The sequence below is a fragment of the Capra hircus genome, chromosome 13 (genome assembly GCF_001704415.2).
Source record: "Capra hircus breed San Clemente chromosome 13, ASM170441v1, whole genome shotgun sequence".
NCBI lineage: Eukaryota > Metazoa > Chordata > Mammalia > Artiodactyla > Bovidae > Capra > Capra hircus.
The window spans coordinates 66,368,646-66,437,620 of NC_030820.1; the positions used below are offsets into that span (position 1 = coordinate 66,368,646).

At 50.2% G+C, this 68,975-nt stretch overlaps 1 protein-coding gene across 1 annotated transcript; it reads left to right on the top strand.

The window, feature by feature from the left end:
- Positions 223 to 38,779, top strand: VSTM2L (V-set and transmembrane domain containing 2 like). Its single transcript, XM_018057847.1, has 4 exons — positions 223 to 563; positions 25,866 to 26,035; positions 27,873 to 27,923; positions 37,377 to 38,779. Exons 1-4 carry the CDS (start codon positions 443 to 445, stop codon positions 37,647 to 37,649), a joined length of 615 nt encoding a protein of 204 aa, XP_017913336.1. The 5' UTR covers positions 223 to 442; the 3' UTR covers positions 37,650 to 38,779.

Below are 68,975 nucleotides of genomic sequence, written 5' to 3' on the forward strand. Positions count from 1 at the left end.
CCCATCTCGCCCCGACTTGCGCTCTCGGGCCGGGAGAAGTTGCGGGTACCGCTTTAAAAATCCCAGCCTGGGCAAAACTTTGATGATAAATCAAGCGGCAGATCCCTCCGCCGCCGCCGCCTCCTCCTCTGGGCGGGCGGGGGGAGCGCGGGAGGGAGGGGGTGCGGCGGCAGCGGCGCCGAGCGGAGTGGCCTTCCGCGGAAGGGAAGAGTCCCGCAGTCGGAGGCGGCCGGCTGGGCGTGCGCTCGCTTCCCGCAGCCGGGGCTGGGCCGGAGCCGGGCGGGGGCCGGAACCGGGGCCCGACCGGGTTCTGCGGGCGAAGGGGCAGCAGCCGCAGCCGGGCAGCCAGGCCGCACCGGGCAGGGGCCGGAGGGCGCGAGGTCTGCGGTCTTCTGAGCCCCGATGTGAGGCGGCGGCGCCCCCTCCGGCCCGAGCGCGCACCATGGGGGCCCCGCTCGCCGTGGCGCTGGGCGCCCTCCACTACCTGGCACTTTTCCTGCAACTCGGCGGCGCCACGCGGCCCGCCGGCCACGCGCCCTGGGACAATCACATCTCCGGCCACGGTGAGTTGGGTCGCCGCCCCCGCGGACTTCCCCACCAAACCCCACCCTGGGCAGCGCGGCTCCGACTTGGCCGTCCCCGGACTCGAGCCCGCGGCGCCGGTGGCGGGAGTCCGAGGGGGGCGCCCCCTGCCGGGTCTGCGGACCGGCCCTGGCTTGCTGGCCACTCCTGCGGACGAGGATGCACCCCGGGTGGCACCCCCATGCCACTCTCGCGGAGGGCTCCTTTCCCACCCTCTACACTCACGCGGATACATACACCTTCACGACCAGCCACGGACACACAGCCACACTCGCTGCTTTCTCACACAACTCCTACCCTCATACATCTCCAGACACCGGATCGCCCTCACTTCTGTGCCCACTACACACACAGCAGGCGCGGCCGGAGGGCTCACACCCTGCCAGCTGGCACCCCAGAGCACAACTCTTGCCTGCCCGCCTTCCTGCAGACACAGTGGCAAAATACACACACTTGTGAACACACTTTTCTCACCCACACATCTCTGCCCATCTGCCTTTCCCCTTTGTGGGTTTAACCCTGTAGCTGTCCTTGTCCCTTCCCTCTCCACCTGCCCCACTGGGAAAGGTCTTGGGGGACAGACGAACCCCGCTTCTTGAGAACTGGTAGCCTGGGCTGCAGCCACCCCATCAGGTGGGTGGCATCTTGGCTTGGTGGGAGCCCCTTGAAGACGCTGGAATAGTTGGCATTGCTGCTTCCAGGCGGAGGCGTGGAAGGGAAAGAGGGAAGCCTGGAGCTTTTGTCTGCCTCTAGGGGTGGTCAGGAAGCCCCCTGCCATCCTCCTGTAGGGTCCCCTCTCATCCTCATCTTTGACCCCGGAAGACTGAAAGATGGGACCTCTCAACTCAGCCACCCTGGGAGCTGGGGAGCAAGTGAGCATTCCCAGCACTGGCTGCCAGAGTGTCAGAAGCTCCTTCCAGCCCCAGAGGAGCCCAAGTTGGCGGCAGAGTTGGATTGTCTGAGGCCGGCAGCTGCAGGGGCTCCCCCTGCCTCGGTGAGGTGGACTCCTTCCTGTATGAGGACCAGGGCACAGATGAAAATGGAGACGCCTCATCCATCCATCTCTTCCCTACAAGGGTTTCCAAGCTGGCCAGGGAGGCTGCAGCACCCATGCTGGGCAATGTATGCCCAGGACTGGGGACAGGTTTGCACAAAGGGCAGAGAACTGGGTGATTTCTTCTGATGGAAAAGAGTAAGGGCTGTGGTGGTAAGAGATCAGAGAAGGCTTTACTGGGGCGTGACATGTGAGTTGGAATTGCTTGGGAGAGTAAGCCCTTCTCAGGGTCTCTGCTTTTGAGGAACTATGACTCCCTACACCCTTCTTCCTGACCAGGTTAAATAGTTCTTATCCCTCATCTAATTTCTACCGACCTGGCTGGAGCAGTGCTAAAATAGGGGAAGGGTTATTTTGATCTTTAGTATACAGATGGGAAAACCAAGGCTCAGAGGTAAAGGGACTCGCCCAAGGTCACACAGTGAGTGAGTGGTTGCACCGAGACTGGCCCCAGAGTCTGTCGGGCAAAGACAGCGCTTTTTCCAGGACATTTATCTCCCTGTCAGGCTCCCTCCCATTCAAGGGAAACTAGGGATTCCTCCTCCCGCTCCCCTCCTGGCTCTGCTCAGATCCTTGGCACGGTTGGAACTCACACTAGGAGAATGTTCCAAGGAAGGGCTTTCCTGAATTTTTGGTCCCGAGAGATACAAGGAGTGGGGCTCTGAGGTTTACCATCATCCCATCCCTGGGCTGTGGGTGCCACTCTGTCATTCCTGAGGCCCTGAGGTGGCCCCCTCATCGGCAAGCAGGGTTCTCCTCTGTGTGGCAGTCTCCGCCTGCCCCCTGGTGCCAGGCGTGCTTAGGGCACAGCTCTGCCCCCCTGGCTGTAGTGCCCCCACTGCACCCTGGGGAGGTCCAGCAAGGGCCCAGAAGAGGGGTTGGGTAGGAAGGACACAGCACTGGCTGCAGGGGAGCCTGGCTTCTCTTGCTGACCCACCGTGCAGTTCTGGGCAAGTGAGTCACCCCTCTAGGGCTCTTTCTGTCCTTCAAGAAGCGAGGAGGCTGGACCGCTCTGCAGGGTCCAGACTGCTGCCCAACACTACCAGGTTCAAAGTCACCAAGTGGTTGATGCCAAGGAGCCCCCACCGTTGCCCCTCTGCCGGGCCAGACGCCTAACACCACAGGAAGGGCTCAGAGCCACTCACTTAATCACAAAAAGAAACTGTTATTAATGATAGTGAGACGCGGCGGATAAGTGGGTCATGTCTAATAAGCCGTTTGTGTTCAGGAGGAGAATACCAATTTGATAAAAGCTGTGTGTGCTGAAAAAGCCCAGAAATTGCTGTTTAGCAGATTGGAGCCTGATCGTTCCATTATTCCTGGGCTCTGCGTGTCCTCAGCTGATTCAGGAAATGTGGCTGGCTTAGGGAGGTGTCTCTGTGCCTCGGGTGGGGGTGGGAGGCTGGAAGAGGGGGCTCCCGGGGAGGAGTCCACTGACCCCAACCGCTTGGTGGCTGCTCTCCAGCTCAGTTCCAGCCCAGCCCAGCCCAGCCACCAGGCTAATGCCTTCCACCTGCTCGCCCCGGGGCTTGTCACAGGGAAAGCCCATGGTCAGATGGGTACGCAAGGACATCGGTCTCACTTCCCACCTCCTGGCTGCCTCCACTCAGCCCACTTCGCAGAGGAGTGTTTAAAGGCATGAGGAGTGATGGGGAGGGGGTGGTACCTGTCTTTTAGGGAGACATTGGGAAACAGGAGGCAAGGAAGGTGATTGTCAGTATCTATGCTGAGTAGGTATTCAGTGAATGGCAGCTAATTTGATTTTTTCTGATCAGATAGGGTTAGCTCATTGCCCTGAGCACAGTGCAGGTGGGAGGAAAGGGAGCTGACATTTATGAACTTCCTACTGTGTGGTAGGTGCTTCCAAACCTCTGACCAGTGTTTACTCACTAAGGCTGACATCCAACATGGGAGGAAACAAAGGTTAGAGAGGGCCAGTGACTTGCTCAAGGTCACTGAGTCTGTACAGAGAGCTGGGAAGGCGAGCCTACAATGAAAGTGTGTCTGGCAGTTCCAAACCTGCCTCCTCCAGCACAGCTGTGAGGCAGGCTTGGCCAGTCGTGTGATGGAACTCCTTCCCCTGCTCATCCCTACCCCAGGGACTCCCTTCCAGCTCCCCGGACAACTGGGAAAGCAGTGGGTTCCACCAAGAGGAACTAGCAGCTCAGAAAGGTGATGAGATCTTGCTGAGGCCATGTGCAAGTTAGAAGCAGGAAGCTGGATTAGACTTCTTCTCCAGGACTCTTCCTAGATTTTATTCACAGTAGGGGTCTGGAAGGCAGGATCTTTTTAATTTTTTTGGCCACACCACACACAGGATCTTAGTTCTCTGACCAGGGATCAAACCCATGTCCCCTACAGGGAAAGCACAGAGTCCTAACCGCTCGACCACCAGAGAAGTCCCCAGGAGGCAGGATCTTTAATGAGGATCTTTGTGGATCTCCTGCATTGCTAGCACCCAGGGAGTTTGTTACAATGCAGATCCATTGGCCAAAATGATTGTTGGGAGGACCCTGGAATCTGCATTTTAATAAGCTCCCCAGGCCCAGAGTCTTGGAGTCACTGCCTTAAGTATTCACCCAACCTGATGAGACTTGTACGGATGGGAAATTGCCTGGTGCAGGGGGCTGCTGGATTGCCAGCGAGGAAGAGGTCCCGACTGGAATGGGCATGTGGACCTTCAGAGGAGCCCAGAAAGCCCTTCACTGCAGCAAACGTCCATCCTCCCGCCCTCGCCCTGCCACACACACACACACACACACACACTCACACACCCCTAGGCCAGCACCTTCAATTATTAATACACCCCAATGCAGACAAGGATCCTGGCTTGGCCGGGCCTTTGTCCATTGAGTGATTCCCTGTCCTGAGGTTTTCTCTGTTGCCAGGAGGGTGCAGCAGGATGCTGCGGGAGGGGGTGGGGGCTGCCAGGCCATTTGGCAAACAGCCCATGCACTGAAAAATGACCCTGGCTTTCTTGCGTTCCTTCCCGAACTGTTGGTATCTCCCCATCAATAAGCTGGCTAGTTTGGTGGTTGGGAGATGGAGAAAATTGAGTGCTGTCTTCCGAAGGTTATGATGTTAAAAATGTGTTCACCGTTGTCTCGGGTGTTGGTGATTATTCTATCAATTACGCCCGTAAACACTCGCCCTGGGCTGAGGGTTTCCCGGCCTCCTGTGGGGAATTGGCCCTCACAAGCAGTTTTCCCCAAGTCCTTCACACCAATTGCTTTTGACACTTTGCCTATCAGCGGCTCCCTCAGCCTTTTCCCCAAGCAAGGGAAGCCGCAGGCGGCCAGCAGGACTGGGAATTCAACTCGCTGCCACCATGACAGCAGGCGTGTTGGGGGAAGTCTCTTGGTGACAAGTAAGTGGGCAGGGTCTGGGGTGCAGGGAGAGTGATCCTTGCCAATCACCAGGGCAGGAGATGGAGCATGTGAAATAAATGAATCACTGAGGCTCAGGCCAAGCCAGCAGGGCCTTTGGGACCATCTTCTACCCATTTCACAAAGGGGAAAACCAAGGCCTTGGGTAAGAGAGTGTGCGCCCAGATTGCCTGGGAGGTTAGTGCTTGGCTTTGGGGATCACCTGACCCACCTCTGTACAAAAGGAGAGTGAGAGGACTTCCCTGGTGGTCCAGAGGTTAAGATTCTGAGCTCCCAGTGCAGAGGGCCTGAGTTCAGTCCCTGGTCAGGGAACTAGATCCCGCTTGCTGCAACCAAGAGTTTGTATGCCACAGTCAAGGGTTCGCATGCCACAACTCAGACCTGGCACAGCCAAATAAATAAATATTTTTTAAAAAACAGAGAGTGAGAATTATATGGAAGCAAACATATATTGTCATGTTAGGGTTTTAAACGGCATTGTCTCATTTGATCCTCATAAGAATCCTAAGGGGAGGGGACTTCCCCTGGCCTGATTGTATTCATGAGGAACCTGAGATTCTATGAGGTTAAAAGGGCTTGCCCACGGTCACTCACCTAGCAAGTATTGGAGCCCAGATGGGGCCCACGTTTGCAATGCTCTTGTGTCCCAGAGAGGAGGGAGAGGCCCTTGGCCCCGTGATGATGACCTCTACATTCCACACCCGAGCTGTGCAGCGGTGAACCTGGCCACCCCCAGACCAGAACCTGCCTTGGTGACTTTCTAGCTTCTGTCTTAGGCTGAGAAAATCAGATGGGTAAGGAGAGTGGACACGTGGTGTGAACAGTGACATCGGCGCCCTTGGGAGAGGTAGGTGTCAGAAAGAAGGGAAAGGGGACGTGAAGCAAGCCTACCTCCTTGTGCTTGGCCATGACCTTGGACTTTAGGGACTGAACCAGCTGTTGAGGGCGTTATGGAAAGGGTGTCTCAGCCCCAAGGGAGTTTGGGCCAGCTGGGCGCATGGGGACTGGCATCTGGGCCCTCACCACCCCCACTGTAATGACCAGGGCTCCACGGTGGGAGCGGGTCAGAGTCCCTCATGTCCTGGTGCCCACCACAATGCCCAGCCCAGGGAGATGGTAGGGAGTGACGGAGTGGGTGGCAAGGAGGATAAGGTAGAAGTCTAAGGTCTGAATTTAAACTTCTGTTCATACCAAGTCAGTGTCATTTTAAACATTCATGTAATTTTAATTTCATAAGAAATCCATGTTATTAGTAGAAAAATCACAAAACCCGAACCCCCTCCTTATCCTTACTGACCACGACGTGGGCATCTGGGGTGAGTAAGGCTGATTCCCTCTTGCAGTGGATAGACCCCTAGGCCCAGCCCCTTGGGGTGCATGTGAGATGCTTCAGCCCTGAGGATAATGGGGTCCCAGGATGTAGCCTCTTCTCCCAGCCCCCAGTGAGATTCTTCCAATGGAAAAGGGGGCCATGGTCTTGCTAGGGGGATAAATCCACTCCTTTACCAGCTGATGACCCCAGAATCGCTCTGATACCTGCTGCTGTGAAGAAGGGGGGGGGGTGGGCAGAGGGGCTGCTGCTGCTCCAGGTCCCCCTGGCCCCGTTCACTGCTGTGTCCCCTCCCCCTCCTCGAAGCCAGCGGAGGGCTCAGCTCCACCATCCCCTTCTTCAAGAAGACCCCTCTCGGCAAGCTTGGGTCCTACCTGAGAGATGGTTTTAGGCAGAACACAGACAAACCTCTTACATTTTAATAGTTATGCATTTATTTTAATGTGGATTGGAAAAATATAACCAGCACATCAAAACTGCGATTTCACAGATATGATTGCTTAGAATGAGCCTAACAGCGATATTAAAACATAGTTCGTTTATAGAAAAGCAGGATGGACGTAATGGTACAGGTGGTACACAGACGCATTCATGAGTGTGGGTCACCATACTTGGGAGGTGCTGGCCTGCAGGCCACCCCCTCGCACCTCATACTCCTATTCCTCACACTGGGAACTGCTGGCCTAACAGGGGCTGTGAGATCATTCATTCATTCCTTCCTTCATTCAACAAATATCTCAATAATTGAGAACCTACCATGGAGCAGGCTCTTTTAGCCACTGGGGACATACCAGTGAAGAAGACAGACAGGGCTCTTGCTCAGACAACTGAACTTGTAAAATATATGTAAAAGTAAATTGTGATGAGTTAAGGAGCAGGAATGATGTTCAGCCTGGAGAAGGGCACTCCCTCCTGGGGCAGTGAAGTTACTAAGAGTGAGCTCCCCATCACAGGAGGTATGCAAGCTGGACCAGTTATTAGCTGGGGGTATCACAGAGGAGAAGCCTGCCTTCTTTCCCAAATGAGCAGAGACAGGTGAAGTGGGCAGAAGACAGTGGGTGTGAGCAGTTTAGTGATGGGGCTGGGACAAGGGCTGAGTTGGGCAAGGCTCGTAACATTAAGGAGGCCTGGTCCCACACTGGGGACACGGTGGGGGTGGGGGCCTTCACTCCTCCCAGTGTTAAGAGGTTGGGGTAGAGATTCCTTGATCAGTCCTGCTCCCACTTAAAATGCCAGAATTGGGGCAGGGAGTCAAACCTGGGTTTTTATCCACCCTCCCCCTGCTCGAGCTTCTGGGTGGCTTGGCAGGTCCTTGCCCCTCTCTGGGCCTCATTTTCTCACCTGAACAGTGCCGAGTTCTCCAAAGCTCTAAGCATCTGGAACACCGCCGTCTGTATCCTCCCAAGTGCTGTCCTTTGTCCTCCCATCAACAGGTGAGGATGGAGCCGATGGTGGCCTGGCATTCCATCTGGCACCTGGCGCTTAGCTCTCAGTGGCCTTCCGGGCTCTGAACCAAAACACCAGCCAGGGCTCACAGGGGATTTTCTCTGTGCCTGCCCCTTCCCCACCTCCTCTCATCCAGTCCTCGCCTGTTCTGTGTAGAGGGCATTCCCATTTTACAGACAGGACACTGAGGCTTGCGGGGGTGGGCGGTGATGCGACTTGCCTGAGGACATGCAGATGTTAGATGGCTGAGCCAGGCCTGAGCCCAGCTTGCAGCTCTTAACCCACTCAATCTGTCCTCTGCTGGTTGCCAAACCAGCTGGGCTTGTGGGCTGGTGTTTTGTTCCACAGCGTGCCCTGGATTCATGGGATTCTCTCAAGGTCCGTGATGCCAAAAGGCTGAGAAGGCCCAGTCTGGCTGAAAGAGCCCAGGGCTGAGAGTCTAGGGTTCTGGATCCAAGTCTGGCATCATCAGTGGGGAGCGGTGGGAGTAGGGTCATGCCTGCCTGGATTTTATGGGGGCTACTGTTTTTGTCTGAGCCTGAGTCTGGAGTGAATGCTTGAGTATTTGTTCACGTGTGGCTGGAGGAGCTGTGGCAGTGGGGAGGAAGGGGCTTGGATGGTCCTTTATCAGACTGGCCTAAGGGGCCAGGCAGGTACCCTCTGCCTTTGCATCAGGTCCGGCCTCCCCAGCCCCCTCCAGGCAGGTGCCCTTGGGACGTGAGGTGTGGAGGCTCTGGGAGCATCTGGAAGGTTAGAGCCAGGAGGGGGCCCTCGCTCAGAGCTATCAATTAGGGGGCTGGCAGTGCCCATCGGTGCCACATGCCCACCTGCTTCTCTTCCTCCGAATCTCTTTCTGTGGGTTTGTCTCTTTCAATCTCTATCTCCGTCTTTCGACCACTCTCCATCTTTCTTTGTCCCTTTTCCTGTGTCTGCTCCATCTGCTTCCTCCCTCTTCTCATCTCTCCCACCTCAGTCTGCCCTTTCCCTCTGTCTCTCTGTACACACACACACACACTCCTCTCTTCAGGTGACATCTCAGGCTTACACGTGCACGGATTCTGTGTATCACAATGACACCCACACAGAGCAGGCACCCAGGAAATGCCGGTTGAATGAACGAAATGAATAAACGAGTGAATGGCCACACGGGGAAGCCACTGGGGCACTGGGCCTCGTCTAGACTAATGGTCCCTAATTTTTTGGAGGTCACGATCCTCTTGAGAATTGGACTGGTTGATGAAAACTGGGTTGTTTCCTCAGAAAAATGCCTCATTGTTTGGTCCAGTGTCAGGGGGCTTGTTGAGGGCCCCCAAAGCCCACTTGTGGTCCTCGGGGGAAGCAGCCTTCCTGTCACGGGGCAGGGGGTGGGGGGTGACTGAGGTTCCAGGCTGGCCCCAGGATGCAGGGCTGGCGTGATGCAGAGCCAGGCTCTGGAGTCCTTCTCCTACCCCTGGGGACTGTTCTGTGTTGTGACCTGAGGTGTCCTCGGAAGAAGCTTCACTCCCTTTCCCCGGCAGGTCGTTGGTGAGTGTCCGCGGGGGTGAGTTTAGGGAGGCATAATGGAGGTCATTCAACCAAAGGTGAGAGCCCCAGAAACAGGGCAGGTGTGCCACAGAGGAGGGAGGTCTCGGGATGGGGGGTTCCCAGTGAGAGTGGTTGCTGTGTCCTGGTGCAGTCAGGGAAGACCTCCTGGGGGCCGTGGGCACCTTCTCTGCCTGTGTCCAGGGACCGTCGGGGCTGAGAGGAGGCTCTGGTGGCCGGCAGGGAGCCCTGCCCAACTGTCTGGGTCTGGCAGGGGCTTCATTTGGAGGGGCCTGCGGGCATACCCGGAAAAGCAGGCTGTGGCTGGAGGTGCTGAGACTAGGCTGGGGAGGGTTGGTTTTGATTCCCAGGGCAGGGGCAGGCCTGGAGGATCTCTGAGTGGTGAAGGCACAGGGCGTCGCTGGCCCTGCAGGTTGAAGTGGGGGCCTTAAATAGGCCTTGGAGGCTGGAGGGGCCAATGGAGGAGGAGAGGCTGTTTATGGCGAGAGGGGCTGAGTTTCTGGGCTCATAGGATGCGGGGGCTGATTTTTAAGTGCCCATGGATTGTTGGGAATTTGGGCTTGAAAGGAGACGGGAGCTGGATGTCTGGTGTGTGTGTACATGTGTGTGTAGAAGTATGCTGGCTTCCTTTCTTGAACACACGAGCTCCTTCCTCCTCAGAACCTTTTCCCCAGTGATCTTCTCCCTTTGGCAGGCTTTCTTCCTTCCCCTCCTGCCTTGCGGTTCTCTGCTTCACAGAGAGGCCCATAACTTCCTGTCAGAGCCCGTCATGGTCACCCCAGCAGGCACCCCAGACGGAGGAAATGGTGGGGCGAGGGGTGGTGGTGGGGAGCTTAGAGAGATGTCCGGGGCCTCACACCGAGTTCAAAGCGAGGGATCAGAGCCCCAAACTTTGTTTCCCTGATCCTGGCATGTTAAGGGCGTCTCTTGGGCTAAGGGGAATCTTAACTGCACCCCGCATTTCTCAGAAACCTCAGGCTTGGTTCCCGGCTGAGGGCAGGGAGGGAGAAAGCAGGCAGTAGGGTGTCTGTTTTGCTTTGTGAGGTTTTAAAAAAATCATTTCCGACCTTAGAGGCGGCAGCAATTACAGCTGGCTCGCTGGGGAGCTGTTTGCCGCCTGTCATCGGCCCCAGGAAAGGGTCCCTAATGGAGGCCCGGCGGCCAGAGCGCACAGTAGTGGAAAGTGCTCAAAACAAAGGCGCTGATGGTCTCGGGCAGGCAGATGAGAGGGAGGGGTGGACAGGCTGGCTGATGGTGGGGCTCTGGGGGCAGGAGCCCCGGGACTCATCAGCTGGTCTCCTCGTGTCCCCCAGACTCCGCAGCAGTGATCACAGAACTCCACGTAGGCACTGGGTGCCCCCAACCCCATCCCAGCTCTGCTGCTTTCTATTAAATCCCCTCCCAGGCAGCGAGAACAGTAAGTACAAAGGCCCTGGGGTAGGGCAGAACCCTTTCAGCTAGGGCTTATTTGCTCCTAGAATAGTCATTGGGCTTAAAACCCTTCTAGGTGAGGGGAAAGGAGGTAGGAGCCTTTGGGAGGCGGGGCTGGAGCAAGACCCCCGACTCCCAGAGAATCAGCATGAATAGCAGCAGCCAGACATTTACAGGTATGTGTGATCCCCTCGAGTCCCCACAATACCCATTTTACAGATGAGGAAACTGGGCAGAGTTTGGCTGACCTCTGGGAAGTACACTTGGGTTTCAAATCCAGGTCAGCTTGACTCCAGAGCCCACGTGTTTACTGCTGCAGTCTTGAATTTCTCAGACACAGTTGGGCAGGAGTAGCAGGGACTGGGGTGAGGGCAGGAACTGGGTCCCAAGGGGAGCTGAGTTTGACTGGGCCAGCCCCGGCAGAGAGGGGGTGGAGGAGGGGGCAGCATAGCCACTCTGCTCTCTGCCCCTACCTTCTGGGCATCCCCAGAAGCTCTGCTCTGAAGCGTCCCTGGGCATGCTGCCTCAGTTTCTCTCCTCCTATTGATCTCTGCACCTTACTTTCAGGTGCCCCCATCTCTGCCGCTCTCTTGCTCTGCCCTGCCTGGTCCTGGCCTCTCTCGCTCCACTCTGGGTGCTTCCAGACTTTTTTCCCCCTTCTTGGTGGATCTGGGGAAGCTTCTCTCTGGGGCCCTGGGGTTACCTCTCATTCTATGGCTGATGCAGCCTCCCTGTGCTTCCTCCATCCACACCCCCTGCAATCTGTGACAAGCATTAAGGATGGGTACGCACCTGGACTTTGAGCTCAGACACTCGGGCCCAAATCCTGGCCCCTCCTCCCCCGCCAACCTCTCTGAGCCTCACTAGCCATCAGTGCAGTGGGTGGCTCACCCCACCAGCTTTGCAGGATGTGCAGGTGAGCATGGAAAGAAATGGTACCTGCACAGCCATCAGCCTTCATCCCATCCCTGACTCCCTGCATGTCCCCGCACTTGGTTTCTCCCTCTCAAGCCCTTTCATCCCCTGTGGCCTAGATGTGTGGGAAGAGGAGGCGGGAATTCCACTGGGGAAACCTGCTCAACTTCCACAATCCTGCAAGTGCCCGAACATTTCCACTCTCCTCAAATCTCCCCAGATTTGTAATTCCATGGCTGTCTCCTTCAATATGCGCTGGTGGCCTTGGGAGGCACCCTGCCCCCAGCCTGCCAGCCCTGCTGTGTGGGGGCTGCCTGGCAGGTGACCTGGGCAAGTCCCCACCCTCTCTGTGCTTCAGTTTCTTCATCGGACAGTGGCTGCGTCCCAGGTTGTGCTATGGATTCTGTGAGATATTTCATTAAAGAAACAACTCTATAAAAAGGAATGAAATCTGATAGTATGCTACAATATGGACAAACCTCAAAAACATTATGCTGAGTGAAAAAAGCATGTCCCCAAAGACCACGTATTCTATTATTCCATTTATGTGAAATACCCAGAATAGGCAAATCCATAGAGACAGAAGGCAGATTGGTGGTTGCCAGGGCCTGGGGGGAAGGGGAGTGACTGCTCAGTGGGAGGATGAAAATGCTGTGGGACTAAATAGACATGGTGGTCTCACAACTTGGTGACTGTACTCAATGCCCTTGACGTGTACACTTTAAAATGGTTAATTTTATGTTATGTGAATTTCACTTCAGTTACCGCTAAATAAATAAATAAATAAAAAGGAAACATTTTTATAAGCACATACTTGGAGTCAGACACTCACTTTATAAAAACGCTAATGGATTTAATCCTTACAACAAGGGCATAGATGTAAACAACAGCTGATTCCTTTTGCTGTATAGCAGAAACTAACCACATCAGCAACTACAAGAAAAATTAATTTTAAAAAATCCTTACATCAGCCTCTGAAGTGGTTGTTATTATTATCCCCATTTTACAGATGGGGAAACCGAGGCACATTGTTAGCAGTCTGAATTGTTATTGGGTGGGCAATCAGCTGGGGCTGGGCAGGGACCCCACTTAGGTCAATGTACTAGTGTGTCCCTAAAAGTCAGCAGTGAGTGGATGAGGCCCTACGGTGTCCAGAACACCAAAACAGACTTTTCACCTGCACAGTTCATGTAATCCTCAAAATAAGCCTTTAACCAATGACACACGTGGGAACCAAAGCCCAGAGAAGTGAAGCTACTTACATAGTGTCACACAGCAAGAAAGAGTGGAGCCATATCTTAGGGAGGGGGGCTGGTGTGGCAATAATACAGGCTCTGGAGTTTCCTGGAACTTGGGTTCACGTCCTCGCCCTACCATTTACTGGATCTGTGCTTTGTGATACACAGTCCTCTGTCCCCGAGTGTTAGATTATTTTACCTGTGAAAAACCGTAAGATTGTTGTGAGGATTATGGATCATGCCCTGCACTGGGCTTGGACTCATGAAAAGGGGTCTGTTGTATGGATGAAAAGGCATCTACATCTGTAAATCCTGGACTTCACCTGCCCCCAGTCCCTCTTTTTCCTCTGGGTCCTCTGCCCCTTTTGCCAACACATCAGCCCTCCAGTGCGCAGAGCATGGTCTGAAGAGCCTGAGGCTACAAAGATGAAGGCAGCCTCCGATTGGATGGGATGGAGGTCCTTGACAAGGGGTTCGCCTCATGCTGGAGAGTAAACAGCTCCCCACCAAGGGCAACATTTCTTTGATGTCTCCTGTTTCATCCAAAATGCATGAGTTCTGTGTTCCATGCCATAATATATTCATGTTTATTTTAATACAAAAGTAACGTTCCCATTTGTGGGGGCAGCGGAGGGGTGGGAAGGAAACTGATGCCTCAGAAAGTCACTTCCGAAGCCCCAGTACAGCCAGAAGGGAGCCCTCCATTCATTTCTTTGGTCATTCATTCCACGAGCACGCATTCAGTCCTCCTCGTTCCTGAAATTGATGTTAGTCCTCCCCACATGCAAGACACAGGGAACGTTCTGGCAAATCAGACAAGATGCTGCGCTGTATAGGTGAGTGGGAAAGCTTTCAGGTCTATGGGCCAGAGCGAGCAAGGTCTCGGAGGTGCCAACTAAAGATGAATCGTGGGACTGGGCCAGTGGCCAAGACAGCCAGAGCTGGTGACAGTGGTGGAGGTGGCTGCCCACTGATGGGCACACGTCAGCTGGGCCTGCATCCCAAGCCCTTCTGATCAAGAAGGAAGTCTCTTCCCTATGCCGCTCCGAATTTAACACCCATCTCTCACCCGTCTCCCCTGTTAATGAGAGGAGACGGGGACAGAGGCTCGTAGCCTTCAGCAGGCAACCTTCTCTGGCTAGAATTTACGAACGCTGTTTGGTTTTCATAGTGCTTATTTTTACTGTTACCCTCTCTTTATGGCAAGTGATGCTGATTTTCCGTTTATGGCAGTAATAAAAGTCTCCTTTTAAGTGGAATTTATTTAAGTAAAAAAGAGACAGTTGCTTTGAAAATAAATATTAAGTAAATAATAGTGCAGGTGGTATAGGGAACCTGCAGAAATGGTAAAGTGGACCCCAAAAGGTTGGACTTGCAGAACTCTCTTTCCTATGCCCTTTCTGGCCCCTGAGCACCCTGGCTATGCAAATCCCATCAATGTTCAAGTCCAATCCTATCCCCGCTTCCCTCCCAGAAGCCTTTCCTCTCCAAGGACGTGCACCTCCATCCAGAGCCTCTGCACACACCTTGTGTGCCACACGTCTCTGCAGGGCCCTAGGATCCCTGGCTCTGTGAATGGTGCACACCCTGAGCAACCGTACATGCCGATCCAGGCTCAGTCCCAGCTCTAGTTACCCAGTCCCAACAATAGTTACTGGTCTGTGTGTTTGTAGCTCCTGCAGAATGTGTGCCCCTTGAGGATCAGGGCCTGGCCTGAGCATCTTGGGAAGCCCAGCATAGGGACTGGCCCAGAGGAGGCATCCATGAAAGCTGATCTCTCATTTCTTCTGCAGGGAGGACTTGAGTCCCTACCACATGCCCAGGCCCGCATCATCCCAAGAAGGCACATTCAGTTCCTCAAACTTTTGTACAAAATGCACTCCTTGTCACTTCTTTTAATTATTATTGTTAATTTCTTTGGTTGCGGCAAGTCTCAGTTGCAGCATTAAGGATCTTTTCATTGATGCCTGTGAGATCTAGTCCCTGAGCAAGGAGGAGCATAAACTCTTAGCCACTGGACTACCAGCGAAGTACCCTCCTCTTCACTTCTTGAGAAGAGGACACCTGTCCACTCCAAGATGAAAGAGCCTCTGTGACCTCGATCCCTCTTGCTGCAGGCCACCCGCCCGAGGTGGGGGGCTGACCAGGATGAAACGGAACCCTTGGGTGCCCCCCCACCCCAGGCCCATCCCAGAGCAGACACCTCACACCCATCCCTGCCAGGCTTCTTATTCCCTGGAGGCTTTTTCATCCACTTCTTTAGGTTTTCCTCTTATGGACATTTTATATCCCCTGATTTCAGGAGCTCCGTGAGAGTCTCGTGTGAGATGGAGCTTCCCAAACAACATTCCCTCTGCAGTCCTTTTCCGTGTTCTGCCTCCCAGTGGGGAGTTCAGGAGGCTGTGGGCTTTTCTGACCCCATGTCACACGCCCTTTCAGCCCCAGCGCTCTACTGAGCTGGTCACCAAGCAGGCTTTCTGGAAATGGCCCCCAGTGACTCTCACTTTCTAGAGCTGCAAGAGGACAGTGGGTGAGAGAGGACACAGATTTGGGTTGGGAAATTGCACAGTGAGCCTTGGGATTGAAATCTGACTTTGCATCCTTAGGTGTGGAGCCTGGGTAGCTCCCTGTGTGAACGGGGGCTGATAATAAATAGCATCAAGTAGCTCAGTCAGTAAAGTATCTGCCTGCAATGTGGGAGACTTGGGTTCAGTTCCTGGGTCAGGAAGTTCCCCTGGAGAAAGAAATGGCAACCCACTCTAGTATTCTTGCCTGGAGAATCCCATGGACAGAAGAGCCTGACAGGCGGGATCGCAAGAGTCGGACACAACTTAATGCTATCTTTCTTTCTTTCCTTTTTCTCTGGGAGGATGAAGTGGGGTCCTGTTTACAGTGTCTGCCACATAGAGGGGTTCCCTTCAACACCAGGGCAGGGGACTGTCCCCAATGGCCCCCAGGTTATCTGAGCCTCAGTTTCCCCACTTGTAATAAAGAGACAGTGACCCCTTGCCCAGCAGGTCGCTGTGAGGATTATTGGGAACATGCATCTAAACTTTCTGGCTCCTAGTGGGCCTCCAGTCAGAAGGTCACTCCACAAGGTTGATGGTCCTTGGGCCTCAAGGGCAGGCTAGCTGAGGGCCCTTCTTGGAGCTTCAGCCTTTCATTATTGGCCTGTTCACTCTTGGTCACATTTCACATGACAACTTGCTGCATCATCACGGTGAGCCTCCAGCTTGCCTGTCAATTTTCTGGGAAGCCCCTTGGCTGGACCCAGTGGGCCAGACTGGGCTTGGGCATTGGTGGTCGTGAGGGCCAGTGGGAGGAAGGGTGGGTCTGGAGGGGCCTGACTCAGGACCTCCCTGGTTGCCTGTGTCCATACATCTGCGCTCGTGGGTGCTATCCCGCCAAACACTAATCTGGCACATAGTAGATGCCCAGTAAATGTTGGGTGGGTGAATGATGGGATGAATGAATGGATGGATGATGTCTACGTCTCATTTTTTTCTTTCAAGTTTCTAACTTAAGTCTCTTAAGTTTTTGTCTAACCTTCCTTTCTCACTTCATTCAGCACATGCCCAGCAGTGCCGCCTGCGTGCCTCCTCTATCCTGGGCAATACGGAGCCCTGCCCTGGGGAAGCTTCCAGTCTGGGGGAGACGCAGACACCCTGATTAATACCTGCCATATAACACAGGCCAGTGGGGCAGCAAATGGAGGACTTAGAGACCATCGGGAGCATCAAGGAGGGCTTCTGCCTAGCCCAAGGAGAAAGAGCGTCTCCAGGCAGAGGGCCAGTTTTGAGCAGGGATTCCAGGAACCATGCAAGGTTGGGCCCCGAGGGAGATACGCACACATGGCCCAAAGGCAGGAGGGGCTGAACTGGGTTCTGGGAGGGGCCAGAGCTAGAGGCTTCTGGGTGCTCAACCTGGGAGTCTGACTTTGACCCTGAGAGCTGGCAGTTTCTCAATGGGGCATCCCAAGCATGAGTACCTTTGGGAGCTCCCTGCTCATCCTCCAGGGCAAGGAGGATGGGATCCTTTCTTGGTCTTTCACTGGAGCTGCTGCATATGTTCTGTGTGAGAGCAGAGTGTTCACTGAACACCTACTATGTGTCTGGCATCGTTCTAGCTGGCAGGGTGCAGCAGTCAACAAAACAGACCAAAATCTCCTGCCTTTGAGGGGCTTACACCCTGGGTAGAAGAGGGACAGTACATGAGAGACGCTAAGTGAGAATATAATATATTAGTAAGCAGTAAGGAAAAATATGAGGGAGAAGAGGCCAGGGACAATACAAGAGGTGACATCTGAGCAAAGACGAAAGAAGTGAGAGGCCCCCATGGATACGGGGGCAGGGGAGTCTTCTAGACACAAGCGCAGGGAAATTTTTGTTGATGAAAACCATTGTGGCAGAGCTGGGAAGCCACAGGAGGTGGTAGGGCTTTTTTAAAAACAATTGTAAAATAGTCATAATGTAAAATTTACCATTTCAACTATTTCTAAGTGTACAGTTCAGTGGCATCAAATATATTCAGATTACTGTGACCACCACCACTATCCACTTACGTAAATGTTTCATCATCCCAAAGTGAAACTATAGCCATTAAACAGTGACGCCCCAGCCTACCTCCCCCAGCTCCAACAGCCACCATTCTGCTTTCTATGAGTCTGACTACTCTAGAAATTTCATGGAAGTGGGATCATACAGTATTTGTCTTCTTGTGACTGGCTTATTTCACTTAGCCTACTGTCCTCAGGGTTCTTCCTTGTTGGAGCAGATGTCAGAATCTCCTCTTTTAAGACTATAATATTCCATTGTATGGAGGGACCACATCCTGCTTATCCATTCATCACTGGAGGTTTTAAGCAAGTAGGACTCGATTTTTCCCTGCAGAAGATTGGATCTGGGACAGAGATGACCTCAGGACCCCAGGGGCCGCACTGGTTCTCTCTGCTCTGCCCTCTTCGTGTCTCTTTAGCTCCAGCTCTGCCTTGGTTCCCCTGACAAGCAGCTGCCCCTGCCACCAGTCTCCCCGGGGGAGTACTAGCTCCAGCAAAGATTGATGGGTGGGCTGGGGACCAGTCCCTGCAGGCTTCCTGGAAGAGGCAGCCTTAGTCCAGAAACCTGAAGACTGGAAAGGCAGAGAGGGTTGTGCAGAGGGAGACCTGGGGCTGGACCAGAGTGTCTGGGATGAGGAACCTGAGCTCAGAGATGGAGGGACATGGGGACTGGGCTAGGGTTGCCTGGGTCAACACGCCTCCTTGGGACCTGCATGAATCCCCCTGGCTTGGCAGGGATGGATGTTGGAAGGAGAGTACAGAACTGATGGATGAGGGGTGTCATGGTCCAGGTGTGAGTGAAATACAGATGTTGCCTCCACTGCCTAATCTGATGAAGCTACAAGGAAGCATCTTTAAACATCTTCCTGGAGATGGTAGGATTTTGAGCTAGAAACTGAGAGAAGGGAGTGCTTTTTCTTAAGCACCTACTATGTGCCAGGCATGAGGCGTATGTTGCCTTGTGCAACCCTCTCTTTATCCTCTCATTCTTCCCTTTTTTCAGCTAAAGAAATGGAAGCTCAGAGAGGTAAAGGGGCTTGTCCAGGTTGAACAGATAGGGACTCAAGGAAACAGGATTCAGATCCATGCCAGAGGCCAAGTGATAGATGTCTGTACTGAACCAGGGAGTGAAAGGTTAGGAAGGAGGTCACAGTCCCACTCCTTAAGGGCGGATGAGACCTTCCAAATCATCTCCTGCCTTTTCCAGAAGCCAAACTCGGTGACTCCTGCTGTAGCCACAAGCTGTTTCCTGCCGATGATGCCCGATAACCAGGCCTGGGGTTAATTAATACATCGCTCCCCCAATTAAAAGCAGAAAGGAAGGAGATGTTGCATTCAATCAAGCCCCTTTCTCCTCCTGCTGAATCCTAATTTGTGGACAGCGGTTTTAATTGTCTTCCCAGGGAGCCCAGCCCTGCTCAGGGCCCTGGGGCTGGAGAGGACAATCCTATCCTTCTCAAACACCTATGATTATACCAGGCTCCCTGGCTGGGAGGAGTTACCAGAACAGGGAGGGGTGGGAGTAAGTCAAAGAGGAAAGAGGATTTGAATGTCCCAAACTCAGCAAGGATGCTGAGGTAGGGGAGGGGTCTGAGAGGCTAGAGGGAAGGAGGTGGTGGGGTGAGGGGACTGGGAAGAGGGTTATAGGAGCATGGTCTAGAAGTTATGGGCTGCCACTCCTGAGTCCTCTAGAGCTGGGTTCATACATAACCACTGACTCTGGGGCCTTGGGCAAGTCACTTAACCCTTCTGAGCCTCAGTTTCCCCATCTGAAAAATGGGGATGATAATGATCGCACCTCCCCTGTAGCATCCTGATGGGAGCATGAGAAAAGGTGTGTAAAGAGCTTGGCAGCGGGCCTTGTTAGAGACGATGATCTCTAACAAATATGGAATACTAACAAGCACTCTATATTTGTCAGAGATCATCATCATCATCATCAAAATTAAGGTGGATCACCTTCTGGTCTCTGGTGCTGATGCTGAGTCCTCATCACAGAATTAGCAGAGGGAGCAAGAACCTCTTGACAACTGGAGCCGCCCACCTTCAGTGGAGGCAGGAGGAGCTGAGCTCCCTGTCTCTGGAGGTGTGCAAATGGGACACAGAAGTGTGGAATCTGGTGGCTGAACTTGACCTGATAATTCAGACCAAATTCTGATGGGAGCTGATAGACTCCCAGGGTCTTGGTCACGCCTGCTGGTCAGACCCTAAGTTCAAAATCCAGCTCTGTATATATCTTGGACAAATAATGTCACCTTTCTGAGCCTCACTTTCCTCATCTGTCAAATGGGAGTGAATGGATTAGAAACTGTTAGAGACAATGTCAGCATCATGCTGGTAGATGCTCCTTAAAAGGGGTGATTATTATTATTATTATTATTTAAACAAAGCTCTGTGGGTTTCCCCTCCTCCCTCCTGGGTGCACACTATCCTTCTCCACCTCTGCTTATTGGTATTCACCCCTCCTTCAGGGCACAGCTGAAGGGCCAGGTCACCTCCTCTTCCCCCAAGTGGAAGGGACCCCTCCGCTTCCCAGTGCTCAGGGCCTGGCTCCCTTGGGTTTGTCTGAGCTGGTGGGGGTCTCAGACTGTGAGGACTAACCCTGTTGTATAGAGGAGCAAACCGAGGCTCAGAGAGGGGGAGAATTTTCCCAAGGTCACGCAGCAAGGCTGATGGCAGAAATGGGCTCAGTCCCTTCTCCCTGGCTCCAAGTCCTGGCACTCACCTGCATGTGGCTTCTCCCTTCAGGGAGGGGGTTCTCTGGGGTGGGGCCCAAACAAACCCTCATGTTGCTGCTTCTGGAATATGGCGACTCAGTTACGCCATCAAACGCCTAGAGCCTCAGCCTCCCTACTTGTCCTGAGAATGCATTGCCCCCTTAATCAGGGAGGATGGAGCCAATGGGATCCTAAGGGGGCCTCCTTCAACCCACCCAACCATGTGCCTCCTGGCAGGGTCTGAGGGGATCAGCGAGAAAGAGAGCGAGGGACCAGAGCCCCCTGTGGAGAGGGAGAGCTGGTGGCCACAGCTACAGCCAACTCTCCTGGCTCCCAGGAGTTCTCAGAGCAGATTCTCCCTCCATCCTCTCAACCAGAGCTCAGGACTACCTGGCCCACCTGGGGCTGGTGAGGAGCAGCAGCTCCTCTGGGAAGCCTCCCTTGATTGCCTCAGTCTGGGTGAAATGCCTCCTCGGTACCAGCCTAGGCCTTTACACTCAGAATAAAACAGACTCCCCATAAGAAGGTGCTTCCTCAGGACTTTCCAGAACAAGGTTGGCCACTGGGGCTGTAAGAGTCTGACCACTCAAAAGAGTTTGAGTTCTGTGGGAAAGAGCACAGCCTTGGGAGTCAGACAGTGCGTGTGTGCACGTGTGCTAAGTCATGTCCGACTCCATGCAATCCCATGGACTGTAGCCCACCAGGCTCCTCTATCCATGGGATTCTCCAGGCAAGAATACTGGAGTGGGTTGCCAGGCCCTCCTCCAGGGAATCTTCCTGACCCAGGAACTGAACCCATGTCTTGCATCTCCTGCATTGGCAGGCAGGTTCCTTAACCACTAACATCATCTGAGAAGCCTGGCCTGGGTTCAAACCCAGGCTCCACTGTGTGACTTTGGAAGGGTTACTGCCCTATACTGGGCCTGGGCTGCCTCCTCTGAGTAGTGGGGAGCTGAGGCTGGCAGAGTCACCACCTGCCAGGATGCCTGCTGTACATGACAACTGACCACTGGGAAGGTGCCTGGCCTAAATTGAGATGTGTTGTAATCATGTAAAATACATGCTGGATTTCCAAGACTTAGCACAAAAAAGAATGTAAAATTTCTCATGAATAATTTTATACATGTTGAAATAATTTTTTGATATCTTGGGTCAAATAAAATAAATGATTAAAATTAATTTCATTTCTTAAAAAAAAATTTTTTTTTTGGTTACTTTAAAAACATGGCACAGGTAATTGAAAATTTCCTGTGTCTTGGTGCGGGGCTCGCATTCTGTGTCTGTTGGACAGCGCCCTCTAGAGGACGATTACTGGGATCCGCGTTGGGGAGAGGGGCTGTTGTGCTTGGGGGGAGAGGGCCTGACCTTGCCCACCCCTGGCTGCTGAGTAGCCCTGGGCCAGACTTCTGCATCAATAAGAAGAGCTGGTGGACCAAGGTCAGGGTTTTCAGTAAGTTGGGGGGAGGGGGGGGGCTGTGGGCAGGGGGAGGCTGAGTGAAGGCAGATGGAGGCCAGCCCCTCCCCAGGTCACCCTGATGGAAATCCCACCCAAGGGGTTTCCTTGGGGAAACCCATCGCTGCCCTTCCTTCCACCCGTGAGACCCACTCGTGCCATTTCCCATCCTCCTTTGGGACGGACTCACCCAGCCCTGGGAGGAGAAGTGCCATGGCTGAGTCACACAGCCCTGGTTCCAGGGCTGGCTCTGCCCTTCCTAGCTCTGTGATCCGGCGGGGGTGCTCCTGGTGGGGGGAGCAAGCCCCTCTCCGCACAGTAGCTCTGGATCCCCTTTCTCCACTGGCAGGAGGGAAGATGGTGGTTACTTTCCGATTCCCATGGCTCAGGCAGGGACATCTGGAGGGGGTTACAACAGCAGTGTCACTCCCTCTATCTCTTGGCCAGGAAGGTCACACTGCCAGTTACCTCAGATCCAACTGGGGGCCTCAGCGCTCTCCTCCTTCCCCCATTTGCAGAGGTGCTGGGCAGGTAGGGGCGTGGATCAAAGCAGAATCCGGCTGTCCCCAGGGCCAGGGGCCAGTGGCTCACTCTGATCACCTCCCAGTCCTCCTGGTGGCTCAGGTTCTCGGCGGCCCCCTTCAGTCCTGCCCGAGTTGGCGAGTCGGCATCAGTATTTAGCGAGCACCTACTATGTGCCAAGCACTGTTTTAGGAGATGGGGATGTATCAGTAGACAAGACAGGCACCACCCCTGCCTCCTGGAAGAAAACGCAAACCATAAACATACATAAAATAAGTGTATTAGCTGTGCTGTCCAATACAGTAGCTGTTATCTACAATTTAATGGACATGAGTTTGAGCAAACTCCAGGAGATGGTGAAAGACGGGGAAGCCTGGCGTGCTGCAGTCCATAGGGTTGCAAAGAGTCGGACACGACTTCGTGACTGGATGACAACAACCCCCTACAAGTGGCCATCTGCACTTAAGCTTTTTAACTATTTATTTTTGGCTGTGCTGGGTCTTTGTTGCTTCGCATGGACTTTCTCTAGTTGCAGCAAGCGGGGTCTATTATCTGATTGTGGTGCACAGGCTTCTCATTGCAGTGGCTTCTCTTGTCGCAAGAGCATGGGCTCTAGGGCACGTGGGCTTCAGTGATTGCGGCTCATGAGCTTAGTTGCCCCTCAGCACGTGAGATCTTAGTTCCCTGACCAAGGATGAAACCCGTGTCCTCTGTGTTGGCAGGCTGATTCTCCCGGACCACCACAGAAATCTTTACATTTAAGGTTAAATTAATTTAAATGAAGTAAAACTTAAAATTCAGTTCCTTATTCACACTAGTCATATCTCAGGTGCTCAACAGACACACATGTGGCTGGTGGCCACTGTATTAGCTCAGATACAGACCATTTTCCTCATTGCAGGAAGTTCTAGTGGGCAGCACTGAAAGTATGTTGGAAGGGAAGAGGGTTTCAAAGCTCTGGGTTGGGGCAAGAGATGCAGTTTTCTTTTCCAATGCAAATTGTGTTTTGCAATTTCTCTTCTTTTTTAAAAATTTTTAATTGTTTTGACTGCACAGCTTGTTGAATATTATTTCCCTGAACAGGGATCGAACCCAGGCCCTGGCACTGGAAGCACTGAGTCCTAACCACTGGACCAGGAAATTCCCAGGGACACAGCTTTAAGTGAAGTGGTCAGGGTAGACCTCGCTGCACGTGCATGTTATGCTAAGTCGCTTCAGTCGTGTCCAACTCCATGCGGCCCTATGGACTGTAGCCCTCCAGGCTCCACTGTCCATGGGATTCTCCAGGCAAGAATACTGGTGTGGGTTACCATTTCCTTCTCCAGGGGATCTTCCTGACCCAGGGATTGAACCCTCATCTCTTACGTCTTCTGCACTGGCAGGCAGGTTCTTTACCACTAGCACCACCTGGGAAGCCCTCAGGCCTCACTGAAGAGGTGACATTTCAGCAGAGCCCTGATGCAGGGGAAGGAAGGAGCCCGGTGATAATCTGGGTGAAGAGAGTGCTAAGCAGTGGGAACAGCAAGTGCAAAGGTCCTGAGGCAGGATCTCAGCTGAACACCCAAGGAACAGCAGGGAGGCCATTGTGTCAGGAATGGAATGAGCAAGGGGAAAACTAGAAGCTTTTCCTCCACAGGGGACTGGCCTGAACATGGAGGGCCTTGTCAGCCACTGTAAAGGCTTAGGGCAATGGTGTCATGGGAGATTTGAGACAGAGGGGGACTGATTGGTGTTTTGCCAAATTTCCTCTGGCTGCTGTGTTGAAAATAAATTAATGAGGAGGGTGGGTGGCGGCAGGGAGGCCAGTGGCCCCCCGCTGTCATGGGTGAGAGGTTGTGGTGGCTGGCCCAGCCTGGGGCAGTGAAAGCGGGGAGAAGGGGCTAGATTCAGGAGATGTTCTGGAGACAGAATGGGGGCATAAGAGAAAGAACAAAGGAGGCAAGGGAGACCCTACAGTTCTGGGGGGCCGGGGCACTTGGAGGTCAAAGGTGGGAGGACAGGTACCTTCCTCCAGGAGCCCATTGTGTTTCCTGCCCATTGGAAACAAGGACAGTCCCAGCTCTCAGTTGCTGACACACCACCCTTGACACGTGTTCAGTAACTCAAACAACATCGTTCTTATTAAACTGGCTTTGTTACGCAACGGCAGTCAGTCCCTTGCAAACCTCAGAGAACATGGGCAGCCTGAACCCATGGCCTTGGAGGTCGAGGATGTCACAGACGTTCTCTTAGCCCACAGGCTCATTGCTGGAGTCAAGCTCCATTTGGAAGCCCTGTGTGTACAGCAGAAACAGCAGGATTTTACCAATCCTGACCCTCCCAAAGTGCTCGGGATCATGGGAGCGGGGTGGCGACAGGTGACCCCAGAGCAGGACCCCCGCTTCCAGTCAGGCTCTGGCGAGCAGTGCCAGGAGGGACCACGGGGGCTGCAAGGTGGGCTTGCTGCTCGCTGGGTGGGGTCGCCTGGCAGCAGCAAAACAGACATGGGGTGGCGGGGACCGACGGAGGCAACATTCCCTGGGCGACCCGCCCGCTGCCAGGCGTCTTTCCAGGGAGAGAGAATCCGTCCTGAGAAGAGGAAAGAATTCTAGTTGCGTCTCAGGACAGTATTTGTTTGGAAAGAGGAGAGACAGAACATATGGAGGGAGCAGTGCTGGACTGCAACGAGCGGGGACTGGTTTTGCCATCTACCTGCCAGCGTGGGGCTTGGGGGGGGTGTGGCCGTGGGTGGGGGTCCAGCTGCTCCGTCTTTGGTGGGGAGCTGGACCCAGCTAGGGGTGGGGGAGCGGGTGACGGGAGGCACCTGGGTCTCCCCCCGCCCCCTGGGGCCCTTGACAGGATGGAGGCTGTACCACCTGTTCAGGGCCTCTCGCAGGTGCCAGGAGATGTGTAGTGAGGGAGCTCTGGCCCCTGCTGTGCTGCAGCTGCGACAGGCAGTGCCCGCAGTCAGCGAGTGTGCATGACCAGGCTGTTGAGGGGAACCGACCCAGTGGGTCAGGGAAGGCCTTTCTGAGGGGGCCAGGTTTCGGCTGAGCTTTGAGTGACCTGCCTGGCCAAAGAGGCACCGAGGGAAGCACATTTCAGGCACTGGGAACAGCGGAGACCAGCGTGAGGCCTGTTCACAGGACAGAATGGAGCCCAGGGGGAGGTGGGAGTGGCCTGCCCCCCAACCTGCGCAGAGGGGACCCCGGCAAGGGTTCCTTGATTGAGGTGGAGGCCCAGGTCTGGTCTGGTTTCTCAAAGACAGTGCTGAATGCCGTGCGCTGGGATTGCGAAGAACCGCCCCGAGGCGGGCGGGCAGAGAAATTGGGAAGAATTGACGAAAGCAGCAGCTTCCTCCCTGGCCTCCGGCCTCCTTGCTCACACCTTCCAACCAAGCCCTCCTCGGATCCGTCACTACCCTCTCCAGAGAATCTGGTGCCCTCCGTATCGGGGGTGGAGGGCTGGCCCTTGTGGGACATTCGGGGCCCCCCGACCTCCTCCTTCATCCCCAAGTCTTGCCACCTGCCGCCACTGCCCAGCCCTCTCGCCCAGCCTCGCAGAGCTGGTCCAAGCGCCCCACCTGCAGCCAGACCACCCCGCCCCACCCCTGCCCCTCCCCGCCGCCCCCTGCCCCTCCCCCACCCCCGCCCCCGCCGCCGGCCCTGAGGTTTCCTGAGCCCTTGGCTACCCTTCCCCCGGTGTCTCCGCACAGCCCTGTTCACAGAGACGCCCCACGACATGACGGCGCGGACAGGCGAGGACGTGGAGATGGCCTGCTCATTCCGCGGCAGCGGCTCCCCCTCCTACTCGCTGGAGATCCAGTGGTGGTACGTGCGGAGCCACAGGGACTGGACGGACAAGCAGGCATGGGCCTCGAACCAGGTACCGCCCGGGAGAGACTTATCCGAGTGGGGTTGGGAGGATCCCGGCCCCCCCAACTCCCGGGGAGGGGGTATGTCTCTGCCCCTCACCGTCTCTGAGGGGCACCGCTCCAGCTGTGCTCGTCCTCTGCAGCCCCCAGCGGTCTCCCTCCCTTCTTCCTGGAAAGGAAGCTTGGTGGGGGTGTCGGAGTAGGGAGCGGAGCGAGGCTGTGTACTTGGGATGCGCGCAGCTGGTAGGGCCCTACAGGGAGCAGAGTCCCGCCCTTCAGGTACAGGTAGGGGAACTGAGGCCAGAGGGACGGAAGCTGGCTCCAGGTTACTGGGCAAGGCGGGTCTCCTGACTCACCTTCTCCAAGCCCTGGGGGCACGTGCTTTGTAGTGAAAGTGAAAGTCGCTCAGTGTGTCTGACTCTTTGCGACCCCATGCACTATGGGGTCCATGGAATTCTCCAGGCCAGAATACTGCAGTGGGTAGCCTTTCCCTTCTCCAGGGGATCTTCCCAACCCAGGGATCAAACCCAGGTCTCGCGCATTGCAGGTGGATTCTTGCAGGCCCTCTAAACAAAGGGCCGTCTTTGCCCAGTTCGGTCACACAGACACACACATGTGTATGCGTGCCCTTCCACATACCTGCAGACACACGAGGCAGCCCAGTCACGGCACACGTGCACACTCACACACACACACACACCATGGAGGCATATGCTACTGGTGTCCACGCCCACCTGCCTGGCCAGCGCTATCACCTACCACCAGCCCCACTGCCAATCCCTGCAACACTGCCTGTGGGTTTTCTCTGGACCACAGAGCCTGCCGGCAGGGAAGGCAGCTGGAAAAGGGCTCCATCAACGGGCGGCAGCAGTTGGAGGGTAAATGCCCCAGCTCCCTCGCCCTTCAGTTGGGATAACTGAAGAGCATCCCCAGGTGCTCAGAGGGAGAAAGTTCCAGTTGCCCACGGTGGTAACTGGCTTGAGGACATACCCAATCTTAACTTCCTTCGCTCTTTGGTATCACTTGCTCACTCACTCACCTCCTGGTGTTTCCTGGCATCACCTCCCAAATAAATCATTTGCACTTGAATCTTTGCCTCAAGGTCTGCTTCTGGGGGAGCAAACTAAGACACTCTCATTCTTACGCTTGTGTGTATATAGGTATTATGCAAATACGTATGTATCTGCCCACCTGTTCACATATGAACACATACCTGACACACCCTCATATGCACACACAGGCATGCTCACACATTCTTGTATGTTTCATGAAATGGCTTCTAACATATTCACAAATACATATTAAAATCATCTAGCTCCCGGAGGTGTCCACTCCCAGCACACTGGCTTAGAGGACTCCAGCGGTCAGAGAAAGCTCTCAGGCAGAGTTGCAGGCTTTGCAGTTGGAGGCCTCTGAGGTCAGTTTGCAGGGAATAGTATGTGGGCAGGGCTCTGGCAGCATCTGTGCAAACAAACCTGAAAACAGGACGCATCCACAGATGGAGAGAGATGCGAGTGTGCAGAACAATCCTACAGACACACCAAACCCGAATTACGTTTTTGCCTGTTCACACCTACCCTCCCTGTGTTTCTCCAAGTACCCTCCCTATCAGAATGCAGAGCGCATGTGCAGTCAGTTTTATAGACACCTCCTTTATCTTCCTTTGCTCTGACTCACCTCCATCCCTGAGTGGACGCAGAGCTGAAGGACTCCCCCACAGCCCCGCCTCCAGACCCGTGGTCCCTGGAGCATCACCTGCTGTCTCGAGAATCTTAGCTGTGGCCCCTACCCCCATCCCGTGATGCTAACGCCTTGTCTCTGCTTTTTCTACCCTCCCGCTCCCAACAGCTAAAAGCATCTCAGCAGGAAGACGCAGGGAAGGACGCCACCAAAATAAGTGTGAGTTTTGATAATGACTTCTTACAAGGGCTCTAATGGAGGACACAGCTGTAATTTAAAAAAAAAAAATTGGTCTAGTTCAGCAGGGAGCTTTGGCAAGATGGAGGAGAAGGAAAAAGAGAAAAAAAAGAAGGGGGAAAAATTGGCCCAGCTCTGTTTTTTAAAAGCCAGAGATTTTTCAAGTTCATTGAATGACAGGCACAAACAAATGACAGGGGGAGAGAAGATGCATTCTCTCCTGTCGGGGCCAAGGCTCTGTGCATCCCTGATGCTTCGTGCCTGTCTCAGCAGCATTTTTTATTTGGGAAGCCAACGAGGAACTAATGAGACTGAGTCGGCTTTTTTCGGCCCATCACAAATGACGGCTGCAGCATCTCACGGTCACTTGGGTCATCTGGCTCCCGACGTGAGGCGGGACAGAGGAACTACAGCCGAAGGGTTTCAGGGCTGGCCTGGCCTTCTAATGCATTGACTCATTTTTATCATTGCTCCATCTCTTGAGGGAAGGGCAAGATTTTGCCCATTTTACAGATAGGGCAACTGAGGCTTAGAGGGTCAAAGCCTTGCTGGAGGTCATGACTTGGCTGAGCTGCATTGAGCTTTTGTCTCCAGGCTGTGCTGGAGCCCCATGAGGTAGGGCACCCAGGGGATTCAGGCAGTGCCAGTTTTTGTAGAGAAGGGCACCCCAAGCAGAGTCTGGAAGAGGCTCAGGAGAGGGGCGTGACCTAGTGACGCGTGTGGCCATGGGACTGGGTTAGGTTTGTGCATGGGGCACGCGGTCAGCCTGGCAGGAGGCTGGGAGTCAACTGGACACACGCCCAGGAGATGCAGGTGCCCACAGGGGTGTGGATGCGTGTTGGCGGGAGTGACATCCAGATTCACTCTTTTCTGCTGCTCCTTCCCAAGCCCATCAAGGACTTGTTGGGGAGCTCGGGGCCCCAAGGCTACTTAGACACAGAGGATCCCCCAAAGCAGAAGTCACAATGTAAAGAGTGGGCACCGGGAGGCGTGAGGTGCCATGCCAGACCCTGGAGGTGGCAGAACAGAGGCCGGGAGGCTGGGAGGGAGGCTCCCACAAAGGCTCAGACAGGAGATGGGCAGGTGATAGAAGAAAGGCCTTCAAAGCATCGTTTGTGCTATCTACCCTCGGGGCCTTTCTGAGCTAGGAAAATGTAAATCATTTCTGGCTCCGGGCGGCTACTGGCCCACCGCCCCTGGCCCCTTACCCTCATCCTTTGCCAATGGCATGCGCATGTGTAACATCTCGTTTCTTGCCCAAACACCCATCAGTTAAGCCTGGCCAGGTGGAGACCTCTGTGTACATTAATATACCCCGTTCATGGCAACTCTCTCACTGATGATTTTGTTTGGGGTTTAAGAAGCATCTAACGCAAAGGAGAAAATAATCTAATTGACTTAGAGGATTAGAATTCAAGGCTGCTGGGCTTCACGTGAGGGGCATGCAAAGATGCTAATTAGTTAAATAAAATAAATGTACTCAGCATGATCGTGCAGTGCCCACTCCCACCCCAATCCCTGGCGATTCCTGCACCAGCTGGGGCTCTGGTTAGGAGATTCCCAGACAAACACAGTCCCATTTCCATGTGCAGAGAGCATTTTGCCTGTGATAGTTCTTAAGTACATGGACCACAGTTAGCGGCCATCTGTGAGCAGCAGCACACCCCAGGTTCCTGCAGCCTAAGAGAAGGCTCAGATTTCTCCATGGCCTTCAAGATTCTGTGCAACTCGCTCTGTTCACCCTCTGGGCCATCTCATCTGCTGGACCTGGTTCTCCTGTCCCTCCCAATCCTGGCTGCCTCCCAGCCTCACATTCCTTCCTACCTTCTGACATTTACACAGGCCAGTCCCTTGGCCTAGAAAACAGTTCCTCTCTCTCCCTTCAGAACTCAGCTCATCAAGCCTCCCTGGACGCTGGGACTCAGCCAGCGCCCCTTCCTTCTCCTTGCTGGCTGCATTTTTGTCTGTACTGATCTGTGCTTGTGAGCCTCTGTTTCAGGCCTGTCTTCCCTGAAGACAGTGGGGCTGCGACTGCGCCTGCCTAATTTCCGGAGCCTGGCTCCGTGCCTGGCAGGTAGTCAGCGCCCAATAAATATTTATCAAGTGACTGCCACACACACAAACACACACCCAGGCCAATGGCAGCACAAAGCCAGACACAGATTTTGATACACAGACATGCCAACACCATATGCATCATGCCTGTGCGTGCATGTGTACAGGGGTCATGTGGGAAGGTGGGGCCTGGGAACGAAGGCCTTGTACCTGCAGGAGCCAGATGAGCCTGCAGGAGTGCTGGCCCCGGAGTCCCATGTCACCTAAAAATCCCAAATTCCAGGAAGTATCTCCCAATTAAAAAAAAAATGTATTTTATTTTTGGCTGTGCTAGGTCTTCGTTGCTGCACGCGGGCTTTCTCTAGTTCCAGTGAGCGGGGCTACTCCCTAGTTGCTTCTCATTGCGGTGGGTTCTCTTTTTGCAGAGCATGCGCTCTGCTCAACAGTTGTGGTACACAGGCTTCCTTGCCCTGAGACATGTGGGATCTTCCCGGATCAGGGATTGAACCCAAGTCCCCTGCATTGCAAGGTGTATTCTTAACGACTTAATCACCAGGGAAGTCCCTGATTTTTTAACTGTTGGGACCTAATTTGAATTTTGAAAAACTGTGGAGGGCAAACAGCTCAGTCTTCTGGCTGGGCATCGTTAGCACCTTGGGGGCCCCAGGTTCAGAGTAGGAAGTAAAATGAGTATCCGGGGGTTTGGTGGAGGCAGGGCTGCATCGTGGGTGCTGTAACCCCTTGGGTCCACCATGGTGGCCCTGGGGAGGTTGAGATATGGCAGTGCTGAGTGCAGGGGTAGGTCAGGGAGGACACAGTGGGGCCCGCGCCAAATATCCCAGGACCACTCGAGTCCTGGTCCAGTTTTGCCCCCTCCCTGGGCCTCCCTTCCCCTGCTCACTGCTGTCTAACAAATATATGAAAAGTGCTATGGAAACTGTAAAGTCCTCTGGATTCGGCCGTATAAATGACAGTGGTTACTAGAGTGGAAACTTAATATGAATTTTCAAATCACATGATTCCTATTCCGAGAATTGGGGGTGGAGGGGTGTGGAGCAGGGAAAGGAGGCCCAGCTTTGCAGAAAACAGGAGAGGGAATGAAAAGAGCTCAGAATCTCATAAGGAGATCATTTAAATTACAGGCACCTGTAATAATAGCATTGATAACAATAATAACAAGGCAGCTAACATTTATTGAGTGCTTGCCATATGTCAGGAACCATGATGAGTACTTTACAATGTGATTTATCTCATTTAACTTGAGGCCTGGGGAAGGATCCCCTGGCCTTAAAAATTATCTCCCACGGGTGCTTGTATATGCTGAGGATTCCCTCATCAGGACCTCATTCCTGGGGCTCAGATAAATTCTGCCTGTGTCCATTTTCAAGCTCTGGAAGTCTTTCTTTTGAGTTCACTGAAGTGCTGTGTTTTGGAATTAATTTCCCTTTAAATAACAGTTTTGTAAGTAGAGATGGCCCCCAACTGTTGAATTTTAAAATAAGGTGAAATTCTCCGCATGCATCCTCCTTCCCAAGAGGCTCACTCGCCTTTGTTACTGTTAGTCCCTTCTTTGGTCTAATTACAGTTGTTTTTGCTGTAGATTCATGTCGCCTGTTTCAGTCCAAAACAGCCATGGGTAGCCTGGGTCCCAATATACATGTGGCCTTGTGCTCCAGCCCTGCTAGCCTAAGCCCTGCCTCCTCTCCTAAAAGCCCTAAAAGCCGAGGGGCAGCCAAAGAGGCCTCAGAAAGCACGCTGCAGCCCCCAAGGCATGTAGAATCTTCCTGGACCAGAGATTGAACCAGTGTCCCCTGTAATACAGAGAGAAGCCCCTGATTTTTAACTGTTGGGACCTAACTGGATTTTTTAAAACTGTGGAAAGCAAACAGCACCTCCCAACCCCTGGCCCCCAAATCTGCATAAATGGTTAAAAGGCAGCAGTAGTATTTGTCAGATCAAGCCCCTGCCTGCCTTGCCTGCCCACCCCATACATGTGATATACCCATGAATACCGCATGTTTCCTGATGCAGGGAGTGGGGGCTGGGAACGAGAGCAGCACATGAGCTCTGCATTCTTCATGAAGGATTAACAGGCCAAGCAGTGGGTCATGGTGTACTACGACTTTATTTTCTGTAGTAGACATTTCTATATTTCCTTGAAAATTCCTGCAGTGATCCGCGGTATACAAAGGGCATGGAATTCTGAAGTCTGAAAGGGAGGCAAGATTCATGTGGAGTCGAAATCACTCCATCCATCTTGGGAATCCCTTGAAATAGGCACGGAGCAGCCGGCCTTTGGCTGAGGCCCCAGAGATTACTCTGTGAAGGCCACAGTCACACATACCCAGTCCCCACTCTCAGGGTCTTCCCAGCCGGTGTGGCAAATGGATGATAACTCAACCATCACACGTGATAAAACATAAAGCTACAGCTGTGACTATCAAAATAAGAAAGAGTGCAGCCGGTCACAGAGGACCTGACCTAGTCTGAGGGGTCTGGAGGGCTTCCTGGAGGAGGTGGTTTTTTTTTTTTTTTACTTTATTTTACTTTACAATACTGTATTTGGAGATGTTCTTTGAAGTGAGCACTGGCGTGTAGGGGGGTTGACTTGGAGTAGAGGGAACTTCTCTGAGTGTGTGTGTGTGTGTGTGTGTGTGTGTGTGTGTGTGTGTTGGAGGAACTGCTGGAAGTTGGTGGGTGAGGGAAACGAGAGGATTCCCCCAGCAGCCACTATGGGGAGCCATCACAGGAAGGGTTCTAAGTTGGAGCCATTTTGGAAAGATACGTCTGACTGTCTTGGGAGGATGGATTGGAAGGGGCCAAAGTGCTCTGCAGAGGCCCTGGGGGAGGCTGGGATATTGCCCTTGCCAGTGTGTGGGGATCTGGGTTCCGGAGAGAAGGGGAGGACCAGTGATGTTTAGCAGGAAGATCAGTGGGATTCAGAGGCAGATTGTGCCTGTGTGAAGGGAGAAATGGGGGTCATGACTTGGGAGGGTCTGGCTGCAATGGGTGAGGCCTTCTGGAGCCCAGATTTGGGGAGACTCTGAGTTGGCGTCTGGCCTTGCCAAAGTGAAAGTGAAAGTCGCTCTGTTGTGTCTGACTCTTTGAGACCCCATGGACTATACAGTCCATGGAATTCTCCAGGCCAGAACACTGGAGTGAGTCATTCCCTTCTCTAGGGGATCTTCCCAACCCAGGGATTGAACCCAGCTCTCCCACATTGCAGGCAGATTCTTTACCAGTTGGGCAATGGTGAATTGGCTGGGTGTTCCTGACGGAAGCTCGGGAGTGGCAGAGCTCAGAGCCGGGCCTGGGGCAGGGACCTCCTGACCCCCTGCTCCCCACCCAGCACTTTCTCAGGGTTACCACGTCTCTCTTAGGCTGAGGACACACGGAAGAAAGGTCTGGCACCATGGATTAATTTGCCATCATCCACTCTTCCTGGTACAGCTTGGGAGAAGGATCCCAGCCCACCCACCTGATGGTCCGTGGGCTCCTGCTCTGTCCAGTGAGGCCTGGGCCGTGGGCAGGCAAGAAGGAGGCTGAGCTTGGTCATGGCGTGGATTGGCCACCTTGTCTCTTTCAGCATAATTAGGTGCTTAATTGCACTGCTAAGGCCTGTCGATGCCCATGCCGAGGCGATTATGATTTACAGCCAGGCCTCCACGTGGGGGTCTCTCTGCCTCACAGCCCTGTGCTGGGGGGCTGGGCTGCAGGATTTTTCTGCCCAGTCTGTGAATGTTGAAATCCAACAGGCTGCTCCACCACCCCCATGAAGCCTGGGTAAGATGATGGCTCCCTCCCATAAGAGATGCTTCTGAGGAAGGGGCCAGGCTCCTCAAAGACATGGAAGGCTGGAGGGCCAGGGAAAGAGAGGAGAGGCGGGGGTGGAAAGACAGACTTGTTTACTGGTCCTGGGAGAATCCCCAGGGATATGATTAGGACCTGGTTCTTGTCACCATCTGGGTGGCCTTGGGCAAGTCACCTTACCTCTCTGAGCCTCTGTTTCCTGACCCATACAATGGGTATCCCAATGTGCCTACATCTTGGTATCCGAGTAGTGCCTACGTCTTGGGGTTATTTATTATGGGATTTAAATAAGGTGTAGACTCTTCAGCACATCATCCCCCAGGGATCAAGCGCTCCATAAATATTAGCTACCAGCTTTGCTGTTAACTGTTGTTACTGTGTTTATTATTTGCTTTCTATGGGTGGTGCTTACAGATGCAGATCCCCAGGACTGATGTGTGTCCTCTCCCGTCGTCCTGGTATAAGGCAGCTCCCCTGGGTGCTTGGTTGCTGATGTGAGGTCTGGGTTCTCCCTTAGACCTGGAGCCTACGTGGGAGTTGCAGGGGTCTGGCTGGCTCGCAGCCGTGTCTCCAGTGCCTGGCTCAGAGTGGGCCTCGCTCATGGTCTTGTCGAATGAAGGATGAATCCAGCCCAAGAAAACTGAGGCCAGGGTGCTCGGGACAGGTTAGGGTCAGATCCAGCCTCCCAGCACTGTTTGCTGTTCTCCTTGTCTCCCTTCTCCTCCTTGAGTAGGGGAGGTCACACACAGGGGTGATGGGGTAGGAGGGAGCCGGTGACCAGGGCTTCCGGTCCAGGGAAGGGAAAGGGTGGGCGGAGGGGTGGGCCATGCATGGTACTCCCTCCCCAGCGCTCCTCCCAGCGCTTCACATTATTACTCCATTAGCGCCTTGTAGGGTTGACAAATGAAGGATAATTAATATCCGTGAGGGAAACAGATGTTGAGGTAATTCACTCCCCGCTGCGCATTTGCAACGGCATCTCCTAACTCGCCTGAGAGCGTGGCAGGGCCCCAGGACCTCTCTGTGCCCTTGGTCAGAGGTGATGGAACCAGCAGGGCTGATGGCCTCCAGCTGGGCCCTGCCCCAGTACTGGGGAGGAGAGGGTGTCCCACACCCAAGGGGGCAGCTGGAAGAGTCTCCCACTGCTTGCTCTACAGGGAAGGTGGGCAGTTCTGCCTCTGTCCCACCTCCTACCTCCTGCTGTAGCATAAACCCATGTACTCTTGCTTTGTGGGGGATGATGGCCAGCCAGGAAGGTCAGAATAAGAGAGGGTGAGCCAGGCTCCTAGCAGCTGCCCACTGCTCTCTTCCCTTCCAGAGCCTGGGAAGTGCCCTGTGGCCCTGCTACCTCTGGGTGACCCTCTGTGGGCCCATCACACCTTTGAAGGGTTAGAGTGTGCAAAGGCAACCTGGGTTCACTGACTTGATGCCCATGGGGAAGCCACATCTTTCAGAGACTTAGCTTCACCATCTGTAAAGTGGGTATGATCATATATATGTGACTCCCAAATCAACAAGCATGATATCTGGGTACCACTTCATTTGGAGAAAGGAGGAACTAGAGTAAGTCCATTTAAACACTTATATGTTTTCTTTCTTCATTATTATTATTTACAGGGTACTAGGCTCTTGAGTGGTCACTGAGATGAAAAAGATAGATATCATTCCTGCCCTTGTGGAGTTTATAGTTTAGTCAGAAAAACAAAAATCAAGTAAACAGACAAATATATGGTTCTCCAGTTGTGATGAGTGTTAGGAAAGAAATAGACAGGAGGATGTGATGGAGGGCTTCTTGGAGGAGGTGATGTTTGAGAATGAATGGGAGTCAAGGAGGTGATGGGAGACAGCATCCTGGCAGAGAAACCAGCAAAGGCTGTGAGGTCATAAAGAGCCTGGCATCCAGGAGGAAGGAACCAGGGAAGCCAGAGACAATTAATGAGATGATTAGAAGTCATATGTCTGAGGGCCCAGCTGCATGGTGAACACACCACCTCACCGTCCTCTTTCTCACCCTGGCCTCCTCACTGCAAGGGTGATCAGCAAGGGTGTCCTCCTACAGAATCTGGGGTGTGGCAAGGACAAGCAGGCTGGGTATCTGTCCCCATCACCACCCCCCCGGGGAGAAGGATGAATTGGGCTCCGGACTGTGGCCACCAGTCTGAAGCTCACTCAGCTCCATCCTGGCCCTGGCAAGCCTGCAGTGCCAGCTGGTAATAACATCACTGAGCAGGGGGTCAGCAGCTGGCTGTTAGGGACTGTTCTCCCCTGTTCTGTCTAGACTGAGTGGGGGCTGTAGGAGGGGCTTCTTTTGGCTCTAAGGAAGAGGGGACAAGAAGGATGGAAGCCCCCTTTTACAACAGCCCCACTTATAGGCCAAACTTCTCTTTTATTTCAGCTTTTTATTTTGAATTGCAGACTCAGAGAAAGTTACAAAGAGATCACAGAGTCCCCTGTCCTCATCTAGCTTCCCCAGTGATTTTTTTCATATGACTGTCCAACTGCCTTTTCCCTCTTAATTGAAAAAATTCACAGCAGCTTTACAGTTGTGGCAGATTTATTAAGAAGAGCTCTAATCTGAAAGCTACCCAAATGTCCATCAACAAGTGGCTAGATAAACAGACTGTGGCATATCCATGTGATGAAATACTACACTGCAATAAACAGGAACAAATTGAGCCAGGCAGCATGAAGGAATCTCACTGATAGTGTGTCGTGTGAAAGAAGACACATACAAATGAGTTCAAGAACAGGGGAAATTAGTCTAGGGTGATAAAAATCAGAGTACTAGGTAACCTAAGGGGGTGGAAATCGACAAGGAGGGGCCACTAGGGTGCACTCCAGATGGTTGCAAACGCCCCATGCCTTGCTCTGGATGGTGGTCACACCCAGCATACCTGTAAAATTTCATTAAGCTGTGTGTGCCTTATTGTATATAAACTATATTTCAATTTTAAGTAAAAATTAAAAAACCCCATCCAATAAGTAAATGAGCAAAAAGCCAAAATATGAAGATAAATATCACAATCTTGCTCCCCCCGCCCCTCACCTCCACTGGAGTGAGCTATCGTTAGCATCCTGATATATTTGTGATCAGCCTTTATTTTATTTTATTTTGATACATAAGGCTAAGAATTCACTTTGCAGCCTACCCCAGCCCTTCCCTGGGCTCCACTCCAGAAACAACCATAGCTTTGAGGCCACACTGTGTTCCCTGCTGTCTATTTTCAAACTTGCCTGCACACAAGTCACCAAAACCAGTGTAGAGTGTTTTTGTGCCTTTGCAGAAATGGCATCATAGGGCAAGAGTCTTGCAATGAGATCTTTTCACCCCGTGTACCCCTGAGCTCTAATACAGCTAGTTCTAGCTCATGCTTTTTCACTGCTGTGCAATATTCCGCTGAATGAACTGACCAGCGCCTGTTTATGTGATCTGTTGATAGACCCTTAAATTGCTTTGGCTTTTCTGCTGTTGAACTCTGCATGCCCTGATGGGAGTGTCCCTCGGGCCCCACCCGCGGAGCGGGCCCAGGACACCAGTGGCCAAGGTCACCCTCTCTGTGTCGCCCCCAGGTGGTCAAGGTAGTGGGCAGCAACATCTCCCACAAGCTGCGCCTGTCACGCGTGAAGCCCACGGACGAAGGCACCTACGAGTGCCGTGTCATCGACTTCAGCGACGGCAAGGCCCGGCACCACAAGGTCAAGGCCTACCTGCGGGTGCAGCCGGGGGAGAACTCCGTCCTGCACCTGCCCGAGGCCCCACCTGCCGCGCCCGCCCCGCCACCCCCCAAGCCCGGCAAGGAGCTGCGGAAGCGCTCGGTAGACGAGGAGGCCTGCAGCCTCTAGACTGATGCCCAGCTCGCTGGCCCACCCCGCGCCCCTCCGGCTGTATCGAGTGCACGAGGAGCCGCTGGACCGCCGGGGATGGGGCTGTCCGGGTCCAGCTCCTCCCCATCCCCGAGACGGCCCGTGGCCCCCTCCTCGGCCCTGCGCCCGCCACCCCTCAGCTCAGCATGTAAGCCCCGCCCAACCTTCCCCCTTCAGACCCTCGCGGCGACCTGGCTCCGAGAAGGTGGCCCGGGACACCCAGGGGACAGCCGCCCCGGAACGCTGGGCTGGGGCACCAGGCCGGGACCGAGCCGCCCCCGTCTGTCACCAGCTTCAGTCGAGTCCAGTGTTTCGCTTTGCTTGCTTGTCCCCCATCCTGTCCCAAGCCGGGGGCCTCCCAGCCTTACTCTCCCTCCTTCCTCCCATCCCCTGCTTGGACCCCGGGGTGTGGAATGGTGACCCCTCCCAAATGTGGACTTGAATCTTCTGAGCAGAACCAGGGCCTCTGGTGAAGGAGTGAGGCACAGAGCCGCCCAGAAGAGCCGTGACCCCTTGGCCGAGTGGCTCACAGGGGTCCTGGGAGGACAGGGAGACCCCTCCCACTGCCTCCAGGTGGGTCCTTCATGTTCAGCCTCCTCCTACTAAGAATCAGCCCCTTGTCCCACCCAGCCGGGAGGCAGGGGACCCCGGATCTGACCCTTCACATAGCAAGTCAGAAGGAGGGCCTTTCCCCTCTGACACCTCGGCCCCAGGCAGAGTCTTGCACCAGCGGGACCCTTTGGAGGGTCTTTGAGGCTCCACAGGAGCCCCCTCTGCCAGTTCCTACCGTCCCAGCCCCCTCCCAGGACCCATGTCAACACCCCCCCCCCCCGCCAAGGGCCTGGGGCTGTTGGGAGCCAAGGGCCCCCCCTATACCAAATCCTTTCACAATTCCTGAGCAGGGGGGCACCCACCCCCTTGGTGATTTGTAAATATTTCTATTGAGCCCCACATCCCCTCAAAACTGGCTGGAACCTCTGGCCACCCCTCAGCGATGGAGTCGGGGATGTGGGAGAGGCCTAGGCTTTGCCTGGGAGGGTGTGGGTTACCCTGTACACACGATCCAGTCTGTGACTACCAGCCAACCTGAATAAAGCGGTTTAAAAAAAGCCTCTGGGCAGAGTCCTTCTGGGGCATTCACGTCTGGGAACAGAGCCGCCAGGGAGGGGGAGATGGGGAAGGGGAGGCCAGCCCACACCCGCACCTCACTCAATCCCTTCTCGCCCCTGCTCTTGGCCTCCCAAGCACAGGAAGAACTCCAGTGGGGGCTCAAGGAGAAAGAAAACCAGCCCTCGTCCAGCGCCAATCCAATTACCAGGTGCTTGAATTATTCTGATTTTGAGATCATTACCCATACAGAAGAGAACAATAATATGTTTACACTATTTTGTGAATAAATAACTTATAAATGAAGTAAGGGTGAGTTACCAGCTCACCAGGCACCCCCAGAAAAGAACGCCCTGCCTGGCCTGTGTGTCTTCCAGATTACCCCCTCCTCTCTCCCAGAGGGAACCACCACTCTAATTTTTAAGGTAATCCCATTCTCAGCGTTCTTTTTTTTTTTTTATAGTGTTACTACCTATATGTATGTCATCTTAAACAATATAGTTGAGTTTTGTTTACATTTTTAGAACGTTATATGCATGGAATTATACCCTATCTGCTCTTTCATACACTGCTGTTTGTGAGATTCACCTAGATTGTTTCATGTGTCCATAATGTGTCCATTTTCTTACTGTTTGACTATCCTGCTACTGCTGCTACTGCTAAGTCGCTTCAGTCGTGTCCGACTCTGTGCGACCCCAGAGACGGCAGCCTACCAGGCTCCGCTGTCCCTGGGATTCTCCAGGCAAGAGCACTGGAGTGGGTTGCCATTTCCTTCTCCAATGCATGAAAGTGAAAAATGAAAGTGAAGTCGCTCAGTCGTGTCGACTCTTCGTGATCCCATGGACTGCAGCCTACCAGGCTCCTCCATCCATGAGGTTTTCCAGGCAAGAGTACTGGAGTGGGGTGCCATTGCCTTCTCCTGTTTGACTATCCTACAACATATCAATGTATGCATCCATTAATACTGTTGACAAGAATCTGTGGTCCCATCTGGGTGCACCGTAATTAATGGCCCTGCATGTGAGCACGTGGACTGGTCAGTTGGGAGGTTTAGGCATCCCTTTAGGGATCTCATTTTCTCCCCAGGTATCAACACCCCCATATTACAGTTGAGTAAATGGGCTCAGGGAGGCTAAGCTATTGAAATCTGTTTTGCCAAGCTTGACTGTTGCTTCCATCATGCCCTGGGCTCTGGACTCCCCTTTGCTCATCCCAGCCAAGAGTCCTGCCCACTTCGGTCCTGCTGAGAATCTGCCTGGGGGTGTATCAGTCAAGCCTTCGTAGCCAGCATGCACAGATGGCACCCCCTTTGTGCCCCTACAGAAACCATTGGCATCACCCACACGGAGCTTGGGGCATCTGCCTGTCCCCAAACTCCCCTGCCAGCCAGACTGAGTGAGCTTCCTCAAGGGCAGGGTCTGGGAGCTGCTGGAATGATGACTGAAGTTGGCTGAGCACTAAGTGTGTTCTGGGCACTGTGCTGACAGCCACAGCAGTCCCAAAGGAAGGCACGTATCCTCAGTTTTGAGATGAGGAAGCTGAAGTTCAGAGAAGAGCAGGCTGGAGGATGGCTGGCTGGATGAGAATGTGTATCAACGAGGCTGTGAAGCCAGCAGGGCTCGGACTGGTTGCAGGATCCCTGGTCTGGATGGTCTGTGACCTATGGTCCTGTCAGGCCAGCAGTCAGTGAACATGGTCCCTTTATTCAATGAACTTGGTCCCTTCCAGATATCCCCAAGTGCAAGGCAGGCCTGAAAAGCCCAGGTCCCTTTGGGCAGGTTCTGGCGGTTACAGGCTCAAGCCCCAGCTAGCGTGGTAACAATTCTTACAGGAGCTGAGCGCCTATACTGCACCAGGGGAGGACTTTTCCACAGGAAATCCTGAGGCTTCACAGGACCTCATTTTACCTTCCCAAGAGTCTGTGTCTCATCTACCGTCCTCTCACTCTTTAGGGGAGTCCCCACCTTCTTGGAGGGCTTTTTCTTGCTCCACTGGGAATACAGCTCAGGGGAGAGATAGTGCCTGGGACAGAATCCTGCCTCTGCCCATGACTGTTTCAGGACCCCAGGGAAGGTTCTTCACCTCTCTGAGTCTCAGTTTCCTTTTCTGTAAAATGGGAACACTCCCAGGGAAATGTATATCAAAATCATAATGAAGTACCACTTGGTACACGCTAAGCTGGCAAGGATCAAAAACACAGAGGACTTCCCTGGTGGTCTGAGTGAGTGAGTGAAGTCGCTCAGTCGTGTCCGACTCTTTGCGACCCCATGAACTGTAGCACACCAGGCTCCTCCATCCATGGGCTTTTCCAGGCAAGAATACTGGAGTGGGTTGCCATTGCCTTCTCCCTGGTGGTCTAGTGGCTAATAATCTGCTTTGTAATGCAAGGCACGCAGGCTTGATCCCTGATGGCGGAACTAAGATCCCACATGGTGCAGGGCAACTAAGCCTGAGCCACAACCAGAAACGCCTGTATGCTGCAGTTTGAGAAACCCCACGTGGTACCACAAAGAGCCCATATACCTCAAAAAAGATCAGCACAGCCACAAAAATTAATTAGCTAAAAAAAAAAAATACCTGATAAAAAAAGACAGAATAGCAAACGCTGGCAAAGCTGTGGAGAAACTGGAACGCTCATACACTGCTGGTGGGGTGATAAAACGATGCAGCTCCTTGGGGAAACAGTCTGGAAGTTTCTCAGAATGTTAAACGTAGAGTTACCATATGACCCAGCGATTCTACACCTAGGTATGTACCCGAGAGAACTGAAAACATATGTCCACACCAAAACCTGTGTGTGAATACTCACTCATATTATTTATTCATTCATAAATACTAGCCCCAAAGTGGAAACAACCTTAATACCCAGCAACCGATGAATGGATGGACGGAATGTGGTGTGTCCAGACAGTGGAATATTACTGAGATTTGGCAATAAAAAAGAACCAAGTACTGATACCTGTTACACCATGGATTATTCTAAGTGATAGTCAAAACGTTACTCTAAGTGAAAGAAGCCAGACACAAAAAGCTACATGTTGTAGGATTCCATTTCTATGTAACGCCTAGAATAGAAAAGTCTGTAGAAAGAGAAAGCAGACTGGTGGTCGCCCAGGCTGGGTGAAAGGAAAGTGGGGATTGATTGGGTATGTGATTATTTGGGGGGGGGGATGGAATTATTTGGGGTGATGGACACACAACTCTGTAAATAAACAACAAAAAAATGAAATTTTAATATCACCCCTCGTGGCTCAGATGGTAAAGAATCTGCCTGCAATGCAGGAGACCTGGGTTTGATCTCTGGGTTGGGAAGACCCTGGAGGAGGGAATGGCAACCCACTCCAGTATTCTTGCCTGGAGAATCCCCATGGACAGAGGAGGCTGGCAGGCTACAGGCCATGGGGTCACAAAGAGTTGGACACAACTGAGCGACTGAGCACAGCACAGCACAGAAAATCGTATACAATGTAAATCATCATAACAATTTGTATGGGCTTCCCATGTAACTCAGCTGGTAGAAAATCCGCCTGCAACGCGGGAGGCCTGGGTTTGATCCCTGGGTTGGGAAGATCCCCTAGAGAAGGGAACGGCTACCCACTCCAGTATTCTGGCCTGGAGAATTCCCTGGACTGTATAGTCTATGGGGTCACAAAGAGTTGGACACGACTGAGTGACTTTCACTTTCACTTTTTCACTTTTCACTTTCCATGGGTGAATTGTATGGTATGTGAATGACATCTCAATAAAGCTGTTGAGGGAAATGGGATCCTCTTAACGATTGCAAAGCACCCATGTGCCCACAACAGACACTTGGGAGGCACTTGGAAAATTCTGGCTTCTGTTAATATTGCTGTGATTTTTTATGTAGAAGCCACAGCCAAATCGTGCTGATCTCAGAGCAGAGCTGAAAGTTGCAGCCCAGGGTTGGAACTCGGGTTGGGGAGGGTGCGGTGGTAGCAGAGAAACAGCAGGCCTGAGAGAGGGAAGTTCTTTCTTTGTTTTTTTTTTTTTCCCCCTCCGCTGTGCTGGGTCTTTGTTGCTGATTTCTCTAGTTGCAGCAAGCGGGGCCTACTCTCTACTTGCAGCACATAAGCTGCTCATCACAGTGGCTTCTCTTATGGAACACTAACTCCAGGGCACATGAACTCAGGAGTTGCGGTGGCCTGTGGAATCTTCCCGCACCAGGGACTGCTTTGACAGGTGGATTCTTAACCACTGGGCCACTAGGGAAGTCCGGAGAGAGAAGTTCTTAAAGGGGGTCCCCAGGCCCTATCCTGAATGCTCAGAAACTTCCCCTCGCTTCCCAAAGTTAGTTGCTCCCTAGTATAAGAGTAGCCCGGGGTGGGTGCTTGTTGTAAACTCAGAACTCCAGACCCCCTTGGCCTTCCGATCCACGGCACCCACCTTGATGGCTGGTGCCCCCAGTGGTTCTCATGCTCCTGGGCAACTCTAGCCCTGGCCCAGCTCCCTCGGTCTCCGAGGCCCTGAATCCTGGCCCAGTCCCCACGCATCCTGCCTGCCCAGCTGCCCTCAGGGATGACCCTCTCAGGCTCCCCTGTCAACTCTACTTCACAACTTCCCTTTCTGCTCCCTGCTGGGTGGGAATGGGAGAAACGGACAGCGAAGTATCAGGCCTCTGCGCCGACCCCAGTTCTCGCTCCTTCACCCCAGGATTCAGAGTGGGAGGCACGGATGCTCCATTTCAGAAGGCTAGAGAGGGTTCAGTGAATTTCAGCTAGGGATTGGACCCTCCCAGCACAGGGCAGGACTGACTGCCCTCTGAGTCCCTAGTAAGTGCTGGCTGTAAAATCAGCTAACCAAACAGCCAGGGACCTCACAGAACCATCCGAGCAGTTCAGTGAAGAACCAGCATGGGGGCAGCCCTGCTGGAGGCCTGGTCCAGGGGGAGGAGGAAGGAACTCAGGACCCCTGTTAGGGACCCAGAGAATGGGCGAGGTGCCCTGCCCTCTTGGGGCCCACACATCACCTAAACCCGGGGCCATCTGAGTCACGGGAGCTTGTAAACCATCCAGGATTGGGAGTGAGTGATTCTAGAGTGGAGTCCAGGAATCTGTATGTCCAACAGAGATTTTGGAGGGGTTATTTATTTTTGGCTACGCTGGGTCTTGGTTGGTGGGAGCAGACTTTCTCCAGGGGTGGGACAGGGGCTTCTCATCGTCGTGGCTTCTCGTATGGAGCACAAGCTTCAGTAGTTGTGGTTCACAGGCTCCAGAGCACAGGCTCAGTAGCTGTGGTGCAGGGGCTTAGCCGCCCTGCAGCATGTGGGATCTTCCTGGACCAGGGATCAAAGGATCAAACTGGAGTCCCCTGCACTGCCAGGCAGATTCTTAACCCCTGGATCACCAGAGAAGTCCTCATCCAACAGGATTCTGATGGAGATGGCCAGAGGAGTATAGTTGGGGAAGTAATCCGCTATACGATTCTTTAAAGAAACAAACATGTATAACTTAAAAAATAATACTTTTTTTTCCCCAAAGATTTATTATATTTTTTTGTATTTATTTTATTTTATTTATTATTTTTTTAATTTTAAAATCTTTAATTCTTACATGCGTTCCCAAACATGAACCACCCCCCCCACCTCCCTCCCCACAACATCTCTCTGGGTCATCCCCATGCACCAGCCCCAAGCATGCTGCACCCTACGTCAGACATGGACTGGCGATTCAATTCTTACATGACAGTATACATGTTAGAATTCCCATTCTACCAAATCATCCCACCCTCTCCCTCTCCCTCTGAGTTAATACTTTTTTTTTTACAAGGGTGTGTTTGTTTCACTTGACCGCATGCCACATACAGACCTATCTCATTTTTGCTGCTCGCTGGAGAGTATTTCAGCAGAGGATGTACCACAGTTACCCTGACCACTCTCCTCCTGATGGGCATCTAAGTTATTTCTAATGATTTACTATTACAGGTAATGATCAACCGAGTACGGCCCTGTGAACAGCGTGGCAATCTCAGGGTATTTCAGAGTGTGTGGGAAATCCTTAAACATGAAATTGCTAGCACCAGATATTCTATCAAATTGCTCCCCCCAAGCAACCTTGACTATCTTAAAAAATTTTGGGGGGGGAATAAGTAATAAGGGCACATGATATGAATGTTAAAAGTTCAAGAGTATTTATAGGGAATTACATTCTATTTCCATTTATCCATTTCCCAATTCTTCCTGGAAACAATTACCATTAGGAAGCTCTTTTTTAAGAAAATATTTGTTTATTTCACTGAGTTGGATCTCAGTTGTGGCATGTTGGATCTTTCATTGCTTGGGCTCTTTGTTGTGATTCACGGGCTTCTCTAGTTTCAGCCCAATGGGCTCAGTTGCCCCTAGACATGTGGGATCTTAGTTCTCAGATCAGGGATGGAATCCGAGTCCCCTGCTTTGGAAGGCAGATTCTAAACCACTGAACCTCCAAGGAAGTCCCCCCATTAGGAATTTCTTACTCTCCTTCCAGTTACATTCTGTGTGCATGTGTGTATGTTAAAATACTTGAATGATATAGTATGATATACACAGTTCTGAATCTTGCTTTTTCCACCTAACAATCTACCTTCAAGACGGTTCCACATGGGTTTTTTATTGGCTGTAGAATAGCCCATTATGTGGATGAACCATGATTTATGTAGTCAGTCCCCTAGCATGGAACGTTGAGGTTGCTTTCAATCTTGTGCTATCATAAACAATGTTTATTGTGAATTTCCCAGAGTATAAATCTGTGCATCCATATGCAAATATATCTGTAGGATAAATATTTAGAAGTTAGAAGTGCTGATTCAAAGAGTTTCTGCATTTTTAATTTTGGTAAATATTGCAAAATTGATCTCTGCAGAAGCTGGGCCAACTTACACACCCACAAGCTGTATACGTGAGAGAGAGGTCCTATTTCCTGATTGCCCCCACTGTCACCAACACTTTCATCAAATATTTTGATCCTGATCAATCTGTTGGCTAAAATAGGATCTCATGGTGGTTTAAATTTTCATTTTCCTTATGAGTGAAACTGAGCATCTTTTTGCTTAAGAACCATTTGTACTCCCTTTCTGTGAACTGACAGTTCATAATCCTTGCCCATTTTTCCTTTTTTTTTTTTTGTTGGTTGTCATACTATTGATTTGTAGGAGTTCTTTGTGCGATGATTGGCAAATATTTTTCTCAGTCTTTATTTATTTATCTTTTGGCTTTGTTCTCACTGTTTTTTTCTCCCAACTAAATTTAAAAAAAATTTGCTAAGTACCTTATATTTGTTAATCTTTATCAATCTATTAATAATATTAGTCTATTAATCTTTATATCTATGAAGCATTATTTTGTCATTTCTGTATTGTTTCATGTCTATAAATGTAAATTTTACCCTTCAGGAATTCAAATTGCTTCAAACTATGAGGTAAGGTTCCCGTTTTATTTTCCTCTAGATGTCTATCACTTATCTCAACACCATTTTTCCTCCACTAATTTGAAGTGCCATCATTATCATATTTCAAACTCCCACATATATATGGACCATTTCACAACTTTCTTTTCTACCCCCGATCTCATTCATGGGTCAATACTTAACTGTTTCAATTATTATAGCTTTATAACATATTTTGATATATTCTAAGCCTGTTTCCTACTTCCCTTTTTGTTTAATTTTTGTTTCTAGAACTTCCATGGATTCTTCTTTGCTTTTCCATGTGAACTTTAGAACCAACTTGTCTAGTTAAAAATAATTTGATTGTTATTTTAGTTGGATCAGGAAAATTTATAAATTAACATGACCAGAACTTACATTTTATGACAACATCTTCCTATAGTATCTCAACTCTCCTCACCAAGACTTCCCCGATGGTCCAGTGGTTAGGGCTTTGCCTTCCAATGCAGAGGGTGCGGGTTGGCTCCCTGATGGAGGAGCTAAAATTCCAGATCCCACATGCCTCTCCGCCCAAAAACCAAAACAGAAAACAGAAGCAATATTGTTACAAATTCAACAAAGAGCTTAAAAATGGTCCACATCAAAACAAGCTTTTTAAGAACAATAATAAAAAAATACTCCTCTCCCTGGTAATATCTTCTCATTTTGTCTAGGACTTTTTTTGTCTGCTTTTATAAAGACTACTTAAAAACTAAAGGATTTTTCCGCCTGCCAGTGCAGGGGACATAGGTTCTGTGCCTCGCCCGAAAACATTCCACATCCCGCAGAGCAGCAAAGCCCATGTGCCATAGCTACTGAGCCCACACGCTGCAGCTACTGAAGCCCGTGGCTCTAGAGCCTGTGCTTTGCAACAAGAGAAGCCGCCGAGATAAGAAGCCTGCATACTGCAACTAGAGAAAGCCCGAGGGCCTCAATGAAGACCCAGTGCAGCCAAAAATAAATAAATAAAAATGTGTAAGCTGGTGGGATATCACGTGTGCGTAGCAAGTGGTCTGAAGACATCCACTTAGCTGAGAGCTGTGGTCACTTCTAAGGATTGGGATAAAAGGGATATATTCCAGGGGGCTGAATAGCTGTACCTTGAAATACATATGAATATTTAAAGAAAACTGACCAAGAAACAAAAGTAAATAAAATGAGGGGAATGTAAGATGTCAGGGTTGACAGCTATCCTAGTATATCTGAGTCCCCTTGACAACATTTCTTCCTCCAGTGTTATACTTCGGAAGAAGCCCTTGCCAACTCTACATGGAGCAGACCCTGGAGTCAGGTTCACACTCACTCCTCCTCTGCTTTACTCTCCCACCCTCTTCCCACTTTCACTTATTTTCTTTGCTTGTTAGTCCTGATTTAGTTTATTTTCCATTTTAAAAACTATTTACCTATTTATTTGGCTGCGTCGGATCTTCACTGAGGCCCGGCAGCTTCCCTAGTTGCCACTTGGGCTCAGTAGTTGCAGTGTGGGGTTTAGTTGTTCCGCAGCATGTGGAATCTTAGTTCCCCAACCAGGGACTGAACCCACGTTCCCTGAATTGGAAGGTGGATTCTTAACCCCTGGACCACCAGGGAAATCCCTTTTCCAGATTTAGTGCAGATATTCACACTCCTTTGAAGCCACTTGTCTCAGTAAAGACTTGCCCATTCCCAGACTCAGTAAAAAGTAGAGACATCATTTTGCCGACAAAGGTCCCTATAGTCAAAGCTATGGTTTTTCCAGTAGTCATGTATGGATGTGGGAGTTGGACCATAAAGAAAGCTGAGCACTGAAGAATTGATGCTTTCAAATTGTGGTGCTGAAGAAGACTCTTGAGAGTCCTTTGGACAGCAATAAGATGAAACCAGTCAGTGCTAAAGGAAATCAACCCTGAATATTCACTGGAAGGACTGATGCTGAAGCTGAAGCTCCAATACTTTGACCACCTGATGTGAAGAGCCAACTCATTGAAAAAAAAACCCTGAAGCTGGGAAGGATGAGGGCAGGAGGAAAAGGGGCGACAGAGGATGAGTTGGTTGGATGGCTTCATCGACTCAATGGACATGAGTTTTGAGCAAATTCCGGGAGATAGTGAAGGACAGGGAAGCCTGGTGTGCTGCAGTCCATGGGGTCACGAAGTGTTGGACATGACTGAGCGACTGAACAACAGCAAGAGCATGTCTCAGAATACAACTCTTACTTAATCCAAGCTACAGACTCTTAATGTGGAGTCCACAGACCTCTCCTGTCAAGCATCTGTGGATGGAATGCTTGAGATTCACACTCTTGCACTGGGAAAAAAAGAAAAAAAACTATGTCTTTCTTTGCATTAAACTCCAACTGAAATTTAGCATTTCCTTCTATTACGAATGTAAGCAACAAACCATAGTATCAGTAGCAGTAACTTGTGACTTTGTCACCAATGGAAATCACAAATGTTTTCGTATCACAAAACAGTTATTACAGGTACCTCAGAAAATTGTTTACCTTCATCGCTACTTAAAAATTACGGTTGTTATTAGATTTGGTGCTAGATTTAGTTATTTAGTGCACTAGTAAAGAAGCAGTTTTATTCTTAAGTCTCTTTAAAAATATAATTTGTAAAACTGTATTTCAATACAATTGATTTCTTTTGTAATCCTGTCATTTTTATTCTATGAGGTTAAGTAGAGTATTCTGGAAAGGGATCCCTAGGTTTCACCAAAGGGGCACAGAAGTGGTGGATTAACTCTGGCCTACGCCAATGCTGGCAGTTCCATTATCTGAGCTGGAGACTAGTTTAGGAAGGGTCATGTGACCTGGTATGTCACATTCACAATGAGATGCAAGCGGCCACCTGTTGGAGGGAGAGGGAAGTCCCTCTGCGGAAAGGTTTCTTAAGAGGAGACACAAAGACGTCATGCTTTCTTCCTCTGCTACTTAGCATCTGAGCATGTAAGCTGGGAACTTCTCCCACCACTGGGCAGCCAGGTGGAGAGCAGCCGATACACTTGAGAGGCAAACGGCTGATGGGAGAAGACTGGGTCTTTGATCCGGGGGATTAGCCAGGTAGGAACCCTCTACCTCTAGGCTCCTGTTACCAATCAATAAATCCCTCCTGATTCAGGCCCTTGTGTCAGTTAGTTGTGCTTTACTTGCAGATAAGGGCACATTCTCTAATCTACATGCTGTCTTTGTTCTGCCACGTTTCCCACACTTGCTCCTAACCATCACTGAGGTAACATGGAGGATCAGATATTCCATCTGATCCCTATTTTTAGACTGGTCAGATCTTCTTTCCTCGAGGCTGAACATCTTCAAGTCCTTCAATGAAACTCATGTGCGTAGTTTTGAGACCTTTATATATCACCAACAGGTATGTCTATCCAGATCACTGGTTCTCAAACTTTGGCATGTGTTGGAATCACGCTGAGGTTTGCTAGTTGTTCGATCGAGTCCAATTCTTTGCTACCCCATAGCCCACCAGACTCCTCTGTCCATGATTCCATGATTCTCCAGGCAAGAATACTAGAGTGGGTAGCCATTTGCTTCTCCAGGGTATCTTCCCAACCTAGGAAATGAACCCGGGTCTCCTGCATTGCAGGCAGATTCTTGTACCATCTGAGCCATCAGGGAACATTAACTTACTAAAACATACATTTCTAGCTTCCACTCCCCAGAGTTTCAGATTCAGTAGGGCTAGAGTGGATTCCAATAATTGGCATTTTCTAAAAACTTCCCAGATGATGCTGATGCTTCTGGACTTGGGGACCACAGTTTGAGAACCACTGATCTAGTTTGCTGTAAAAACATGGCTTTCAAAAGTGAAACTGCTACTCAAGGTGGGATGCGGTTAGTGCTAACAGAGCAGAGCTATTATCTCCCTCAATACCAGTAGCACACTCCCATTATTGCAGCCCAAATTACAAACTGCTTTTTCATACTGCTGAACTCTGTGTCATCAAAACTCTGAAACTTGTATCATTTGTCTGACTCCTAAAGTGAAAGTGAGTGTTATTGCTCAGTTGTGCCCGACTCTTTGCAACCCCATGCACTGTAGCCTGCCAGGATCCTCTGTCCATGGGATTCTCCAGGCAAGAATATTGGAATGGATTGCCATTTCCTTCTCCAGAGGATCTTCCCAACCCAGGGATCGAACCTGGTTCTCCTGCATTGCAGGCAAATTCTTTACTGTCTGGCTTCTAAAATCTCTCCCTATTCTTTGTCGAACGCCTATTGTATGCCAAATGCTTTAAGGAGTTATTTAATTCTCACGACAACCCTTGAAACAGGCAGCTATTTCTTCTGGGGCAACTGATGCTCAGAGAAATAAATAAAAACAATTCCCAAGATCACCTAGCTGGTAAATAAATGAGGGGCCTAGTATTTGAGGCTGGGCTATAGAACTCTACAATTAAGAACTCTCCTGCTTAACAGCATCAATTAATCAGCTGCCCTTTGGGGCCCAAGACAAATTTACCTAATTTTGCCTCACCTAGCTCATTTCTCTTTCTTGTCTACATGGTCGTCAAATGTGATTTTTGTCAAATGCCCCAGGTTTCTTGAGCCTCCAATATCTCCTTTACCTACAACTCAGCCTTTTGATTGCCCTCACTTCTCACAAAGAGAAGGAGGTTTGCTGAGTTGCATTTGGAGCCATATGAGTTTTGCTTCTGAAAGTGTTAACTGTGGGCATGTTTTAATAAAGGCCATTTTCTAGGCTACAGCTACATAAATGTTCCAATTTAATATGCAAATGTACCACAAGTGATTTAGGATGTGCTGGGCCTTTATTGTTCTACTTGCAGTTATGTTGATTTAGCCCAGAGCTGTATACTTAATAATTTAGTAAGCAACCTTATTTTTCAATCTCCCTTTGTCCTCATGCCTCACCCTTTTTTACATTAAGGGACTTAGGCCTGCGTGCAGATTTAGTTTAATGAACAATGAATCCTTGACTAAGTGTAGTGGCAAAAAGACTCCCTTGAAATGCTAGGAAAAGTTCATGAGTTTTCACTTTCTTGATGGGATTCTTCATTTTATCATAAATATCCTGACTCAGTTTATCCCTAGTAGTCCTTTTTTGCATTATATTCTATTTTGCTGATATTAGCATTCTTAGATAAGTTTTCTTTGGTTACTATTTGCCTGTGATATGTTTCTTTTTGGATATTTCTGTGTCATTGTCTTAGGTATATTTCTTATACAAAGCTGATGCTGGATTTTGATTCTTTTAAAAATCTCATAGTCTCTGTCTTTAATAGGTAAAGACACTTTAATCCACTTACATTTATTGTGATTACTGACTTATTTAGACTCATTTTCTACCATCTTATTTTCAGTGTATTTTTGTGTGTGTTTTCTATTAACATGACACTTTTGGGGGGAGGGGAACACATAGGGTTACTTTATGTTTTTCTTCTTTTTTGAATTTTGATGGATAATATTCTTTAGCACCCCATCCTTTATCGTCCTCACTGATTTGAAAGCTGTGTATCACATTTCTTTTACTATTTCAATATTTTTTCTTTTTTTTTAATATTTATTTATATTGTGTTTTGACTGTATCAGGTCTTAGTTGCAGCACGTGGGATCTGCCTTGACGCGTGCAGATCTTTTGTTGTGGTGTGACGGTTTGGTTGCCCCACAGCATATGGGATCTTAGTTCCCTGAGCAGGAATTGAACCCACGTCCCCTGCATTGGGAGGTGAATTTTCAACCACTGGACCACCAAGGAAATCCCTGATTTAATTTTTTAACATACTTAAGTATATATTTTCCTAACAGCATTAATATAAAGTTTTCCAGTATATTTTTTTCTTGACAAGACAACCCCCTCTAACACCATCTAACTATGAGCTGAATTATCCCTCATTGCATCATCCTTGTTAGAATGTTAATTCCACTGTTTATCACAGAAATTAATTATATTATCAGAAATGATTTAGATTCACCAATATATTTGACCAATTTCTGCACTTAATGTTTTCCTTCTTTCACTTTCCCTTTTGCTGAAGTACATGTTTAATACTCAGGTGGTACAGGTGGTAACGGTACAGGTGGTAAATTCTCTTAATCTACGAAAAGATCTGTAATTTGATTTCCTTTTTCAGTGTTCATCTGGCTGTGTATTGAGGTAGGCTGATCCAACTTTACTCTCTGCATGATCTGGATACTATTTCTCTGTTTCTGTCATCTATTGCTGTTGATGAGAAATCTGCTATGAGCTCAACTGGGTTTCCTTTGTAGGCAATTTGTCTTTATTCTCTTAAATCTTATGATTTTTCTCTTTATCTTTGACATCCTACTCTACCATTACAATGCTTCTGGTTGAGATTTCTTTGGGGGCGAGGAGGGCAGTCACACTGCGAAGCTTGCAGGACCTTAGTTCTTTGACTAGGGATCGAATCCAGGCTCCTGCGGTAAAAGCATCCAGCACTAACCCACTGGACCACCAGGGAATTCCTGAGATTTTTAGCCATTCTATTTAGCACACGGTAAGTGTTTTTCATCTGAGGACTTTTTTTTTTTTTTTTAATTCTGAAATATTCTCAGTCACCATCTCTTAAATATTGTATCTCCATTTTATTCTATCTTTCTAGAATTTCTATTATACATATGTTGGACTCTTTCTATATGCTCACTATGTCTTAAATATTCTTTTCTATTTTCCACTTCTTTATCTCTCTGTGCTGCTTTCTGGGTGAATTACTCAGGAATATCTTCCAAACTTGGGGCTTCCCAGGTGGCCCAGTGGTAAAGAATCTCCCTGCAGTGCAGGAGATGAGGGTTTGATTTCTGGGTCAGGAAGACCCCCTGGAGTTGGAAATGGCAACCCTCTCCAGTATTCTTGTCTGGAAAAATCCACAGAGAGAGAAGCCTGGTGGGCTACAGTCTATGGGGTTGCGAGAGTTGGACGCAACTGAGCACGCATGCATGCATCTTTCGACATACTAATTGTCTCTTCAACTGTGTTTTATTTAGAATGTATCCCATTTGAATTCACTTCAATAATGACACTTTTCATTTTTAGGATTTCTAATTGTTTCTTTTTCACATTAGCAGTTAATTGCTTGGCTTTGTTTTGTAACATGTTTTTGCATGTTATTCATTCCCTTACCCTTGTTAGGGGCTTCCCCCATGGCTCAACCAGTAAAGAATCTGCCTGCAATGCAGGAGACCTGGGTTTGATCCCTGGGTCGGGAATACCTCCTAGAGAAGGAAATAGCAACCCACTTCAGTATTCTTGCCTGGAGAATTCCATGAACAGAGGAGCCTGGTGGGCTACAGTCCACGGGATCACAAGAGTTGGACACCACTGAGCATACATGCACACATTTTTCGATATACTAATTGTCTCTTCAACTGCGTGTTAGTTAGAATGTATCACATCTGAATTCACTTCAATAATGATTCTTCTCACTTTTAGGATTTCTGATTGTTTCTTTTTCACATTAGCAGTTAATTCTTTGTTTCATAATTTTTTTTTTTTCTTTTTACAAGTTATTCATTCCTTTACCTTTGTTGAGCGTTCCCCCAGGGGCTCAGTAAAGAGTCTGCCTGCAATACAGGAGACCTGGCTTTGATCTCTGGGTCGGGAAGATCTCCTGGAGAAGGAAATGGCAACCCACTTCAGTATTCTGGCCTGGAGAATTCCATGACCAGAGGAGCCTGGCAAGGTACAATCCACGTGGTCACAAAGAGTTGGACATGACTGAGCAGCTAACCTTTGTTAGGACCCTAAACCTTTAATGGACTTTTCAGATTGCTTTATCATTGGCACTTCTCCTGAGCAAATTCATCTCTTAAGGGTTGAGTTTGTCGGCTGTCAGTTTACTTCAAGTGCTTTAGAATTTTGGTTTGCAAGCTTGTTTTGAAGAGGAATCTTTATGCTCATTTTCTCTCTCTGCACTTGTCTAAGTCCCCAGGATTCTAGTCGCAAACTGTGCTTCCTGCTGGAGTTTAGGATTCCCAGATTTCAGTGCTATCAGAGATGTCACAGATACAGTTAATGAGTCAAGGTGGCATGGCTCAGTTTCTACTTGCCAGACCAGCTGTTCCCCCCATTACCTAAGATAGGGATTCAAGCAAGAGTCTGATATGCTCTCTCTCCTTCTTGAAGAATCCTTTTGGTCCTGAATTCCTGGTCACTTCTGCCTGTTTCCAGATCCAGGGCTTGGCAGGTCTATTCCCTTATCTTTGTGAGTGTGGTTATATAACTTTATTTATTTAAAAATATAATTTATCTGTTGCTGCAGTATATAAACAGGTTATCTTTCCTCACTAATTTATGGATTAGTGAGGCAAGGCGAGGCAACTCAGCCCATGCATAACTACTGAACCCACATCCCACAATTACTGAAGCGTGCATATTCTAAAGCCTGTGCTCCACAACGAGAGAAGCCACTGCAATGAGAATCCCGCACACTGCAACTAGAGAGTCGTCACAACTAGAGAAAGCCTATGCACAGCAACAAAGACCCAGCACAGCCAACAGTGAGTAAAATAAATAAAAATTTAAAAATAGTTCTTATGTCTGTTTTATTGAGGTATATATGACTACTATATTAATAGAATAAAAGCATCCATTTAAAGTGTATAACTTGATACAGTCATAAAGTCACCATTATATGATAAACATATATAGTATATAATCAAGAATAATTTCATAAACCCCCAAACTTCCTTTGTACCCCTTTGCTATCAATCCCCTTCTCCAAACTGCAGCCCCAGGTAACCAGTGATCTACTTTCTACACATTGGTTTTCCCTTCCCTAGAATTTCATATAAATAGAATGAGACAGTATATTCTCTTTTGTTGTTGGCTAGTCCCGTTAAGCATAGTGATTTTGAGGTTTATCCAGGTTGTGTATACTACTTCATTTGTTTCTACTGTTGAGTAGTATTCTGTTTATGGATATATCACCATTTGCTTATCCATTCTCCTATTGATGGACATTTGGGTTGTTTCTGGTTGGGGCCATTATATATAAATCTTCCATGAATATTCATACATAAATCTTTGTGTGGACACGTTTTCACTTCTTTTGGGTAAATACCTGAATGGGATTGCTGGGCAGCAAAGTAAGTGTATATCTGGAAACTTCCAAAATGTTTTTCAAAGTAGCTACACCATTTTGCATTCCCATCTGCAATATATGAGCGTTCTGGTTGAGGAGCAGGTTATTTTTAAAGCGTGAACTCAATGCCATTTTCACTGTAGGTGGCTGTAAAAACACTTTAGAATGTACCCCGAGCTATAAACTGTCAGGAATGGCAATGAAGGCTCTGTGAGGGCCCAGACTTTCAGTGCCCTGCTGGGTCCCCGGTGCCTTGCACAGGTCTCGAGGTTCATGGCATGCACTCAGTAAACAAATCAGTGAATAAAGATCTGTCCCTGACAGGCATTGACAGCTTTTAAGGGTTGGGTCAAAGTTCGGACTGTATCTCATTTAAACAAAGGAACTTTTTTGGAGCCCTGTTTTCTCCTTCCCTAAATATCATAAGACCCTTTTTTTTTTTTAACTAGTTGGCATTTCTAATTACTAAGGGACCTGCCATCCCTTTCACCAGATATCTCTTCATAGCCCAAGATGTCCACTCCACTTCCCAACACTGGGTCTGCATTTCAGCCAGGAGGAAGGAGGGAAAGGGAGAGAAGGGCACACAGCCTCTCTTTGAGGATGCTTGCTTGAAGTTGAAGATCATTTCTGCTTCTCTATCATGGGCCAGAACTTAGTCACATGGCCACATCTGGCTCAAAGGAGATGGGAAAGGGTGACCTTTATTCTGACCAGCTGTGTGCCTAGATAAATAGCGGGGCTCTTTTATTTAGAAGAAGGGGAGGTTAATTATTGATGACTTCTAGCAGGCCCTACTCTGAGCCTGCCTCTGTCCTGAACTCTAGGCACTTTGAGTTTAATATACTATCTTGGTAGAAAAATACAATTATTCCTCAAAATCAGGGAGAACTTTTTAATTCACTACACAAAAGGAGGCCAGGCTGGTGGGTAAGGAGGTGTCTCACTCAGCGCCTCCAAACTCCCAGCCCCTACCACCAGGGCAGCCACAGCAGCTTCTCCCTCAAGGTTCTTGGCTCCAGCTACAGGGGATGAGAGCGGGGTGGGGAGCAGTTGAAGGGTGGTGCATTCAGAGAAGGGGGAGTTAATAACGGCATCTGCAGACAGACCCACACCGTTGACCACCCTGGGACCTGAGTGGCTGCCTTCTGGTGGACTATCTGAGGAAGCTCTGGTGGGCCCACTGGCTGAGCTGGGCGCAGAGAGCTGGGTCCACTTGGCTGCCCTTCCCACAGTCCATCAGACTTGATGTCCAGGAAACAGCAGCCTACAGACAGTAGGGCATATCCCAGAGCTGTGTGTCCGATATAATAGCCATTAGCTACACACATTTTTTCACAACATTGTATTTATTTATTTTTAATTGGAGGATAATTGCTTTACATTGCGTATTCATTTCTGCTGTACAACAACATGAATCAGCTGTATGTATAGGTACATCCCCATCCCTCTTGAGCCTCCCTCCCACCACCCACCCCTGATCCCACCCCTCTAGGTTGTCACAGAGCACAGGGCTGAGCTCCCGGTGTCGTGCAGCAGCTTCCCACTAGCTCTCTGTTTCGCACATCGTGGCGTATACCTGTCAATGCCACTCTCTCCATTCATACTCCCGTTTCCTGCCCCGCCCCCTGCCCCGTGTCTGTGTCTCCGTCCCTTCCCTGCAAATAGGTTCATGCGCACCATTTTTCTAGATTCCATATATATGCACTAATATATGGTATTTGTTTATTTCTTTCTGACTTCCTTCACTCTGTATAACAGGTTCATCCACTTCACTACAACTGACTCAGATTCGCTTTCACATGTATTTATTTACATCTAAACTAATAAAATATTAAGCCCCCCAGTTGTACCAACCACAGTGCAAGTGCTCTATGGACCTGTAGCTGGTGGCTAGAGAAGACACGAAGCACTTCCATCACTGAAGAAAGTTCTGTTGGACTTGCCACCCCGGAGGAGAGACAGCTCAGGTTGAGTTGGTACTGAGGCACGGTACTGAGAAAGAGGCTGGTGGTGGATCTGACATCCACTGTGCCAGGCAGACCCCAGCTGGGCCACCACAGTCCAGGGGCCCCACACTCTGCAAGGGAAGTAAACAGGAGAGAGGGATGCATCCAGGCAAGGATGCAGAGGCGGCTGGCAAACTATCTGTGTCTTGTTTAAGGGATATTGTAGTATGCGGTTCCTTCAGAAGCAAAGGGTTTTTTTTTTTAATATTTATTTTTTAAAGTTTATTTATCCATTTACTTGGCTGCATCAGGTCTTAGTTGCGGTACTTGAGATCTTTGACGTGTCCTGTAGGATCTTCCGTTGCTGCGCAGGCTCCAGAGCGCTCAGGCTCAGTAGCTGTGGCGTGGGATATGGAATCTGAGTTCCCCGACCAGGGATTGAACCCAAGTCTTCTGCATTGCTAGGCAGACTCTCAACCACTGGACCACCAGGGACGTCCCTGGGACAAAGGCTTAAGGGTAAGCAGTTTACTGGGGGGGGAGGGGCGGGGGGCGATTCCAGAAAGGACCAGAAGGGGAGCAGAAAAGTGAGACAGGGGAAGTATGAGTGGTCAGGCAAGCAGCCACTGTGAGCGAGTGGGGCTCTGTCCTACCAGGGAGTTCTGGGAGCCAGTGTAGAGCACGTACCTCAAAGTCATCCCTAGGGCTGGGGGACCTGTGGCTTTTACACATTAACTTCCATCAGTCATTGGCCGAAGGCTGCTCCCAAGCTGTTAATATGCCAAGACTTCTGGTCTGCTAAGAAGGCCCTCCTTATCTATGGAAAGTCTTCATGCAAAGAGATGCATACATGGGGTAGCAGGAAGTTACTGGGAGCACACTGAGGTGGTAAGACTTGAGGGATGTGGTCTAGACACTGGGCCCTGTCTGCTACAGAGGAGAGAACCAACATCCTTAACCCCAGCCTCATCTCTCTCTCCCTCCCTCTCTCTCTCTCTCTCTCTCTCTCTCTCTCTCACACACACACACACACACACACACACACTCCTTGCACACCCCCCTGCTGGCCTCTTCCTTTTCCTGACTCACTCTGTTGTCTCTCACCACAGGACCTTTGCATGTGCTGTTCTAGAGATATCTGAAGCATTCTGCTACTCATTCCTGTCCCCTTTCATGTAGTCAAGTCTTACTTATTCTTTTGATCTTGGCTCAAACACCCCTTCCTCTAGGTAGCCTGCTCTGAGGGACACCCCTACCCCAGGACAAGTACAAGCCCTCCTGTTGCACACCAGCCCAGATCCCTGTCCTGTGTGTCATTATATATTTGTGAGGTTAGTTGATGTCTTCCTCATAGACTGTCTTGCTATCAGACTATAAGGAAGGATCTTGCTTGTCCTTGTTTACAGCGACACATAGAAGGTCCTCAAGAAATAAATGTGAGGTGAATAAATGAAAAATGAGTGAATTCCAGTCCCATTGACTAGAACTTCCAGTAGCCAGAGAGTTTTTACCAGTTAAAGACCCCAGGAAGAGGAGGAGGCTAATTAGCAATTCATTAGGATTCGTTTTCACTTCTGTAGTCAATGCTAATCACTTGTTTGTTTAAAACAGGAAGTTCTACACTCATTAAATCCATTAGTAAATGAAAACGTTTCTCTGAAAAGTCTGGCCTCCCACACTGGAGTGTAAATTCTAGGGCTCCCCCCTACCCTGCCCCCGCTACTTTGTGAAGACTTCCCCAAAGTCAGGAAAGCAGGGACTCACAAGCTGGAATTGCCCTAGGAGAGCCCCGCTTTGCAGTGGGACCCTGGGAATCTGCTTCTTCAGCCCTCTGAGCTCAGTTTCTGCCCCTGTATAATGGGAACAACATTCAGTCTCAGGGCTGTTGTGAAGATTAGAGAAAGCTGTGCTGCCAGGAGTATCAGCTCACACCCTGGTGTTATCTTCCTTGATGGTCGATAGAGGGTCTATTTGAGAAGGGCAGCCCCAGTGTCCTGAGCTCTTTCATTCTTAGTAACAACCAGGCTCCTGGGACTTGTCTTGTGGCTCAGGGCTTAAGACTCTGTCTTCCAGGGCAGGGTGCACAAGTTCAATCCCTGGTTGGGGAACTAAGATCCCACATGTGGGATCAGTTTTCCTACATCAAATTTTGGTGAGTTCTCACAAAAATTCGACAAGATGAGCTGCTATTATTACTCCCATTTTACAGATGAGGAAACTGACTTGTCACATGGTCATGGCTGGAAAGTGCATAAATGGCAGAGGCAGGCTGCCTTCAGATCCCATGCACTTCACCACATGAAGGACAGTTCTGTCCACACAAGAGGCCTCAGGGACAGTGGGAGGGGAGGACTAGGGGTGAACTCGGCCTTCCATCCAGTCCTGCAGAAAAGTCACAGAGAACAACTTCCCCGGGGGCAATGCTACCAATCCATTCCTCAGGCACATACTGAGCACCCACTGGAAGTAGAGTTGTATCTGCCGTTGGGTGTGGAATAGACCAGTCTCCCTTCCTGAAGTTTCATCCTTTTGTTCAGACTTATTTCTTAAGGATTGTACCACCATGCTTAAAAAAAATCTTTTTTCTATTAAAATTTTTTTTCTCTTTTTTAAAAAATGTACTTATTTTTAATTGAAGGATAATTGCTTTGCAGAATAAATTTTTAATTAGAGGATAACTACAATATTGTGATTGTTTTTGGCATACATCAACATGAATTGGCTATAGGTATACATATATCCCCTTCCCCTTGAACCCCCCTCCCACCCCTCAGCACAATGCTTTTTTAAAAAAATAACATCGACTCATTTTGTGCTTGTAATGTTTATTTATTATTTATTTATATTTCTGGCTGCACTGGGTCTTCGTGCTGCACAGGTTTTTCTCTATTCTGGCAAGAGGAGGCTACTCTTTTTTGGGGTGCATGGGCTTCTCATTGCAGTGGCTTGTTGCAAAGCATGGGCTCTAGTGTGAGTGGGCTTCACTGTGACACGTGGGTTCAGTATTTGAGGCCTTGGGCTTTAGAGTGTGAGCTCAGTAGTTGTAGCACACAGGCTTAGTTACTCTGCAGCATGTGGAATCTTCCTGGACCAGAGGTTGAACCCGTGTCTCCTGCATTGGCAGGTGGATTCCTATCCACCATACCACCAGGTAGCTATGGTTTTTCCAGCAGTCATGTATGGATGTGAGAGTTGGACCATAAAGAAGGTTGAGCCCCGAAGAATTGATGCTTTTGAACCATGGTATTGGAGAAGACTCTGAGAGTCCCTTGGAGAGCAAGGAGATCAAAACAGTCAATTGTAAAGAAAATCAGTCCTGGGTGTTCATTGGAAGGACTGATGCTGAAGCTGGACTCCAATACTTTGGCCACCTGATGCGAAGAACTGACTCATTAGAAAAGACCCTGATGCTGGGAAAGATTGAAGGCAAGAGGAGAAGGGGATGACAGAGGATGAGACAGTTGGATGGCATCGCCGACTTGATGGACATGAGTTTGAGCAAGCTCTGGGAGCTGGTGGTAGACAGGGAAGCCTGGCGTGCTGCAGTCCATGGGGTCGCAAACAGTTGGACATGACTGAGTGACTGAAATGAACTGAACCACCAGGAACATCCCCAGCCTTACTGTTTACTGTCCCCACCTCCTTCCCTCTTCCCAGAGGGGTCCCTCCCTTTTTGTCTGAGGGGCAAATACTGCAAAGCCAGCTTGGATGGCCTCTCTTCCATGAAGCCTCCTAGTTCCTTTTCAGTTCACGTTCTGAGCTGGCACTTATACCTCTAAGGTATCATCGTCGCCTGACAACCAGCTCCTACAGAGCACTGCCCAGGGGCCAGGCCCTGAGTCAAGCACTTTATTCTCACCAGGCTCTAATTCTCACCATGCTCTCAGGAAGGTATGATTTTTATGCTCATTCTGTTGAAGCTTGGAGCAATGAAGAGACTTGCTGAGGCAGCAGGGTCAGAAGTCAAATCCAGGCTGTACGTCCAGAGGCCATGCTCTTAACTGCTGCTCCCAACCTTCTTCCAATCCAGACTTTATCAATGCCTCCTCATGATGACTGTCTTGTTTAACAGCTCTCCTCTGGGCTTCGCTCTTAGGAGACAGAATGTATGCCTTTTTGTCTTGGGGTATGGCACATAAAAAGCCTCGAAAAATGCTTGTTGGACGGACTTGAAGTTTCCAACCTGCAGATTCTGAATTCTGTGGCGTAACCTGGTGTAACTGATCATGTAATTCATCATGTGATGTCGGCTGCCTCGGGTTTGAATTCTATCGTTGCCCTCTATTTAGTGCCTTTGGGCCCATCCCTAGGTGGCTGTCATCCTAACAGTGAGAGGAAGGTACCTGCCACAGCCCTGTCCAAGGTGCTGAAGATGCAGCCAGGAACGCCATCTCTCCATAGAGACAAGGCTGCCAGCCTGACAGAGCCACAGTAGAGGCTAGGGCAGAGGGCAACGTGCAATGCCCAAGAGCACTAAGGCAGCCAGGAAAGCCTCTGAGCCTCCACCTTCTTTTAGGGCTCTGAGGGGCTCAGATGAGCTGGGGCACTGATGGGGGGATGGTCTTTCTCCATGCACACAGGAGCTGTGTGGTGGTTGCCTGTACAGTATACAACCCATCCTGTGAAGGGATCTTTGCCAAGATCCCTTTCCTTATTTGGCTTAAGCAATACCTCCTTTTCCCAAGCCTGGTTGCCCTGGAGAAATGCAAATCACATGAGAAGAAGCCCAGATGATGTTATACTCCTATCACCAAAATGTGAGTAGAATAACAGACTCACAAATGCCTTATATTTTAATAATAATTTTTTGAGTGAGTGAAGAAGTTACACATATGATTATGTATATGGCTTTAAAATGTGAAGATATGAAGGGTACAATGTGAAAAGATTTCTCATCACTGATCCTGCTATTCTTCCTAGAAGGCTGCCACTTGGGTATTCTTTAAGAGGAATTCCGCACATAAAGTATCTCTGTCCCCCATAAATACTAGCATTGCTCTGCTTGCCTTTTTCTTTAATAATAAATCTTGGTGATGTGCACAGAGAACTAGCTCTTTTTTAAGTCTATTTGGCACGATAGTATGACACTTATTTAGTCAAGACCCTCTGGATGGACCTTGAGGTCATTTCCAAACTTTTATTAATGCAAACATTGCTTCAACGAACACTGTATTCACCATCTTTGCATGCTGTGCTGTGCTTAGTTGCTCAGTCATGTCTGACTCTTTGTGACCCCATGGACTGTAGTCCGCCAGGCTCCTCTGTCCATGGGGATTCTCCTGGCAAGAATACTGGAGTGGGTTGCCATGCCCTCCTCCAGGGGATCTTCCCAACTCAGGGGTTAAACCCAGGTCTCCCCCATTACAGATGGATTCTTTACCATATGAGCCACCAGGGAAGCTCATGAATATTGAAGTGGGTAGCCAATTCCTTCTCCAGGAGATTTTCCCAGCTCAGGAATTGAACTGGGGTCTCTTGCATTGCAGGCAGATTCTTTACCAGCTGAGCTACCAGGGAAGCCCCCATCTTTGCATATGGACAAGCAAATCCCTAAAAGCAGGATTACTGAGTCAAAGAGTATGTGCATTTAAAATTCTGATACCCATTGTTGTTTCATTCATTTTGTTATACGGATGGACCGTAGTTCATTTAACCAGTCCTTCCCTCCCTCCCTCCCTCCCCCTTCCCTCCCCAACCCCTCCTTCTGCTTTCTTTTTAATTCCATATTTACTTTTAGGAAATAGTTAACATTTCATGACATTGGATGTACCATTGTTCAGTATAGCTCACTAGAACTTCTGGTGAGGCTTTTTGGGGGGTGGGGTGAAGGGGTCTTTCAGCCTCCTCTGGGTGGATTTGAAGTCCTGTGATTAGGTTGTTTCCTATCTTTTGCTCCCAGTCTCTTGAGGTATTAATGTAAAGCATTAAGCATAATGCCTGGTGCATGCTGGGCCTTCAGTATTGTGGGTTTCTGCAAAGCAGGAGCAACCTTGCAGTGACTCGCCTGAGCAGGTACCCTTTGTGCACGTGCATCAGTATTAAATTCTTAGAGGCAGAACTGCTGGTCAAAAGGTGTGTACACTTAAGCTTATGGGATATGGTCAAGTTGACCTCCAGAGACCTTACTCCAATATACATATTATATATATCTATTCCCCTAGAGAAGGGACTGGCTACGCATTCCAGTGTTCTTGCTTGGAGAATTCCATGGATAGAGGAGTGTGTGTGTGTATATATGTATATATATACATATATACAGATATTGGCCACACTGCACAGCACGCAAGATCAGCATGAGGGATCTTAGTTCCCCAACCAGGGATCAAACCCATGCCCTCTGCAGTGGAAGCAAGGAGTCTTGCTAACTGGACCCTCAGGGAAACCCCAAGCTCGTGCCAACATACATGCCTGTTTCCTCCACATTCTTGCCAACACGTTATTATCAAGTCAGTCACCATTTAGGAGGTGGAGCAGTTTTGGAGACTGCTTGGTTCAAATCCTTCATCCAGCAGACAGGGAGGGAACCGAGGCCCTGGGGAGGAGGAAGGCCCGCCCAAGGTCACCTGTAAACCGTGGCATGGTTAGATTCCCATTGCTGGCCTCTCTGGCCTCTTCTCGGGGACCGGGCAATGTCCCGGGTGGAACGTGTGAGAGCAGGAAGTGGGGTCTGTGAGGCAAGAAAGGATATGAAATGGGGCAGAGGGGAAACGGGTGCACCAAGGCCTGGGTCCACTGCATACCTCTGCCCTGGGGAACGTAACAGGTTTTAGTTCTTGTATATTTTTTGTTGGCTGTGCCATCCGGCATGTGGGATCTTAGTCCCCTGACCAGGGATTGAACCCGCGTCCCCCTGCAATGGAAGGCAGATTTAGACACCGGACCCACGAGGGAATTCCCGTGTTTTATTTCTTGAAGGAACTTCTGACTCATCTCCATTACTTCTCCCTGCTCCACCTCCCCCGCCCCCCTCCATCTTTTCCCTTGGAAACGGCCTCAGAGATTCCGGAAGGTGCTTCCTACCTCAGAGCCGACTGTGTGGGAGGAAGCTGAGGATGTGAGGGTACTGACTGAGAGAACAGGTTGAGACCCGGGAGCTGTTGTGCAAAAAGAATGGCGAATTACCCAAGGGGGGAAAACGGAAGGGGGTGTTGGAGGCAGCCGGTCATCAGCGCTTTTTAACCCCTTCCTGCTGCACAGGCGGGCATCCCAGAGAGATTTTCATTAACGGCTGGTGCTGATGGCTCGGAAGGGAGGTGGGCACCGCTCCCTCCGAGCCCTTGGCAGACAGGCTTTGTACTCTGGGTGAAAGTGTCGGAAAAAAAGGGAGACCAGCTCCTCATCTTGGAGAGGATTCCTCAGGGAAATCAGGCTGCTTTTCAAGCATAATTTGGAAAGCCACTGCCGCCTCCAAACTTCTGTCGGGAAGGGGGTGGGGGGTGGGGAGAGGAAGGCCATTTATAAAGCAATCAGCGCTTCCATAGAGGCAGCCATCACTCAGAGTTATTTTCTGAAATTTGGCCTCTCTTCCTTACTCTGGAGGCAAAGCAACAGGGGCAACTCTGCTTCCAATCAAGGCCGACACAGAGGCTGGGGTGAGTCACACAAGGGAGAGGAGCCCTGCCTTGCTCATAGCAGCCGGAGCCGCTTTTGGAAAATCACTCCCCGGGCTTCTGAACAAGGAGGGAGGCTCATCAGAGGTTCCATTCATCTCACTTCTTACTCTTAAACTTTAAAGCACATATTTATGTGCCTCGAGTTGCCCATGAACCACGGCATGTCAAACAGTTGGGGGTTGATGGAAGAGGTATATTTTCTCGTCCTGGGACTTTCAGAAACACAATTTCATTGCCAGGCTCTCTCCTTTCCAATTTCTCCTGTACGCTGCCGCGAGATGAATATTCCTAAAACGCTGCTTTCAGTGCATTACTCATCCATTCAAAAACCCTCCAAGGCCTCCCCTCTTGATCTCTTAAGGCTGGGATCCCCAGGTTGACAAGTCAAGGCCCTTCGTACATGTGGCCTTGGCCACCGCAACCTCCTCACACACCCCTTCCCTAGACAGCCAAGCCACCCTTGTCACCTGTCACAGACACAGCCTGTCGACTTGGCCCCTCTCCACCCCGCATCTCTTTTCCTGGTAACGGAAATGCAGCGCTTCCTTTTAGGGGAAACCACCCCAGTTCCCTCTCCATATAGTTTGGTGAGCTGACCTGACACCTGCCTCCAGGCCTGCCTGTGAAAATGTAGATCAGGGCAGACTAAGGTCCCTGGGCAAAAAAAAAAAAAAAAAAAAAAGGCCCCTGTCCTATTTTGAGGGGCTCTTGAGCTAAGAATAGTGCTTACATGTGAAAAGGTTGTAAAAAAGTATCAGGGAAGAAGATTCCATAGAGCTGAGGTCTCCAGCCAGGGGAGACAATTTTCCCATGGACCAAAGAGGAGGGAGTGGTTTGGGGATGATTCAAACGAATTGCATTTATTGTGCACTTTATTTCTATTATTATTCCATCAGCTCCACCCCAGATCATCAGGGATTAGATCCCAGAGGCTGGGAACCCCTGTCCTGGAGAACCTGTCTGCAAAGCCTTTTTTTGCCAGCTAGTCCTTTACAGAGAAAAGTTTGTGGATACCCCGCTTGGATGCACAGTGCTTGGTTTGGGGCGTGGCAACAGACGGGCCGAGCTGAGGAGAGCAAGTGTTAGGATTAGAACTGAAGCTGCCAGAAGGAGGAACACACTCTCCTAGGTTTGTTGAACCTCTGTCTGGAGCTAGCGGTGGCCACCTCAGGCACTTAACAGAGAAAGGCTCCTGAGAAGGAAGGCAATACTGGGGGAAGCAGAATCAAATGACAGAGGCTGGCTGTGGAGCTGAAGCCAGCTCGGCCCATTGGTCATTGCGAGCCCAGACATTTCTCTGTAGCTGAAGCCAGTTTTGAGTTGGGTCTCCTGCCAGCTGCAAGGGAAGGAGTTATGATGAGTACAGATATTGGCAGGTATGCCCGATGCCTTTGAGCATGTTATTACCTTGTCTGGAATGCCCTTTATCCTCTCTGCATGTCTGCTTATCTTTTAGGATCTTATCTCCTCCACTGCTGCGGTGCCCTATAGTTCCTGGATGGTTCATTCAGAGACATAACCATCTACTTGCTCAGCTCTAAGTGTCTTGGAGGAGTAGGTGTTGCATCCCTAACAAAACCACAAGCAGTGGGGTTGGGAGATGGGGGAAGGACAGCGTGTTGTCCTGGGAGCCAGGCATTTACTTACTCACGAGAGACACTACAGCATTTACTCCTCCTGAAGCAGCTGCCAAAAGAGGCAGTGGCAGCGGCTCCATCTTACTTAGTTATTTAAAATATTTATTTACTTGACTGCATCAGGTCTTCATCGCAGCACGTGGGATATTCATTGCAGTAAGCAGGCTTCTTTAGCTGTGCTGTGCAGGCTTAGTTGCCCCTTGGCATGTGGGATCTTAGTTCCCTGACCAGGGATGGAACCCACTCTCCCTGCATTGGCAGGTGGACTCAACCACTGGACCACCAGGGCAGTCCCAGTGGCTCCATTTTAGAGATGGGAAAATGAAGTAAAGTGACCCAATGAGGTCATGCCATTATGAAGAGGCAGAGTCAGAAATCAACCCCAGCTCTGATGAACTCCACATCCATGTTCTTTCCAGAGTATGGTGCTCCACCCCAGCCCCCGCACCAAGGGTCACATCTAACTCTTTTCAGGATCCCCTGGGTCCAGCTTTACATATCCCTGAATCCTCCACTTCCTGCAGATCAGAGCTCAAACATCTCAACCCCAACTGCAGGGCCTTTCAGCATCTGCCTATTCATTCCTCCCCTACCCAACTCCAGCCGCACAGCCACTCAGGGTACTCACGGTACACCCTGAATGAGAGGAGAAACCATCGCTGCACCAGAAATTTTAACAGGAGGAAACGATCGCTTTGCAAAGCAGACATTAACAAGGACTAGATTGAGTCAGCAGGACAGATTCAAAATTAAAGTTGCCTGAATATAATAATAACCGGAGAGGCACTCTAATTAGTTTTTTTTTTTTTTTTTTAATCAAGTGCAACAATCTGCCTGCAGGAATCTGAAAGCGACTCGGGATATCTTAACTCTTTGAGGAAGCGGTGGGTTTTCGGAACATCATGGAAATTCTCTCGTGCAGGTTATCCCCTGGAGGGCTTCCCCAGAGCATGAGCTTTCTAATATCATGGTACAGGGTGGGTGTGCATGTACCCTGACTCCTTGGCACACCATCTTGGCCTGCCATACCCTGGCACCTCGTAAAGGAAGGCAGGCTGCTTTAATCTCTCTGGGAGCCAGGTCATGCTCGACAAGTCACACCACCTCTCTGACCTGTTTTCTCATTTGTCAGGACCTAGAGATTGAATTAGTCTATCACTCTGTGTCCCCAGCAGAATCGGGAACAATGCTCTGTGAATCCTTTGACAATCCCCTCAATTAGAGGGTATTTCCTCCCTTTCCCCAAAGGAAATCACTCCAGAATTTTCGAACTGGTAGAGAGTTAAGTGATTATCTCTCTCTTTTCAGGGCTTCTTAACTTGGAGTCCCTGTGGGGTCACAGGTGAGGTATCTGAAATTGGACACAGAATTTTTCGAGGTCAGCTGAGTGGACCAAGCAAGAGGTGGAGATAAGCCGTTACTGCAGGCTCAGAGGATGCTGTACCCTCCAGGGAGTGACAGGGAGGAGGAATGTTTTCGGGGAATGATTCCTAGCGGAGTCTAGAATCGTCCAAGTTTAAGAGTTCTCCCTCTGGCCCATTCCGTCCACTTTCCAGGTGGGAGAACTGAGGCCCAAAGTTGTTGGAGGGCGGGGGGCGGGGTTGGGGGGTGGAGGCTGAAGACTCACTGACAGAGCCAGACCAGAAGCCAGCTGGGCCATCCCACTGCTCGTGCATGGAGGCTCTGCAAGGCAAGTAGTGGGACCTCTCTGGAATGGGCTGGGGACTCTTGCTCCACGAGGTCCCCATGCCAGTCATCTTCTGGTTGTTTTTTTATTTTTAGAGCTTGGGGATTATCTATGTCACTGGAGGAGTTATCTAGCTAGTGCCTTACCATGCAACTGCTGAGAAAGCACTCATCATTCCTGCACGTGTGTCCTTCAGCACCTGTGTGTGTGTGTGTGTGTGTGCGGCTGTATACCTGAATTTACATAATCTGTGGGTTTTAAGTCTCCCAGCTACGAAAATCAAGTGTTTATCCCACCTTTTCCACACAAACTCTCTCAAGGTTACTGAATGGTTGATGAAGGGACGCAAGGCTCTAGCTACAAGCCAGCTGGCATGGTGGGGCGGGAAGAGCACTGCTCTGCGATCCGTAATGAATGACTAGGTCCAAGCACGACCCACCAGTGCCAACATCACAAGAAGAGATCAGACATCACACCTCCTGATGGAAGTGAGTGATACCACCCACAGAGTGCTGCCAAAAATTAAAAACAAAAAAACCCTGATCTCTTGTTTTGCCTAATTTATAGGAAATACAGGTGACAGGAGGAGCCTGTGCAATGACCCCCAAGGGGATGTAATCAGTAAACCCAGACTGTGGGAAGTGCTGTAGAATAAATGACCTGTTTCCTTAACAAAAAACTTCCCAGGAAAAGAAAAGAGGTGGAGAATCTATAAATTAAGAGAGATATATTAAGGGACATATCGACAATGGCAATGTACACACCTTATTTGAATCCTGATTCAAACACACTGGGAAAATCTGAACACTGACTGAATATAATATTAAAGGACCATTGTTA

What these genes read in the sequence shown, in the direction of transcription:
- VSTM2L (XM_018057847.1), top strand. Translation starts at nt 443, where the DNA reads ATGGGGGCCCCGCTCGCCGTGGCGCTGGGCGCCCTCCACTACCTGGCA. An exon ending in AGGCATGGGCCTCGAACCAG is followed by an intron (nt 26,036 to 27,872) that starts GTACCGCCCGGG and finishes CGCTCCCAACAG; the next exon opens with CTAAAAGCATCTCAGCAGGA. An exon ending in AGGACGCCACCAAAATAAGT is followed by an intron (nt 27,924 to 37,376) that starts GTGAGTTTTGAT and finishes TGTCGCCCCCAG; the next exon opens with GTGGTCAAGGTAGTGGGCAG.